Source organism: Sorex fumeus, unplaced genomic scaffold (genome assembly GCF_029834395.1).
Source record: "Sorex fumeus unplaced genomic scaffold, SorFum_2.1 ptg000043l, whole genome shotgun sequence".
Classification (NCBI taxonomy): Eukaryota; Metazoa; Chordata; class Mammalia; order Eulipotyphla; family Soricidae; genus Sorex; species Sorex fumeus.
Window position 1 is genome coordinate 38,970,650 of NW_026606100.1, and position 72,089 is coordinate 39,042,738.

Here is a 72,089-nt window from a genome sequence, read left to right on the forward strand (position 1 = left end):
TGAACTGAGGAATTGCTCTTTCCTGGAAAGGAAGGTCAGTCCTAATCTCACTTAGGTGTCGGGGTCCTTAGCTTGCCCCTCACAAAAAAAAAAGATTTCAGAAGATGACAAAGTAAAACAAGTTTATTGGGAAATAAAGAGAGGGGAGGGGAGAGGCAGATAAAGAAAGAGTGCTCAAGAAAGAAAGCAGACTTCTCCAGAATGGAGGAAGGGCCAATTCACCTCTCAAGCAGGGGCCTGCAGGCCTTTTGCCCAGAATGAGGGAATGAACCCTGAGTACCCTTTGCGAGAGGAGAGGCTAGCCTTTCAGCCAAAAAAACTGCATACAGATTCCCCAAACTCTCCCCCACCAAGTCTCTGCTGGGGTGGCAGCCATTGAGGACAGCTTGGGGCAGTTGATTGTCTTCTTTTGATATTCTTCACAAGGTTTTTGCAGCCAGCAGAGGCTGGGCCGGCAATTCTGCATCTCAATGGTTTACCAGGCTCCTGAAATGGGTCTTTTGTCTCAAAGGCCTCAAAGGCCTTCAGGCTTTTGTAGGTTTCAGCTAGGGTTCTCCCAACTGCATCCTCCCATCTTCCTGCCTGCAACTCCTAGCTTAGAACCAGTTAAGCAGATTCAGCAGAGTCCGGAGGTGCAAGCAGGCAGGTGAGGGCGTATGGATGGGCATACAAGGGCATGCGGTGAAGGAGGTTCCCGGAAGCTTCCCATCTGTTCCACTCACATTACTAATACCCTGTGCCTGGCTTTGTGTGTCTGTGTGTGTGTGTGGGGGGGGGGGGGGGGGGGGGGGGGGTGGTCACTTCTCTGCTACAACACACCCGGATGAGAGTGGACGGGAGGGACCCTTGAGGGGGCCATGTCTCTCCTGACCCGGTCAGAGCTTGTTTTCAGTCCATTTTTGTTGAGTCACCATTCCCTCCTCGCCTCCCTGAGTCATGGGCTGGTGTCTAACCTCTGAGAGCCGCCGCCGAGGAGCTCCCGAGGCTCCTCACCAGGATTTGCTGAGTCTCCGGATGACCCATGGGGACGCCTTCTCAGCTCTCTTCGAAGAGCCACACTGCCATCTGCTGTCCACTCGCTCTGCCGGGCTGCCCCAGCCACTGTGCTCTGCAGGTGGTTACTGAAAAATCCCAAGAAAGACCCAAATCCCAGAGAAACAGACTCTCTGGCAGCTGTGGAAGCCACATGGCCTCCACTGAGGTCTTCCAAGCATCTCCCAGGACTCAGCAGCCTTTTTCTCTAAACTCTTTCTCTTATTCAGAAACGTGTGTTCACCACCTACTCTGTTCTTGGGCAAGTCTGTCCCTCACTAATGCTCAGGGCAGAACTGGAAGCAGAAGTGAGGAAGAGAACCAGACAGACCCCCCTGGGGGCTGCACCACAGTCCAGATCACAGCACCCGGGTAGGCTCCATCTGGTTTTTCTATAATTGAGGGCTTGGATGAAATTATGAAATTTGCTCATAAGTGAATGGTCATGGAGAGCATCATGCTAATGGAATGAGTCAGAAAGAGAGGGACAAACATAGAAGGACTGCAGTCATTTGTGGAATATAAAATAACATAATAGGAGACTGGCACCAAGGTCAGTAGACACAAGAGCCAGGAATACTGCTCCATGGTTGGAAGCCTGCCTCATGAGCTGGGGGAGAAGGCAGCTGGAATAGAGAAGGGATCACTAAGAAAATGATGGCTGGAGGAATCAGTCGGGTTGGGAGATGTAAGCTGAAAGTAGACAAAGGACCAAACATGATAGCCTCTCATTATTATTTTGAAAACCAGAATGACCAAAAGCAGAGAGAGTGTATGGGGGAAATTGTCTGCCATGGAGGCAGGAGGGTTGGAAGGGGGGGAGGGGTATATACTGGGGACATTGGTGGTGGAGAATGTGCACTGGTGGAGGGATGGGTGGTCTATCATTGTATGACTGAAACTCAGACATGGGAGTTTTGTAACTGTATCTCACAGTGATTCAATTTTAAAAAATGAGGACTTGGGGTGTTTTACATTTGACAACTCAGACACGAGGCTGCACCTGTACAAAAACCTTCTTCATTCTTTCCACAGAGAAATACCAGCCTGTGTCTCATCGCACTTTGATGAGGCATGTGCATTTTTTTTCTCCATAAAATTACAACTTTAAAGGAAAACACATGGGTCAGAGGGACGTTTCAGTGGGCTGGAGCACACACTCTGCGTTGGCTCAGGGTCCGTCTCTAGCACTGCACAATCCCCCGAGCTGGGCCACCCTAGAGCACTGAGCTGCAAACAGCGCCTGAGCCCCAGGTGACCCAAATCTCTCCCTTCCCACCCCAAAAAGGCAATTCAGATTGTGTTGAAGTCGTGGGTGCAAACACCTAGTTGACATTTGGGGACAGAAGCTACAGGAGACTTCTCACTCAGTCCTCACACCCAGATGACAGGATGACACCACTACCCGAGTTTTGCAGAGAAGGGCAGAGAGGCTCAGCGAGGTTGTGTTCTCAGCTAAGGACTCACAGCTAGGACAAGCTGTCCTCCGCTGTGGAAGCACGTTCCAAACTTCTACATCAGTCTGCCTTTCACACAACAATTCTCTAATGGAAAAATAATCAAGATTTTTCTCAGTAAGAAAAAGAATTTCCAGAGCCAGAGATAGTGCAGGGGCTCTTTGCCTTCCACACAGCTGACCACAATTCAAATCTCAGCATCACAAACAGCCTCCCGGGCCCCACGTGGCGTGATGCCTGAGCAGAACCAGGAGGAAGCCCTGAGCACCACCAGGTGTACCCCCTGCCCCCCAGAAAGAGGAAAGCAAAGAAAAAGAAATCCCCTTTTAAATAAAAATATTTATATGTTGGAAAGCAACCAAAAGATGACTGCATTAAATATATATATTCAGTTATACAAATAAATTAAGCTATGAAACCACAAAAAGACATGAATGAATGGATCCTGAATGTTTAAATATTTAACTTAAGTTCATTTGAATAAATATACATACCGTGTGATTCCACTTATGTGGGTCTAGAAAAAAAAAGAGAATACAAAGACAGCACAAAGTCAGCAGGAGCCAGGAGCCAAGGGAAGCCTGAAATTGGGACATCTGGGTGAAGATGGGGTGATGAAACTGCTTAGAAGATGCTGTCACTGTGGAAACACGAAGGTCTGTATTGACCCAAACCCACTGAACCTTTCAACACAGAGTGAACCTTAATGGGTGCAAAGCCATTAAGGAGATCCAAGTAATCCCAAGATGTGACACAGAATGAGTCCATCTCATTGTATTGAAATGTAGCAGCAACCTCATGGAAGGGAGGAGAGCCAAGGGGGCTGACTAGGTAACTGAGGCAAGGAGTCGAGTATGAAAAACCATCACAAAGAAACTGCACAGAAACCCTGCACTCGAGTTGTTTCCTTCTGTGCTACAGATTTGCAATCCTGACACTGCTGGACATGTACCCTATGGTTGAATAAATGGAGGGGAGAGACTAGGCGTCTCCCTAATGCAGTGGGGGAGGGGAAAGGGATTGAGGCTGGTTGGACACAAGAATACATCTGTTTGCATCCGTACAGGTAATTACAGACAGAAACACGATTCCTAGCCTCTAGAAAATGAATTATTGAATCATCAGTCCTCTCCTTCCCTCTTCCAGCACCATGCCCCAAGAGCCAAGAGTGCTCAAGCAGTCAGAAAGGTATCACCAAGTGCTCATACTTAACTATTATAAACTCCCAGCTGCTGAGAAACAAGGGCACAATATCCCTCAACACAGGAATACAAACTCAGGAAAAGTAGAGCAATGGCAGCCTATTTTTAATTAAAAAACACATTACATCTTCTAGAAAATAGCAAACTAGCAAAATTGTCCCTCAGCACAATTGGCCTCTCAGACGGGATAGGACGACTGTCAGTGGTGGCAGCTCCGTGCCAGACGGGGCCCCGGGGCTGACTCAGGGCTGATGGGATGGTGGGACAAGGCAGTCAGCCCTGAGGTTTCACAGCAAAGAGCCCATATCTGGACTCTGCCATGAATCCTGTCTTGAACTTAGAACTTCCCAAGAGGCAAAGTGAGCCTGACAAATGAGATCAACTCCCTTGGAGTTGTTCCATAAATTTAACATAATGAGTGTTTTCGTCTTTTGACTTAAAAAGAACTCTCCTTTGGCCCACATCTCCCCCACTTCCCTGAGCTCCTTACATTAGTTTTAGTTTGATCCTCAGTTTTTCTGGGACCGTCTTGTCTAGTTTATATCCCCTGGACTCGTTGCCAAGACATGCAGGTCCAGGCACTGGCACCAGGAAACATAGCTTCTTGGGTCAGAGCCAATTAAATCAAACTTGCTCTGAGGCTGCCTTGGGGAGTGACGGGCTCAACAGCCTGACGAACAAACACTGGAGCTGCCGTCACAGCTGACTTACGATCTGTTTAAAACTCCAAATCAACTGCTTTTCTCTGCTCCCATTTCCCGAGCGGGGGAAACCTTCTGCTATCACAGAAGAGACAAAATGAATTCCTTTAGAGGGATGATGGATGAGAAACATGATTAATATGTTCCATCATTTGAGGTGAAACTTCTAAGGCCAATATTTTGAAAAATATTATAAAGATGAACAAGTGTAAATCAAGGGCATTCGGGAATTTAATCTTTGCCGGATCACAAAACTATTGTGAGACACTGCTCCTAGGCTTTCCTGGCCTTGTGACAAACTTAACCCGAGAACTAACCATGAATCTTGCATCCTCCCACACAGAACGTTGGAATCTATGATCCTTGAAGGAAGAGGAGGCATGTTGGTGCTATCCATTTTAATCTACCCCGTTAGTAAAATTGTGTTGCCTGGTTCTGAACAGGACATACATACTTGGCTTATTTCGTGTTCTGTTTCCCAAGTTGAAGAAAGCGATGGGTATTGCCAACTCTGCTTTGATGAATGATCAAAGTATTATAAGTATTTATCTTTCAAAAATGATTACTGATACTAGTTTTTGTTTGAATGTTTTTGTTGGGGTCCATACATAGCAGAGCTTAGGGCATACTCCTCACTCTGTGCTCAGTGATCATTCCTGGCAGTGCTCCAGGGTGCCAGGATCAAACCAACGTCAGCTGCATGCAAGGCAACCACCTGAACTACTCTCTGGCCAACCCCCTAATGAGATTATATTTTAAAGAATACAGACATACAATGGAACAGCCTAGTCATTAAAAGTGTCATGGAGAGCTACCAATTGGGGAAAAAAAGGAAAGAAAAAGTAATATATGATCAAGTGAAAAAGAGCAAATTGTTTGCCAAGGACCACTGAGATGGCCTGGGTGGCTCCCTAATGTACAGGGTCCAAACAGCCCCACATCCTCAGTCCTAACATTGAAAGGCCCAGATTGATTTACCGAGTATTGAGGGGAGTGGCCTCCAAACCCCTGAACAATGCTCACATAACCCTGCCCCTGCAAAAAGCAAAGTGTGCATATATGTAAATATAGTGATCCAATGGATGTGCATGTGATTTATGCACAAGTGTATGCATATTCTTTGGTAAATATACAACCACTCTTGCAAATACACACTCACCCATTATGTATATACTTGTACACAGACTCAAACATACTCAAACATACTATTACTTAATACTAAATACAAAAAAAAATCCTAAATACATAAAAATACATAAAAATACACAGAAAAAATAGGTAAAGGTAAAGGCCCTCCCGTTGATCATCGATTTGCTCGAGCGGGCCCAGTAACGTCTCCATTGGAGACTTTGTTGTTACTGTGTTTGGCATATTGAATACGTCACGGGGAGCTTGCCAGGCTCTGCCGTGCAGGCGAGATACTCTCGGTAGCTCACCGGGCTCTCCGAGAGGGGCAGAGGAATCGAACTCGGGTCGGCCATGTTGGCTACGTGCAAGGCAAACGCCCTACTGCTGTGCTAAAAATCAACATGTTACAGATAATAGTGGTTATATCTTCAAAATGTGTCTTAGATTGGTTCCTAAAAAGTGAGACCTAATACAAGGATTTGCATATGAATAGTTTAATGGAAGATGGTCTCGGGTAATACTAGTGGATGAAAAGGAAACTGAAGGAAACAAGGAAAAGTATAGCAATGGGCAGCTTATTTTCTAATGAAAAAATACATTGCACTTTCTAGAAAATAGCAAAAGAGGCTTACAATGCAGCTAGTAAGCTTATAGGGAGCCAGGATCTCTCCCCTACAGGGCACATGTCACCTAGAGGACATCGGCCACGGAGGCCACCAACCTGGATGTCAGTTCATCAGACACACGGCATGGAAGTGCCCCAAGGAAAGAGCCAGTGGAGACCAAGAACGTTTTGACATTTTATTCGCTGATCATAAATACGGTCTCATAAGCAGTGAGGTGATCATGAAGAATGGACTAGCACCTGGAACGTGGGACTGTCGCAGAGAATTCCTTATTTCACCCTCATGGGCCAGAGAACTCTCTGTGGCTGTTCAAACATCTCCTGGATCAAGTGTTCGGCCCTATAGGGACCCTCCTTCTGGTGCAGCGATTTTATTTGTGGCTCGTGCCTCCAATTTTCTTTCTATTTTTTTTAAAAATCATCAAAGATCAAGTATTTGCAAGAAAATAGGAAAGAGGATAAGAAGATTCCCGGGTCTTTTCAAAAAAAAGAGGGAGGAAGGGGAGAAGGGGAGAGAAGGACCATCCAGGGTCGTCCACAGCCTTCCTTCCTCCGGAGCATTGAGGAGCCGACCCAGGGGGGATGCGTTAATGCTGTTTGGAGATGGGCTGTGTCTCTCTGATGAGCCACTCCAAGGCTTCATGGCGGCCCTGCTTCTGCAGCTCCGCACCGATCACATTCCGGCAGGTCTGGTGGTAGTTGTTGAGCCAGTCGCACTGCGAGGGGACGAAACACAGAGGTGAGATGACCTGCTGGGTACCCAGAAACACTCCACAGAAAGTCCCGGCTCAGGGCTTTGGACAGCACCCCTGAAAGTGAAGCCCACGGGAGAGATGGGGCAGACACAGACGTGCCTCGGGTAGGTGGGGGCACTGATCCATGAGGGGCAACGCCGAAGCTACAGAGGGCTGGGATTTCCTCCTCTGGGAGGCCCCAAAGGCCATATTGAAGCAATCTCTACCCAAAGGGCATAATCCATTCTCCTCATTGTCTAAAAAGTGGGATGGCAACCCCATCAAAAAATGGGGCGAGGAAACGAACAGAAACTTTCGCAAAGAAGAAATCTGAATGGCTAAAGGGCACATGAGAAAATGCTCTACATCACTAATCATCAGAGAGATGCAGATCAAAACAACAATGAGATATCATTTCACACCACAGAGACTGGCCCACATCCACAAGAACAAAAGCAACCGGTGCTGGCGCGGATGTGGCGAGAAAGGGACCCTCCTTCACTGCTGGTGGGAATGCCGGCTGGTCCAACCCTTTTGGAAAACAGTATGGACGATTCTCAAAAAATTAGAATTTGATCTCCCATTTGACCCAGCTATAGCACTCCTGGGAATATATCCCAGAGAGGCAAAAAGTTATAGTCGAAGTGACATCTGCAATTGTTTGTTCATTGCAGCACTCTTTACAATAGCCAGAATCTGGAAAAAACCTGAGTGCCCGAGAACAGATGACTGGTTAAAGAAACTTTGGTACATTTACACAATGGAGTACTATGTGGCTGTTAGAAAAGATGAAGTTATGAAACTTACATACAAGTGGTACTACATAGAAAGTATCATGTTAAGCGAAATGAGTCAGAAAGAGCAGGATAGACACAGAAAGATTGCATTCATCTGGGGAACATAAAGCAACAAAACGGGAGACTAACACCCAGGAATGGCTAAGATTAGTACCAGGAATTTTGCTCCATGACTTGAAGGCCAGCCACATGTGCTAGGTGAAAAGGAAGCTCAGATAGAGAAGAGAGCACCAAATAAAGGGTGTTGTGAGGACCCTCCCAGGGTGGGAGAGACATGCTAAAAGTAGTCTATAGACCAAACATGATTGCCACTCAATGCCTCTCTTGCAAAACACAGTACCCAAAAGAAGAGAGAGAGAGAACAAGGGGGAATGCCCTGCCACAGAGGCAGGGTGGGATGGGGGAATGGGGGGGATGGGGGGTGGGAGGGATGCTGGGACCCGTGGTGGGGGAGGATGGGCACTGGTGGAGGGATGGGTACTTGATCATTGTATAACTGAAACCCAAGCACAAAAATTTAGAAGTCTATAACTGTACCTCATGGTGTTTCACTAATAAAAAAATAAATAAATAAAAAAATAATAAAAAGTGGGATGGACCAGACCCCCCCCCCTCCCCAGCTGCAATGAGGCTGGGGAGAAGGGTTTTGTCAGACAGACAGAAGCCGTCTGAGAAGGCAGTGTTCTGGGAAGAGCGGTGCCCCTGGGGGCCGTGGCCTAGACCAATGCTAAAGTCCAATTGGAGTCACGATTAGGCAGGAAAGCAAACAGATGGATGGCGTTGACAACTGGTTCGGACCCAGCCAGGGCGCCAAATCCCCAGTGATAAGACCCAACTAGTACCCGCTGGCAGCTGAGGACAAAGCTCGGTCCTCAGCAAGCAAAATGCTGAGTCCCTAGCAAGGCCTGGCAGGGTTAGAAGGCAGGCTGCTGCCCGAAACTGCTCAGCAGAGAAGGGAACAGCAGCGGGCAATCTGGGGAACACAGCAAAAACTCTCAGGGCGCGTTCCGATTGGGGGTGAGTAAGGGAAGAGGCGGGGACCAAGGCAGCTGGGTCCACAGTCTCCCGCGCCCGGGCTCAGTAAAACGAAGCCCTCTGCTGCCATCAGGTGACAAACGAAGGAACTGCAGAACCAACCCCAACACTTAGTGAAGGATTTCATCCCGCTTCGGAGACTTGGCTCCTTGTTTGACTCATCTTTCGTGCAATCCAAGGAAACCATCGAGTCAGTGGGATTGGCAACAGCCACCCTCCCCCCACCCCCCCACACACACACAGGTAGCTGTTTTGTGGGGCAAATACCTGACTTGTGTTTGCTCAACGTGGCTCAGTGCAACTCCAGCTCCTCCCCCCTTTATCCCCCTACAAGCACTGACAACCTTTTCACCCACAAGCCCTACTGGGGTGGGATGGGAGCAGAGTTCTAAATTAAAATAAGGCAGCAGAGACAAGTGGAGTGGCTCTTCAACGACAGCCCCGAGCACATGCGAGACTTCTGCCCCCTCCCAAGACTGCCTCGTTACCTCTTTGTCCGTGAGAGCATCCACATCTATCATTTTGGTCTGTATCGGAACCAAAGTCAGAGGCTCAAAGGTCAGGCTCCCCCGGTTATTGAAGTTGTACTGTGGGAGAAGGAAGAACAGAGATGCGTTTATGCCTCTTCGCCAAGATGAGTCCCCATGAGGGTGACGCCCCCCAAAAGCCCCCAGAGCCAGCTATCACCAGGAATAAGGAAGTGTGAACAATTCACCATACTAAGCAGGCCCAGGAGGCCTGAGGGACACACCTGAGGGACACTACCTCCGAGAGATGCTCACCTGTGCTAACAGCCCATGCCACCAGGTAAAACCCAGCAGAGGGTGTGGCTACGCTCCCGGCTGCAGGTTCACAGGCTAATGACTACTGAGACAGAAGGCAGGGGTGAGAGTGAGGGCCAGGCTCAGGGCTCAGAGCATCTCTGGTTTTGCTTCTCAAAACTCTGCTAAAGTAGACGTCCCCCAGGTCTTTGGCTCCCCGACAATCAAACACGTGTCCTGACTTGACCTGAGCTGCCAAATGCATCAGGTATCAGCAAGTCAGCTGTCACATGTGGGATGAACATGGGAGGGTGTTGGGGCTCCTCTCCCTAGCACAGCCTTTGCTGTGAGTTGAGTTGAGGAGGATTTCATCAAGAACACTGACTGGGTGAAAGGATGGGGGATGACTTAAAGGACTGAAGTGCATGCTGGGCTGCTCGGCGTCCATGGGACCTTTGCTTCAATCCCTGGCACAATGTGGCCTCCCCAGGACCAAGCAAGGTGCAGCCGAAGTGATCCCCAGAGCCATTAAGGAGGCCCAAGCAAAGCCAAGAAAGAACACAACTTTAATTTGGGATAAGAGAGTGGATCCCTGTGCAATCCTCCTAGAAGACCTTAAGTTCATTTCCTCCAACTGTTCAAGTGCAATAACCATCAACCTACCACCACCTACCACCTACCACCTACTGGAAATAACTTGATGCTCAGCACATCTGGAGGTAAGACAATTGTCACTGCCTTACCTGTGGGGCCTGGCTCAGGGGATAACTTAAGTTTCCTCCATTACTGTAGCAGATAAACCAAAGACTTTGTTCATTCTGGGGCTAAAATAAAGTCTGTTCTCTGATATTGGAGGCTTTCCTGGGAAATGCTCTTTTTTTGCAAAGGCAGGAAGAAATGCCTCAATCAACCGGGATCCAAAACGGAATCCATGGAACCTTGGGCATGACAGGATTGGAGGCGTTCGCTGAACATTTTGCAGGGATTTTGGTTTAGGGTCTGGGAAATGCCTTTAAAGAAGCTTCCCCCAGGCTGCAGCAACAGTACAGCAGGTAGGGCATTTGCCTTGTAAGCGGCCGACCCGGGTTCGATTCCTGGCATCCCATATGGTCTGCTGAGCACTGCCAGGAGTAATTCCTGAAGGGAAAGCCAGGAATAACCCCTGAGCATCACTGGGTGTGACCCAAAAAATAAGCAAAATGAATAAAATAAAATAATAAGGAAGCTTCCCCAGCAAGAGGACTGCCATAAAGGTGCCTCTCTAGCAATCTCAGAACCTCCAACCCCGTCATCCCTCCATTCCAGTCTTGGGTTCATTTGAGGGCTTTCTTCCTGCTTTTGTAAGAGAGCAATTCCCAGGAAAGTCTCCAATATCAGAGAACAGACTTTATTTCGGCCCCAGAATAAACAAAGTCTTTGGTTCCAAGACAAAAGTCTTCATATTCCCCCATTAAAGAATAAAGAAATTTTAAAGATAAAAAACTAGAGGCCAGAGAGATGCACAGTAGAGAGGGGGCTTAGGTGTTGCCTTGCAGACAGTCAACTGGGATCCACCCATAGCACCCCATGTAGTCCCCAACCAGGAGTGATCCCTGAGGGCAGAGCAGAGAGTAAGCCCTGAGTACCAAAAAGCACCAAGATATGGCCCCCGAAAATAAATAAATAGTTAAAAAATAATTTAAAAATAAAGAAACACAAAATTATTCACCTTGGTCTTCACTGGAACTACCAGGACAACATTCTCAATGCGAATTCCAAAAGCCCCATCTTCATAGTACCCTGGCTCTGAAACAAAGTAAATCCCAAAATGAGAAGCAACAGACAATGAGGACAAACATGTGCAGATCTTTCACTCCTGGAATAGAGGCCTGCCCTGTCCCAAAGAAAGAGGACTAGCAGGTGAAGGACCACTCAGCCAGGGTCCAACAGTTGGGGAATATTCCCTGCCCCCAGATGCCCACTGTAACAGTCACTCAAGGTGGAGCAGAAAACGGTCCAAAAACTGTAGGGTTACTAGGACAGTCATGGAGATCACACATATATCACGGTGCGTGTTCACAAACCTAATGATCTAGGTACTATGGAATATTCCAAAATATTTGGTAATGAAATTAGAAAAGGCAATATATTAAATAGGAAGCAGAACACAGACCGGTCCAATACAGTCTGAGATTGAAACAGGAAAAAATTCTATGGCTACCTATATAAAAGACCCAAGGCTAACATCAAATATCATGTTTCTCCTTGGTGGCTAGATTACAAATGATTTTCATATTCTTATTTGTTTGGTTGGTTTGGAGGTCACACCCAGCGCTGCTCAGGGTTCACTCCTGGAAGGCCTCGGGGAACCAAAACGGACTGAACCTGGGTTAGCTATATATTGGCAAGCATCTAGCTCTCTGGACTATTGCTCTAGGCCCTGATTTTCATATGCTTTATACAGTTCTATAGACTCATTCAATTTATTGCTAATAATGATAGCAGCGCGGGTAGGGCGTCTGCCTTGCACGCAGCCAACATGGCCAACCCGAGTTCGATTCCTCCGCCCCTCTCGGAGAGCCCGGCAAGCTACCGAGAGTATTCGATATGCCAGACACAGTAACAACAAAGTCTCCAATGGAGACGTTACTGGGCCCGCTCGAGCAAATCGACGATCAACGGGAGGGCCTTTACTTAATATTAAAATAGCATTAAAATAATTACCATTTTATCATCAAAAAAGCTGTTTTGTTTAATTAAAAGTAACGTGAAGGAAAAATTATTTTAAAATAATAAAATTCTAAGAAACAACAAAGAGTTTTCAGAAGTCAAAAGACGCACGTGAACCCCCATGTATACAGGTGATGGACACCTACCATCAGTGACGATCATGCCAGCCTCCAAGGGCTCATCAGAGAATGTTTTATAACTGATCCCACAAGGACCCTCGTGAACATTGAGAAAAGACCCAACACCATGTCCCGTTCCGTGCAGGTAATCCAGGCCAGAATCCCATAGAGCTGAGCGGGCAAAGGAGTCGAGAAGGTGGCCTGGAAGACATATAAAGAACCACTTGATGATATTTGTACAGCACTTTTCAATTTGCAAAGCACTTTAAGAGATTAGATTTATTATGTTTGGCTCCAGAAGGTGAAACAGAAACCAGCAGGAAAAGTTACTGGAGGGTTCAGATTTCAGCCCAGCATAAGGAAGAACTTTCTAACAATCAGAGCTCCTGGGGAGGCCAGTGCCCCAAGCAGCCAGAGCTCAGTCAAAAGCCAGAGGCTCATGTGTCCAGGTGAGGGGACAGCCACCTGCAGCAAATAGGAGCTGTGCTAATGACAGAGAAAACTGCCCAGCCCGGGCCCTTCTGGGTTTTGAAAAATGAGAGTTGAACCAGACTGCAAGTTAAGCAGACAGGCAGGGAACTGAAGGAGAGTGATGCTCTGGAAGATAGCACGTACACCCAGCTAACCGGGTTCAAGGCCCGGGGTCTTGATAACTCCCAGGCCAACACGCCCCACCCACCTTGCTGAAAGCAAGGAGCTTGTATCTTAAATCAAACTCCCACCAAAAGAAACTGCAATAAGGACCCTGAGAGGAAGGCAGTGACCTGAAGGGGAGATAGTGGCTACAGTAACTTCCACTCAGCCCTGGCGCCTTCGGGCCCAACTGCCCTCTCTTAAGAGACACCAAATATCATCCGCCACCATGAGTGTCGCCAAGAGGCACACAGTTCACAGTTCCCCTCGGAGCCAACCAGTAGTTCCCCAGGAAGTCCTCTGAGCTCAATTAGTGGCTCAGAACTCACTCCCAGCAGCATTCCTGGTTGTTCGGACAGGGCGTGAGGTGGGCTGGGGGCCCACACAGCAAGTGCTAGGGATTTCTGACATCCAACCTCGGAGCCTAAGGCAGAAAAAGCAGCTGCCAAAGGACAGAGGGACCCACCTACCTTTGGTTCCGGCCGGGAAAATGGCTGCGCTCACTGCTATGTGGCCCTTGAGGACATATGTGAAGCACTCCTGCCAAAGAAAACCCGGGAGGCAATGTTGCAGAACAGGACAGAGTCATAAACCTCTAGTTTTGCAGGCATTCAGAAAACCTTGCCTCTGGTAGCTTTTTTTTTTTAGCAATATCAAAGGAAAACCAAAAAAATTTAAAAATAAATAAATAAATAAATAAAAAGTAGAAAGTTAAAGATTCAGTGGGAAAAGAAGCATGGTCATGGAACCAATTCTCCAGGAAATACTTGAAATTCAATTTAGAAACACAGAACTCCCAAAAGATGAGGCTCAGCTCATTCCCTTGCGGAGGACACTCTGACACGCTGTGTCAGCCAAGTCTCAGCGAGACAGTTAGGGGCACTAGCTCACACTCCCCAAGACTCACCCAGCCACTCCTCTTTGTTTGGGCATTAAATCCCACGCTTTGCAAAGGAGGACCTATTGCCATTCCAACTTTGCCAAGAGATGAAATACCAGACTGGGTCTAGGGAACAATGCCTGGCCCTGAGGCAGGCAGCAGTCCTGCCTCTCCAGCTGTGTTCCACACCGCCATGATTGGCAAATTCCTACTTCCTGCAAGGAAAGGTCTGCGGGGGTCAGGGGCATGCAGAAGTCAGGACAAAACGACACCCTCGTTGACCCAATCCCCGAGCTCTTGGAGAGTTGCCTCAGAGATACCTGAACTCAGGTTAAACTCATCTAAGGTTCTTGTGCCTGCAAGTGGAATAAGAGAGGGACCAAACTAAAAACCTCCCCTGCTATGTTACTCAGAGGGGCTTCTGGAAAAACCAAATTCACCTGGAGACTCAACCAACTTTTGCTAAGCAGCAACTATGATCTGGGAGCTTAGTGGGGTTGGGAAGCTTCAAAACCTGCCATGAAAAGCAATTACTTTCAGCCCCCCTTTTTTGCCTGTTCTAGGCGCTTCACTAAAGGTCATGGAGCCAGTAAACAGGACAGACGATCTGGAGTCCCAGAACACTCTTCCTCAGATCAACCGTTTCCTCCTTTCCACACCAGACAGAGCTGAAGCTGAGCAGGAAATGTCATTTCAGAGGGTTCCTAGAGTGTTGAATCTATAAACAGGAACAATGTACTTGCAAAAAGATGGGGAGGCGCCCTCAAAATCCAATCGAGGCCATTTGACCAGCATAGATTTTATATCCCGTTCCCATTCCCACAGACTTCCTGACTCAAGAGGAGGCCAAAGCTTTACAAATTTGAATCTGAGCCACTCTGCTGTTAGCAGACAGAATGCTTTCCAATTTCTCTTATAGTCAAATGGATGTCATACAGTAAATAAGCTTGATTCCACAGTAATGAGCTATCTGACTATAGCACATCCAACCTTCATTTATTTATGCAACTCCATTTCATAAAAGCAATGTTCTTCTTAAAGAAGCAGAGAGTCTCCTCAAGTTTTCTGTTCCACTGTACCTTTTCATAGGCCGTCGGGGTACCAAAGTGCATTGTCCGGGTCACATCTGTGGTTCCATCCCTTTCCAAAAGAAAAGACACATCAGTGTTTTTTCTTTTATAAAATTATTTTTTTGCTCACACATAAGTAAGGCAGGTGAGGATGTAAAGAAACTTAAACTCTCATGCGCTGTGGCAGACGTATGAAATAGGGTGTCACTTCAGAAAACTATCTAAAGTTCCTTAACAGGACTAAACATAAAGTTACCATATGATCCAGTTAGTCAACTCCTGTATATATCCCCAAAGAACTGAAAATGGATGTTCACAGCAGCATCTCTCACAATACTCAAAGGACAGAGACAATCTACAACTGGGCTGCCCACAACCCAACCAAATCTTGATTTCTCCTCTGAGAACCCGTTCAAGATGATGGTGAAGGCAACAGGACATCAAAAAAGAAATTCAGGACAATGCCCATTTCTAATTCAATTGCTCAAAATTATTCCCTCACTTCCTAAGGTCTGCTGGACATATAAGGAAGCTAGAGGAGTGTTTATGGTTTGGGGCAAGGAGACTTTCCAAGGGTTCTGAAAGATTACTTTCAAATACTTATGAGAATTTGGCAACTTGGTGGCAAGGATTAAACATTTCTATCACTGAGTCCTTTGTGAGAGCAATGTGCACAACTGGGCCATTCAATTAAAGGTTAAAGACAAGGCCCAGACACAGAAACGCTTCATTAGTGGCTGGAGAAGAACAAGATTAGCAGCTGACACTGTCAGCCGGAGCCTGGTTTATGCAGCTATGCAACTGCCTTAACCCAGCTGAGTCAAGTTCTAAGGCAGCCCCAATTCACTTACTTGTACTGAGCACCAGAGTCAATGAGATACGGCTCATCAAGCACCAGGTACCTATTCGTCTCACGGACTGGCCTGAGAAAGCAAATTAAAATGAATTATTCCACAAGTGTAAATATTCGGGAGGAGCATCTAAAAGAGCTTCTTGAATTTACTCCTGCCTGTAACTTAGCCTAAAATTATATCAAAATTAAAAGTTGCCCAACAAATTATCCCAACCAAGATTAACCTTCTATTATTCAAGACTCCAGTCAACTATTTCTCCAACAGATAAAGAGCTGAGGAGGAGGAAGGCTAACGTATTTCTTTATCTCTAGCTCCATTTGTGTCTGGAACAAAACAGGTTTTTGTGAGATAACTGTAAAGGCTACAAAACTAGTGATCAAGAGATCAGCTATGGGAACAAACCAGTCACAGAAACAGCAGAGAAATCTTGAGTCACTTGTCTGAGGGGTCTAAGGCAGGGATCCCTGCAGGTCCCTCATCCCAGTGTGTTCCCATTCCATAGGTATTCTCCTTCACTTCCAGACACTGTCCTAAGTAATAATGGTCGAGCTGAACCTGGATTTTTTGGGGGGACAACCTTGTTGCTTGAGGAGGTATAGCTCATTGACTCGGGTGCTCAATAAAGTAAGTGAATTGGGGCTTCTGTAAACAAACCAGACCAGGATCCAGTTCCAGGAGCCTGCCTCTCTTCTAATGACTACCATAAAGAAACACCAAAGGAAAATCAGTTTCTCCCCAGTCTGAAATGTTTGAATATGTGAATTATAGGCAAAATTCTAGGACAGTACCTCAGCCAGCAAATTCATCACCAGAGTGAAGCATGACTAAAAATCAAGTCTCTCTGATCTTTTAATATTGGACCAGAAGTATTAATTTGATAAACAGAAAGTAACATCTGTGACTAGCTCCCACACGGAGATTCCAATTGTCCTAAGACTAAAAACTTTAAAAAAAAAAAAAAAAGGCAGGGGTGGGGCAAAATCTAAGCCCAAGGAGAGCACCATCACATGCACCTTAGTGTCCTTTCACTGACGGTGCACATCACAAATGGGAGCAATGAACTCAAAATGCACAAAGCAAATACAATCTGAGCTGAAGTCCAATGGCCAAGCCTATTGCCATCTCCCACTACTTCCAATGGCAATTCATCAGTCCTAAACTTAACTGACTTAGCTGAGCCCCTCTTAGCCGCTCCATTCAAGGATGTCTGCTATGGGCTTGTGGGCTCTTGTACATTTTACAAATTCCCATAGGCTAGGGTCACACATTTCAAGCCCACAGGGAAGAAAAAGAGAGTACTAATTACATCTCTAACCACACAGGCTTGCTCCTGAACTGGTGGTTTGTTTGTTTTTTTTTTTAATACTATAGAGGTACTAGAGTACAAAGATTTCAGATCTAGAGCATCAAGAAAGCTGCTATTAGAGGGAAAGAAATGGAAAAGCCCCCATCGTTAAGATACAAGGACTATAAATATAGCTTTTGCAGCCTAAAATGGCTAACCAACTTGACAACATCATGGAGAATATCAACACCAAAACATGTGAATCCAAGAGGCAGAGGCCTAGAGATTCAGCGAAATTAAGACCTTAATGGGCTCACTTCCCATATCAGAATAATCTAACAGACACACAGAGGTGGGCACTAGGGCTCTGGTAAAATAATGTCTCTCCCCTGCTCAGGCTCCCGGGCAGAAGCAGCAGCAAAGGCCGTTAAGTGTGCTCCTCCGCATGCCTTACGCATAGTGAATGATGGAGCCATTGGGTCCGGCGCTGGAAATCGTTGGGAAGCTCAGGTCCACAAAGTCGGCCTGTTGCCTGGAACACAGACACAAAGAGCAGAGGAGTTGAAAGGTAATTACTGTGCCAAGAATCAGGGCCCTCCTAGCTGTCATTTAACTCACCAAGGAGTTGAGTACAAGATTCCCAGAAGCCCAGATGGAGCCTTACCTGCGAAATTCCTCAGCTTTGTCAGCAGCTGAGATTTCTGTCACATTACCCTTGGGCACCTAAAAAGAAGTTGCATATAAATCATGTAGTGTCAGAGGTTCAAGTGTCTCATATAGCTCAATGGATGTGCATTTTCCAAAATTCCTAGGTCCAAACATCCAATCTACAGAACTTAGCTGAGTGTCACCTTTAACCAGGAGAGCATTTCCAAAGGCCCTCACCAAAGTTATTCAAAGTAGAAGCGTTCCTAGCCATATAATTTTTCACTCAACCAATTTTTGTCTCAGTACAATGCCTCCCAAAACTTAATACATCCAAGTTTAAAAATTCAAAAGCCACCCCTCCTGGAATATCATCTTACGAAAGTTATCCTAAATAAATGCGAAAGAGATTATTACAGAGTTATTGAGAATGGCAAAAGAAATTTTAAACGAATATTTGAAAATAAGAAGCATGGGCAAATAAACTAATCTAGTCACTAAACACAGACTCCATTTGGATCATTTTAAGGCCTCCGCAAAGCCATAAAAAAAGAAAAATGCTCAGATGGTGATAGTGAATAAAATAAGGTTGCAAGACATAGAAAAATGAACAACACTAAAAAATGATTCATACAAGAGGGGGTATAAATTGTCACACCAGTGGGAATAGGGTGCTATTTTATTTTTCCAATTAAAGTTACTTTTAAAGACTTGTTTATATAATATTTAAAGGGAACATGATCTGTATAATAACAAAAACAAAGAAACCACCTTCGTATCATCGGCAGGGAGTGAATGTGCAAGAAACTAATATCCAACAGTGAACTTAATATTCAAAGTTTTATGGCTTAAGTGCAAGGTCAAAATGTACAACAAAAATATTTTTCTTAATACACCCTTACCCATAATGAGTGATTTTTCCTCATAATGATATTCCACTTAATTACAAGACAATTCCCAAGTGTCCAATTTGGACTAAAAAGGATTCATTCTGTTCTGTATCCTTATTACTATTTTCTACACACACCCAATTTTCAGGAAGAATGCTGAAATACGATATATTCAAAATTAGACCAGGATCTTGGGCCTCTTGGTCACTAGAACATGGAGGTAACACAGTCTGAATCACGGTGGGTAAGCTTCTGATTAATCTACATCCACTGGTTTAACAAAGATTAAAAACCAACCTCTTTCTCCAGCCAGTTAAAGAGTTCACAGAGGGCAACAGCATCTTTTATCTGTACAAACAATGGAGACATTTTTTTAAAATTCTTCATTAGAAATCTGAGGGGCAGACTCAGCCCTGGCCTGAGGTGAGAGGCCTGCATTTACGGGACCCCTGCCCCAAACCAGCAGCACGCACGGCTCACAGATCTCAGGCATATCTGGCAAACAGTTTCAGCAACTTCCACTAGCAGGGAAAAGGCTCCTCTGCTCTTGAGTGGTTCAGGAAGTCAGGAAGGTGCACAAAAGCATAGGCAGCTCACTCAGGGGGCTCGGGGCCTGCCCTACAAAAGGTCAGGAAAGGAGGGCCACGCTCAAGAGCCATCTCTCAATCCAGAATCTTTCTAGACCCTCTGCTAGCTCTGAAATACAATTTGGCTTTTTCTAGAGCCCTCGTCTTCATCGCAACACTTTGTGCGACATGTCACACTTCGTAGATCTCTTGCCTGTGGGGAACTTTATTTTTGTTCTCTCATGAACTCCGGGGACTCAGAGGTTCTGACCGTGTTCAAAGTTCGGGGCCACTGGACCGTCTGTCACACATCCCCTCTCCCGGAGAGGTTGTGGTACTCACGTGAGCTCGCCTCATGCCTTCGGTCTCGGTCGAGTTCTTCACAGCTTTGGCAATGCAGATGGGGGTGTAAGGCATACAGCAACGATGCTCCTAGGACACAGAACGGGGGGAACTGAGATGGACTCCACTCACGCACATCCAAAAACATCACCTGCTTATCCAGCACCCCACACATAAGACACTCCCACTCAGAAACACCTGCCTATCCCTTGGAGCCCCAAGCCCTGTCCCTTTTGAGTTAACAACAACCTGAGGGAAGAGACTTAAACTCCTCCCCAAAAACCTACATTTTGATACACTAAGCACCTACCTATCTTCTACCCCTCCCCCTCGAGCTCCATGCAGCTGCTGGCTTCCAGCCATCAGGAAGACCTCACTTCTCTGGAGTTCACCTGCCAATCAAAGCGTGACTAAAATAACCCCTTTCTTGCTGCATTCAGGCGGCTTCCTCGCACTACATAGGGGTACACGTGACTGATCCGAGAGCCCTCCGGTGCCATCCCCTGCCATTCAAAAATCCACACCAGCTCTGATTAATGTTCAGATGGAGAAGGACTTGGAAAGCCCCTTCGCATATGGAGAGGAAGTTCTAGTGGTGCCCTGTGCTGGTGGGAGGAGGGGTTTCTGCCACCGTGAACGGTGGATGCTTTGCAAGGGCTTTCTTCCACTCTCTCAAGCTCTCCTCCTTCTCTCCTCTCCTGAGGCAGGAAAGGCAGGGACAGGCACCACTCAGGCAAGGAAGTCAAGTTCTGAGAGAGGATCACAGGGTGGCAGGGCCCGGAAGAAAGGCAATGGGGAAAGCCAGGTCTAGAAGGGCAGGCCCAACTCTTTCCAGGAAGGCCCATGCCTGGATGGAGAAGAGATAACATCGCTGGACTGGCCGGGGGCCACTGGGTAGCCAGAGGTCTAGCAGGGTGGCCAAAATAGGCGACAACTAACAGGTCGGGATTCCAGTCTTGCCCTAGGCCCTCATTAAAATGAGGACACAGGAGCCCCCTGAGTAGCACTGCCCAGCAGAACTTAAAGGTGGGGCTATTGCTATCATTCGTTGGTCTCCCAAATTGGACAGATTCCACCTCCTCAAGCCTCTTGAGGGGTCAGCACTCTGTAACTACAAAATGCGCTGGGGGGGGTCAGAAGAAGAGTGGTGCATTCTTATACCTCCTGCCCCTACTCTTTTTTTTTTTAATTTTTTTTTTATTAGTGAAACACCATGAGGTACAGTTGTAGATTTACAATTTTTTGTGTTTGGGTTTGATTATACAATGATCAGATACCCATCCCTCCACCAGTGCCCATTTTCCACCACCATGGATAATATCCCCCCACCCCCACCCCCCATCCCCCCTGCCTCTGTGGCAGGGCAATCCCGTGTTCTCTCTCTCCTTTTGGGTGTTGTGGTCTGCAAAAGACTGCCCCTACTCTTAATCTCAGCTGCCCACCCCTTGATTTAGTGTGGGATAACATTGGTTTGTCCTTTCTGCCTTGCCACAGGGAGCTTAGGTTTATTGGGTTACTCCCATCACAGTGGTTCCTTTCCTCTGTGTTTATTTATAACCTCTTTGTTCTCTGCTTCAGTATTGCTTTTCTCTCCTCCTTAAGTCCTGTGCGTAGTTAATTCAGAGCAATGTCCTTTTTGTACAGACACAGGAAGACAGTTAATGCTATGCTTTTGTAACTTGGAAGTTAATTGACTCCGAATAATATTCACTCCAGGGCATCTGGACGTAACCCTCAGTTGCCCTTACTTCCTACCACCCCAAAAGCAGGGTCCCAGTGAGAGACTGGATGGACCCAGGTCAAGCTGTGAGCTATCCTGGCATTGAGATGGGCCAAGCCAAAGCACCATAATACTTAACTGTAAGTTAAGAGCATGGTCATGGACAAATTCTGACATGATCCAAAAAGTTACAACTAGATTAAGACCCTGCTAGGATTAGGAAAGATTAATCTTGCCTGAGCACTGTAGTCTGAGATCTATACGGAGATGTCCCCAGGAGAGCCACCCTACAAGCTTAATGTATCTCTTACTGTGTCCATACAAAATAATTAAGAAATAGAATTAAGATGTTAATTAAGTTATTGAACTAAGGATAGGGGAAAAAAACCGAGGTGGTATTTTGCCCTTGAGCCTGATCTGTGATCAGGAAGGACTTTGATATGTTGACTGTGCTAGTCCAATGGAGAGGAGTTGGTGAGAAACTAGAGAGAGACCAGGGCAGTGAGTCAGAGCATGGAGAGATGAGCAAGGGGAATAGGAGGAGACAGGAATGAGGGGCAGTGTGAGACTGGAATGGGGGGCTTAGAGAGATTGAAACAGACGCGTGGGGCAAATGGAATAAGCGGCAGCTGATTACCAACCAGTTTGGCCCTCGTTTCCTCCTTCGTCCGCCCATGGCATAGGCCGTCCGAGGTGGGGAAGCGGCTTGAGACCACCAAACGCAGGCGGCGAGAGAGAGCCGCGGGATTTCCCTAGTCACTTGGTGATTACACAATTTAGTACTTCTTTTTAGATCATTTTCAAATGAACTGAACTTACTGAATTCAACTTTGTCTTCAGAAATAAGGTTTATTAGTATCACAGTCTCATGGTCAAACAACCTAAAATCATCTCTCATGCTACATTTTGGGGAACTCAGTACTCGGTGACTTCTACAGACCCTCAGCCTCTCGATACAGCAGCAGCTCTAGGGACTTGTCCGGGAGAGGCTGGACAGGTCTGTCTGTCCTAGTGAGGCCAGAGCCAGACATCTTGCCAGACCAGCTCTGCTTTCAAGACCCCACTGGGACAGGGCTGAGAGTGGGGCAGGGTTGGGGGGCTCAGCAGGGCAACCAACCTTGGGGATGGCCTCGCTCACAGCATAGCTGGCCTTGTCGCTGATCCAAACCTTGTCCTTTGAGGAGAGGTTGGCACACAGGGACTTCAGCTCAGTCAGGATAGACTTGTAGGGAAGCACCTGGATTTTAAACTCGGCCTCCACGCCCAGGTCAAGCAGCAGATGCTCCTTCACACCTGGGGCGTCGATGCGGTCACCATCAATGAAGAGCCTGCAGAGACAAATCAGGGGCTAGGGAAAAAGAAAAAAAACACGCTGCCTTGTCCCCCCCTCACAGAACAGTGAGATCTGCCCTGGCCATCAGAACCAGCTTCTCCCTCCTCACTATTCCTCTCCAAAATCCAGCCTCTAAATTGTCCCCCTCCTTTGACTAGGATGCCACCATGCACCCCTAACCTCCAAGTCAGGACTTGGTACTGTCTTCACTGATATCCTACCTCGCCTCCTTCTGGTCTTTGGGCCAACAGCCCTCACATCTGTACAGCTCCAGCAACAGCGTCGCCCGGGCTCAGCCGCCGCCACTCCTCAGCTGCTCCACTGCTGTGTCCCTGCCTCCAGCCTTCCCCTCCACCCCCCCACCCCCGATCCTATTTTTCAAAGTCACGTGAGTCTAGATAATAATAGTGTTCCCTGTGAGAAATTCATTCACGAGTTCTCCAGGGTCCTTGGAATAAAAGCCTAAGCCTTTTTTTTTTTTTTTTTTTTTTTTTTTGCTTTTTTGAAGGGGGTGACATCCAGCAATGCTCAGGAGTTACTCCTGGCTCTGCACTCAGGAATTAGTCCTGGTGGTGCTCAGGGGATCTATAGGGGATGCCAGGAATCGAACCCCAGGTCAGCCGCATGCAAGGCAAACGCCCTCCCCGCTGAGCTATCACTCCAGCCACAAGAGCCTAAGCTCTTGACTGACTTGCAGAGCCACCTTTACTGTGGGTCCCTCCCTGGCCTCGCCTTATGTGCATTCACATTAACTCACTCCTCGTTCTTCACATACACTATGATTTTACCAACCCAGAGCCTCTACACCACTGTTCCCGAGGTCTAGATCACTAATCCCCCATCTCTCCTCTTCCCTGTACTGCCACTAGCTAATTCCTCTGGACCCTAATCTGTCTCAGTATTACTTTCCCCAACTGTCTCCTCCTCCAACCCAAGCTCCTGCTATCATACTGGTTCCCATCACACTCATTAGTTCCCACTTCCGTGTACAAATCACCTCAAGGAAACTCATCCTCTAAACTCTAACTTGAAAGGTCATCTGCCTCCTTCACTCCAGTATCCCATGGGGACCCAAGCACCTAGCAGCACTGGATAAACATGAGTGCGGAAATGTACCAAACAAAAGGGCCAAGGATCAGAAAAGGTAAACTGAGAGTTCAATGGAGTGCCACTCCCACAGAATTTCTAACCGTCAAATTGACTTCACTTGTAGTGTAGACACAGACTCGATTTAACTTAGCCACATTCCCTTCACTGGCTACTGAACACCTGGAATCAAATGAGTAGCTGGAATGAGGCGTTTTTGAACTAACATCAGGGATTTTGTGGACTAATGTCAGGGTATTAGTTCACACTCACTCTAATTTTGTTCTGCTATCCTGGCCATTCGAGTCTTTCATCTCATACTACTGCATGTTTTTATAAATTTCAAATCATTGGGGAGTCGAGGTGGGACATAAACAAGCGTCCACTCTTGAGGAAGACAAGAAAGGAAAGGGGGCTGGCGGAAGAGCAGGAAAATGAAAAGGCAGGAGAAAGCAGCTTTATCAGTAGAACAGCAGGCAGTGACTAGCGGGCTGGAACCAGAAAGGTCACCAGGCCCCCTAAGAAGCTGTGAGGATAATAGCTGGGAATAATCACGCTGGACAAGAACTGAGTGTCAAATATAGGTAAAGGGATATTCCTGATAACCTTTCAGTATCAATATTGCAAACCACAATGCCCAAAAGAAGACAGAGACAGAGAAGAAAAGCGCCTGCCACAGAGACAGGCTCGGGGGTGGAGTGCGATGGAAGGGGACACTGGTGCTGAGAAATGTACATGGTGGAGGGTCTGGTGTTGGAATACTGTATGACTGAAATCTAATCGTGAATATCTTTGCAAGGGACTATCGCACCGTGATTCAATTAAAAAAAAGTCAAAAAAAAAAAAAAAGAAAGAAAAGTAGTTGTGAGGAAGGACTTTCAAACACTCACATGATGGTCTCTAGTCCGATGATTGCATAGGAGAAAAATACTGGATTGTGCTCCACATCTGATCCTCGGAGATTGAAAAGCCCTAAAAATAATAATAGTAACAACAATAATAATGAAACAAAAAGTAAAGTCCCTGAGATGGAGGGAAGTCCTTGGGCTCAGAGTCTTGGTGCTTGGAAGGAGGCTAGTGCATCTGTCCCAACGGAGGGAACCCGACTTTCTCACTACACCTCTGAGCAGCAGTTGCTCACACCCACCAAATGATGGTGCCAGATCTGTTCCTTCTACCTCCAAGTCACTGACCCAAGAAGGGAATGGAAGAGTTATTACCCAGCAATGACCTCCAGACAAAGCACTGAAATGGTTTTCTTAGTGGTGAGCTGCCAGGCCTGAACTTGAGCAGAAAAACCTCCAAAGCTCCCAAATAAAAGGGAAGTATCCAAGTATTGGCTCCCTTTTGAGACAAATGACCTAGGGCAGAAACACTGAGACCCACCCAGGCCCAGAAGAGGGCCAAACAAGGCCCCTCCCAGCCGGGCCATGAACCCTAGGAAGGCGGAGCTTCCGAGAAGAGGAACAAAGGCCATGAGTCAATGAGTCAGAAGGCAGAAGTGAAGGAAACCCCAGCCTGTGGCCCACCAGAGCAGGATCCCCTGGAAAGGGGGAGGTAGCATAGCCGGACACAGAATGCAGAACCCACATTTAGCGAGCATCAGGGGACTACTGAAGTCACTGCACAGCAGAACATCACTCTATCCACCACCAAGGCCTCCAGTTACCTGATACTTGTTTTTATGAAGATCAAAGTACAAAAAAAAGAGAAAAGAGGCCCAGGTACCACACTTTCTAAAATGGTTTTTAAAAGTACAGCAATGAGGCACTGTTTCTTACCTAAAAGATTTGAGCATCTAAAATAACAGAGGGGCCGAAGTGATGGCACAGTGGGTAGGGCGTTTGCCTTGCACACGGCTAACGCGGGTTCGATTCCCAGCATCCCATATGGTCCCCCAAGCACCGCCAGGAGTAATTCCTGAATGCAGAGCCAGGAGTAACCCCTGAGCATCACCATGTGTGACCCCAAAAGCAAAATCATAATAATAATAATAATAATAATAATAATGATAAATAACGAGAGCCTGGAGCTAGTAAACAAGTGGCAAGATGGACATTTTTCACATGGAACCTGTCTGAGCAGCAAATGGTCAGATGGATCAATAGCCCAGTCAAGCTCAAATACTCCTAATCCATGTGTCAACTAGAAAGGGGAACAGAATGCGAGAAACTGAGACACAGATCTCAACGGGCAGAGCTGCTGATGCCCACAATCATGTCCGGAGGTCAGGCAGAACCCAAAGGTCATCCTTAGGGGAAGTGCCAAGCAGACTATGGTATCACTATAGCATGGGATATTTACTTTTCATCTATAATTATATTTCTGCTGATACATTTTTAAAAAACCAAGCCAAAAAATTATATACGCACAGAATTTTAAACCGTGATTATCTCTGGTTTTTCCTATAATCACTAATCAGCTTTTTTTTTCCTTTCTTCTACTTCCTCTGCATTTCTTAGGTTTCCCAAATTGGGAAGGTATTTAATTTTTTTTTCTTTTCTAAATAGTCAAGGGAAGAATATAACTTTATGTATTATTTTCTCCGATGCTGAGGCTAAATCAACATCAAGCCATATGAACCACAGATATACATGACAAAGTTTGGGGAAATCACTGAAAAGAGAGGACATTATTTAGTAGGGTCTCTTTCTCTAATAAGGAAATGAAAGGGGATGTTGTATCTCAGTTGCCTTGGGCCAAAAACAGTCAGAAAACAAGACAGGATTGGTTGGTTTGACCAGATTCCTGCAGGTTCTAGATGACAGAAGGTACTGAACACTGCACAATGGTAGTGTAGGGTCTAAGGTCTGAGAAAATGCAAGAGAATCAAAGAATTTGGTGAAAAGAACTTCAGTTTCTGAGTGTTCTGATGTTCTGAGGTAGAAATATCTCTAGAACATCTTCTAAACTGAAAAGATGTGTAGGAACTACAGGAAAAGTATAAAGGAAAAAAATTCTCCCACAATCTCAGAGACATGTAGGTTGACAAACATGACATCATTTCTTTTCTCCAAAGGTGTCACAGTTCTGAAGAGATTTGTCAGAGGTGGATGTTACCACAGATTTAACATCAGCCACTGGCTTTACCACTACTCTGGTCAAAGCCACATTCTCCACCCCAATTCCCTATAATTTTCTTCTTCGCTCCTTGGCAAGTTGTACACCCACATGGTGATTCCTTTGCTTATTGCCTGCCTTACTCGGAAGGCTAAACTGCACTGAACACAGATTTCCAAAGGTACCACACCCAAGCAGTGAGGCCAGTGTACTCACATGCGATCTCATCCAGGGCAGTGACCACAAACCACACAATGTTCCTCTCAGCCATTTTCAAGCGAAGGTCTACAACTTTGTCCTTCCAGGAGACACCTGTGAATGAAAAAACAAGTGTGTTCAATCCTGCTCCTGGCCTTGGGGGACCTTCAGGAGCCCAAACATTCAGTAGTGAGGGAGAGAGCGAGGTGACCCGGCTAGAGGACACATAGTCAGAGCAGATGGGAGGCCTGGAGTCATGCCCTATCCAGAGATGTAACTGCCCAAGCCAGTGGAACAGTCAAGAGCACTGGATGCCCAAGCAGCGAAACCACTTTGTGCATTCAAGAAAAATCTATGAAGCAGATAGTCTACAAAAAAAAAAAATTGATGTCTGCCAAGTACTATGGTGGTCCCCATGGTGACACTGAGCTATACCAGACCCTGCCTTCATGAGGCTACCAATCTGAAGGGAAACAGGTCATTAAATCAGCAATTAATCACACGACTGTATAGCTTAATACAAAAGAAGGCCCGGGAGGCCTGGAGAACTCACAGCTGAACACAGTCTTGGTGGTCAAGGGAGTATCACCCACCACTTCCCATTGGAAGAGCCAGGAGACTCGCCTTTCAGTGAGGGATTCCTGTGGTCTGACTCACTGTGTCTACCACTCAAAGTACTCTGAGCCTGTCAGACACAGCCAGGCCTTGCACCCCAGGATTAAATTTTGGCCTACAAGAGACCTCACTTTACCACCACCAGCAGCCACAAACTAGCACTTGCAATTCAGGTTGCAAGGAACCACCAGTAAACACAGTCAGCATCTGCCTTACTCACTGTTTACCACAGTGCCCTGCAGTCTTTTCAGAAATGTTTGTTCTCCCCTTCTCCTACCAGCATAGAAGTCAGACGCGCTGCTCCAGTTTAAAAAAAAAAAAAAAAAAAGTTTTTTTTTAATCAAAACAAGCTGATGGAAAATGTTTAAGCTGACCCTGGGCCACTCACTGGACCCATCCCCCCACAAGCTGCATGACCCTCCAGTGAGGGTGTCGAGCTGAAAGGCAAGTTGGGGGCTGCCCCCCACAATCCAACGGTGCTTTGAAGATCGGCTCGGGAATGTAGTTTAAAACTTGGCTCGGAGTATGAGTTGTAATGTTTTCTTCCCAGGACCCCTCTGGGCAATCTGCCTACATTCCAGACATCCCCCCCTTCCACCTCTCCTCTCTGTCTACTGCAAGATCGGCTCCCTCCGGGGCAGTTACCTCAGGGCCCCTCCCTCTTCAGAGCCCCCCCCCCCCAACCCACCCCTGCCACCACCACCATCACCACTCTCTTCTCCCAGAAGCAGTTAAGCACAAGTCCCCAAAACTTGCACTTCATCTGCCACTTTGGGACAAGCTGGAAGAAAATCTCCCTTGTCCCAAAACCTCTACGCAGCAAGAAGTTCAAGACAGATGGTGAGGGCGTCTCAAAAGGAAAACAAAACGGAAGGGAGAAAGGGAACGGATCCAAGAAGTCCAGGTCTGGTATTAGACCCACGTTAGCGTGGCAGTTAGTAACTCAACAATAACAAAGGCCACTCGCAGCACCCAGAAGTCTGCTGCGAGGAGCTGTGAAGTATGACAGAGGCCCGAGTGAGTGCCAAGCAGTGAGACAATTAAAATTAAGCTCCAGGGCTGAATCTAATGCCCTAGTGCCTGGGTGGGTCAAACACATCCCACCGGTTCAAGCTCACTTTGAATTAAGATGTGGATCACAGGAGGACAGTGCGGAGGGGACATCTGCCGGGGGGACCCACTGGGAGCACTGCACTGACCTGTGTAATCCAGGCCCAGTGTGAGGAGGGGCTTGCATGGGCGCTCAGGACGATCCGTCCAGATCTTGTCCACCAGGTTCTCCTTGACAGGAATGAGGTAGTGTCCAGCGCTTCTCAGAACCTTGGCCATCTTCTTCCAGTAGTCTGGGGAGAGACACAAGAAAACGGCCCGGTCGTGAGCTGACTGCCCACTTCAGCAGAAGCCTCACGCAGGGCCTTGGGAGTCTGGTGAAATATTTCTGGAAGGAGAGCCCAGCCCAGCATCAGAAGTTCAGGATCAGAAACTCTGAAAGCTCACCCCCTCCACTCCCACCCCTGACCCAAGTGGTTTTCTCCTGCCTCTATGCCACAACTTTTCTCCTAACCTTGATCCTTATCGTGACAGTAAGTCATGCTGGGTTCCCAAATGTCCCAAATTCCCAAGGCAAAACAACGAGGCAGGAGAAGCATTATAACCCACCTTACCTCTCCACCTAGGATGAAGGGCCCAAGCTCACTCACCTGTAGGAATGATCAGTGGGTCCACTCCTACCCTGGATCCTTCAGGAAGGACGCTCACTAGCCAATCTTCCTGGGTTGGCGTGTCCTTCAGACCTACAAAAGAACAATGGATGCAAACTTTTGACAAATTTTAAAAACTCATTCCTGAGCTCACAGTCCTACCTAGAAGGACGCCACTCATGACGGCAGAATGTGCATGAAGCACCTTCAGGAAGACAGACTGTCCATACGCGGAACATCGAAATCTTTAATTCTCAAAGACTGGGAGGAAGGTGAAGGGTGAGAAGGCGATTTTTCCAAAAGCAAGCCAAAATTTTATTTGCTCCCGGTGAAAAGGGCCTTGTGAGAATATTCGACAGCCCAGGGACATGGTGCCACGAAGACCAGCTCAGCATCTCTCACTCAGTCACTTTCCTAATCCCAAAAGCAGGATGAGAGTTCGGGGTTGGAATCTGATGAGGGCAGGAGCTGAGAACATCCCTGAGGAAAAGGGAGCGTGTGCCATGTGCCCTCCCCTCATCTGGAGGGCAGCGTGGGGGTCAGAGGCCTCCTGCCCCGAGTGTGACCGGAAGGCTAAGGACAGGACTTGGCAGCAGAGAAATCTTCCCTCATACTACAAGTCACTGTGTGTTGTCATCTGTCATGTGGCTCCCTGAGGCTTCCCAATTCCCAAGAGCCAGTAACCCATTTTGCTTCAAGAGACTAATCATACGACACCAAATAAGCTAAGAAAAGAACTAAAGGCATTTGACACACACACACACACACACACACACACACACACACACAGTGAAAGTTCACATACTCTAAAATGGTACTGATCGAGAATATTCTCTCTGCTACCAATAACCACATAACCACAGAAGGGAAGTGCAAGGGTTTAGACATGAGCTCAGTCTAAAAACCTGGCTAGAAGCTGGCACTGAGCTTTTATTTTGCTATTTGAGACTTTCCAATTTTTTTCAGACCGCTAAACCACTTCGCAGCAAAGTTTCTTTTAATGCCCCTGGTATAACTTTCAGAGGATGAAATCACATCTCCTAGCAGACAGGTATCTTGGCAAACCCCCAGGCACAAAAATGCGCCTACACGGGAGACACCTGAAGGAACTTAGTGGGGGGAGGGAGAGGCAGCGAGGGAGAACGAAGTGCAGGAGGGAGGATCTTCACGGAGATGCTCCCTGCAGCAGTCAGCAGACAGCACTGGCTTCTCGCACACATACCCAAAGAGCGAAGAGACTTAATAGCTATTTCTGTCAGCCTCAAAGAGAGATGCCCTCCGCCCAGAACACACTAGCTGCCCATGGTGTTCAAGAAGAAAGTAGTAAAATGACCATTATTACACACACACACACACACACACGCCCGCACGCACGCACGCACGCATGCACATGCATATAAATGTTGCGCTCATGAGTGCATGCATTCAAGAAGTTTACACCAGTGATAGATATGGTTATTAAAGTCATTATTAACAGTATTGTAAGTCATGGAATCACAATTTTCAAAAAAACATTTTTATAAGTTCAGGCCGGAGAGATAGAACAACAGGCAGGGTGCTTGCTTTGCAATGTACAAAACCTATGTTCAATCCCCCGTACCCCACATGGTCCCCTGAGTCTTCAAGCGGTGACCCCTAAGTGCAGAGCCAGGACTATGACCTGATCATAGCTGGGAATAGCCCAAAGATAAACATAAGCTTAAAGACCTCTAACCTGTCCATTTATAACAGCTGCACAACCCCCGATGCCTGCAGAAAAGTATGTAAGTATGTGCACATCTGTGTCTTCTAAATAAACTCTTTTGCTCTGTCAAGAAAATGAGCCTGTAGCTTTGGCATTTATATAGTTCTAAGTCTTAAAAACAGGCATCTTAAATAATGGGTTTATTTAAAATGGATTCTATCCTGGCTATGGATTATAGCCAAGAAAGAATATTCCTTACCTCCCTAAGGTAAACAATACCTATACACATATATGAAGAGTGATGGCCCCTATACATGAGCAAGTACACACACACACACACACACACACACACACACACACACACACACCCTTCTCAGGCAGGTCCTTAGATCTCGTATCAAATCAGCCCAGCTCTAGCCCTCTGCTCTGTGAACTGTGAATCCGGGGACAGGCTGCTCTCCTCATTACTTCCCACAGTAAACAAGAACAAGCAGGTTTCAGCTTTTCTTCTGCATCTGACTGTGGGAGCCCTCTCACCAATCCCCTTCTCTTCTATTCTCCAACTTCAAAAATTCAGGAGAGAGTTTGCACTCCACTAAAATCAGGTTTTGAGAGTCTATTTTAATAAGGAAAAACGCATACTTTTCAGAAGTAAATGAAACTAGCATATACATACATTTATTCAATAAACACTGAGCTCTATGGGTTTTGTTTTTTATTTCTTGGTTTTTGGGCCACACACAGCTATGCTCAGGGCTTACTCCTGCGGGATGAAACCCAGGCTGGCCACCTGGAAGGAAAGCACCCTACCCACTGCACTCAGCCCCCCTGAGCTCTATGCCTTTCGTTTGTAATTTCTTTAATACCACTGGATGCGTGCAAGGCAAACACCCTACCCGCTGTGCTATTGTTCCAGCCCCAGTATCTACTATTATTAAAAACAAAACATGAAAACTAAACTATTGATAGTTAAGAAAGTTCCAGACCCACACTCTGGGCCTGAGCACTACTCTTCACCAACAGACAGCTAACAAAAGCAAGTCTGGATCCTCAGAGAAACTTCATGGGAGAATGTCCTCACATCTGTGGCCCTACTTTTACTTCTGAATGAGGCAGCCAAGAGCAGCCACCAGGCCTCCAGTGCCCTCAGTTTCCCCTGTTCCTAAAGCAGACGTCCAAACCCTGAACATACTAAGTTACTAAGTTAAATATATATGTGTGTGTGAGTGGGTGTGTGTGTGTGTGTGTGTATGTGTGTGTGTGTGTGTGTGTGTGTGTACACACATGCATGCGATTTTTAGTTTTCTGAACTGCTCCCCCACAAATTCCTTTATTGAAGCCCTAACACCCAAATATCTGTACTTGGACAAAGGGGGTTTTGTTTTTGGAGATCATAAAGGTTAAATGCAGTCATTAGGGTAGGATTGGTGACATTTTAAAAAGAGGAAGACAGACAGACTTAACCATATAAGGGCACATGAGAAAGTGGCCATCTACAACTCAGCAACACAGGAAGAGAAACTTCCCGGAAGTCCCAGATCTGGGTCTTGGCTCCAAATCTGTTTTCCAGCATCCAGAAAAGAAAACATCAACTGAGCTACCCAGATTATTGTCACATGTGATGGCAACTCAAACTAACTAAGACAACTTGGATTCTAAAAATGGTCCCCGAAGAGTTGGGATTCTAACTCTTAAGAGTTAAATGTAGAGCCCTGAGGGGTTATGAATCCCTTTCCCTGAACTGCCAACAGGGACGGAGCGATAGTATACTGGGTAGGGCATTTGCCTTGCATGCGTCCAAACCAGGTTTAATCCCCGGCATCCCATATGGTGCCCCGAGCACACCAGGAGTAATTCCTGAGTGCAGAGTCAGGAGTAACCCCTGAGAATCTCCTGGTGTGACCCAAAATGAAGAACTGCCAACTAAGGTGAAGCTGGCCATCCCTCTGCCTACCCATCTTCATGAGCGTCCAGTTGCTATCCATCTGTCTGGCAGCCTGGAGAAAGTAGCGTCCATCGGTCCACATGGCTGCATGATCTTCTGTGATGATGGCTGTGCCTAGAGCAGGAAGGAAAAGGAAAAGGCTTTTGGCAACAATGCGAAAGCTGCATAAAACGCTAGCAGGTGGGGAAGCCTGGCGAAAGGCAATCACAATCACGATCACAATCATCCTGTTGTTCATCGATTGCCTCGAGCAGGCACCAGTAAGGTCTCCTTTGTCCTAGCCCTGAGATTTTAAAAAGTGCCATATTCAAGGCTCTTTCAGGGTTAGGAGAATGAGACCCATCATTATCACGGATATTTGGCATATTGGATAGCCACAATATTGGGAAGTTTGCCAGACTCTGCCATGTGGGCAGGTTACATTCAGTAGTCTGCCAAATTGTCCAAAGTAAGAATGAGATAATAAGATGTCACAACCATGCTGAGAAGGTCCACATGCATGAAGAAGGAACAAAGGCATGTGGGTCCTGGGGCTGAGATCTCCAAGTCTGCTCGGATCGGGGCTGAGCATCCTCCACCCAGATCCTCCATCTTCCAGTAGGGAGGGGTCACACCCATCAACTGACCCCCAGCGCTATGTAATCCCATCCCATGTAATCCCATCTGGCCAAGACCCAGAGACTATAAAACCCACCTCCCGGAAAAGAACAGCAGAGTCTCCTGCCTCTACGCCTGGCTGTCCTCACTGGGGGCCCTTAGAGGGGGGCGGGTTGAGTTTCCCTCCCTGCCCTGAGCAGAGCTCTGGCAGCCGAAGACCTCCTGGTGAAAGGCATCGCTCCTATATACCCAGCACCGACTACTCTAGTGAGGCAGGTGGGTCTGACTGCAGGGAAACCTCCAGACAAGAGACAACAACGCCCCTGAGAACCAGCAGCGGGCCTGCCTCTGATGGGAACAGGATGCCAGGGTACTGATCCCTGACTCAGCTGGAACAGCACAAGTGACCCCCGGTCAGAACAGAGGGCTGTGATCCCAAACAGGGGTGCGGACACAGGGATCTGTTCCACCTGACAGCACAAAGGAGCTGCCTGACCTTTCTTAAGGGAGACCAACAGAAGCCCATTAGCGCTCACGGGCGGGCAACGTAGCAGTCAACAACAGAGAAACGCCTCCCACCTCTTCCGGCCCACAGTTCCCAGAGGCCTGGAGGAACTCGGGGCTTTGGATAGCTAAACCTCAGTGCTAACAAGATAACCAACACACACCAGCACTTACGTCGAAGGAAACAGTCAGGGGGGCCGGAGGGTGGAGGGAGTGAGGAATAAGCAGGAGTTTATTCACCCTGAAACTCTGGGGCAGTTCTGAAAAAACAGTTCTGAAAAAGCTGGGGCAGGATACCAATACAGTGAACTCAGTATTAACTTTTGTTCCTTAAACTGAGCGTGGAAACAGAGGAAACTGAAATCCAAGCACTTGGAAAATCATGCTGGGCCAGAAAGCTCAAAACAGTGGCCTGGGGTGAGCTCGGTGTCCTCATTCTTATTCCTCTGTATGTATTTTATACTTATTAAAAAGTACAAAGCCATTTTTAAATAAAAACATTTTAAAAGCAAAGGCATAAGGAAAGGGTCACGAAAAGAGAACTGGGGAGCGGGGTACAAGGAACTCACACCTCTCTGTAGACTCAATGGGGAGCGTCTGCGCTGTGTTTTCCTTTGGTTACAGAGCACAGGCCGAAACTTGGCCCACTGATTTGGGGGGAGGTGAAATTTGGGGGAGCAAAAAAAAAATAAAAATTTAACAACTTACCCGCAGAGCCATCAAATCCAGAGACAAAGGCCCGCCGACAGTCGCATGGAGCAATGTACTCACTCTGGAAAACAAAAGGGGCAATGAATTGAACAACTGAACCTCAATTCGTGGACTCCACCAGCTTCTTCCCCAGTGCTCGGCCGGTGATAAGCACTATAGTTATAACAAACACTGGTTAGGGCAAAATGGCACCCGACTTCAAGGGACGGACAGCCAAGCTGCATGGAAAAGCTAAACATTAAAAACAGTAACAACTAACTCACCCTGAAGAAGCACCTTATTAAAGACTAGGAGAGTTGTTCCCTCCGCTTCTACTTCCTCACCTGGGAAACTGAAGAAACACAGACTGAAAACTATCCTTGCCTAAGAGAGCTGACTCAAAAAAACAAGCCCGGAGCCTTTCTCCCTTCTTTGCCACTGACATTTAGGCATCTGTTATTTTTCTGACAGAGTACACTGAATTTCTGTTTGGAAAGCCAATAATCTGAAACTGAAGTCGCTTTGGGTATCCGCTTGCTCCTGCACTTCCTGTTCGTGTGTCCGCCAAGGTAGTGTCACCAATCTCTCCCACACAGACCCTTTTCCCTTCCTGTTAGGGAATGAGGGGAAGTGCTTCCTCCAACCCAGGAGGTTTTGGCAAAATAAAACATCATGTCCAACCCAGACCCTTCCCTGCTAATTATACCCTGGTCTCAGAATGAAGGAGGTAAGGGACTGAAGAAAGAGGCTCTCCTTCCAGGGCTGGGGGCTCAAGCCATGGTACACAACTTCCAGCAATATCCAGCAAGACAGAGTCAAAAGATTTGCCTGAAGTCACAAAGCACACAGCCGAGGCAGGATTCGAACCTGAGCAGTCGGCACCAAAGACTCACCTCTGAAATCCTTATGTCACACTGCGCCACCCCCCTCCCCCCCAAACCCTCCCCCAGAGGCCACTGTCTCTCTCCTTCTACCAATAAGAAATGGGAAAACTGAGGTTGAAAGACAGAACTTTGAAGTAACTTAATGAGCTATAAACCTCATTTGTTTAACCTAGTAATCATTAGATGCAAAACTTTAAAAAAATGCAAAACAGGTATAAGGGGCCAGCTGGGACCCCACCCCTCCCCAGGGACTCATCCGAGGAACAGTAAGTTAGCACTTGAAACAACTCAGCAGTTGTTATGAATGCGGAGTCTGGGGAGAAGAGTTTATAATCTCTCTTCCTGAACATCTAAGAGGAAACTACATGAAAATCAATGTTCTGCTGGCCATACATTTGAAGAGCAGCTACAAAAATGATCCTGGAGCGTGGTGGGGAGAGAGGAGGGGTTGGAGTCGGGGAGGCAGGCAACGCTGAGAGTCAAACCCAGCACCGTGCATATGCCAAGAATGCACTCTGCCAAGTGAGCTACATGCCCAGCCTCGCAAATAAGACTCTCTTGACTGAAAATCAACAGTATTCCCTGTCAGCTTTATGCCTGCACCCTGAGTGTGTGCCACTGGTGGGGGAGCTCCAAGCAAAGGGCACCCCTCCCCCATGCCCAGGGATGGTGTTCCTGAGAAACGCCCCCACCCCAACTTGGAGAGTCTTCAGCAGATAAAACCCCCTCAGGGTGTTGAAAGACACAGAACTTTGAAGTAACAGAGTACACTTCTAGTAACAGAGTACACTTCTAGAGATGGACCACTCTAGAGATGGACACTTCTAGAAATGGACCATCTCTAGAATGGCCCATATTTTTCTTTGAGGGGGTGCAACCAGATGAGTTCTGCACTCAGGTATTACTCCTGGTGGTGCTCGGGGGACACTGTGTGCTTGGGGGACCGGACGGGCCAGACCTGGGTTGGCCACATGCAAGGTAAGTACCCTCCCCACTATACTATCTCTCTGGCCCCAAGAGCACCCTTCTTAAGTGAAAGCAAGAGGAGGGTTTCGCCGAAGGAAGGTGGAATTTACAGCAGGTGGACGTGTTTGGTTTGGGACCGAGACGAAGTCTGAAACAAGAATGTCTAGACATGAGCTAAGTGGTAGACATGCCAGAAAGACATCGATGACCAAAGCGGTCACCTCTGTATCACCAGGCGGAGCAGGTCCAGACAAGCACTGTGCCCAGGCCACCCACTCTTTTCCACAAGCCATGAAGCTGGCAGAGCCCAGAAACATTCTCTGCTGAGGAAAGTGAAAGTTCAAGAAGAAGCCAAAGGCACAGCATGCTAGAAAGAAGGCACAAAGCAGTCACAGCTATGGGTTTCTTTTTCTTCAAGATCATCCAATTTTCTCATCTCTGATACTAGACGTTGATCCAAGCCTCAATCAACTCTACCTAGACCAGTACCCCTACAATTCACACTCAAAGTGCACCTTTAAAAGTCAATTCTTAATGACACACACACACACACACACACACAAACATGCATCAGACATGCATGCTAACGTTCTGCTCCAAAGCCTCTGACAGCTTCTCACCACACGGGATCAAATCCCAGCCCTCATGCACCCACAGGCACCTGACATGGCCCTCCCACCCTCTCAGGGACTCCTCCCCATCCTCCCTCTCACGGGACACCAGACACACCGGCCTGACTTCTGCTCTTGGTTCTTCCCCAGCTCATTCCTGCCCCAGGACCTTCACACATGCTCTTCCTTTTGCCTGTCAAATGCTGTCAAACCGGGGCACGTGATGTGACAACCAGGTAAACACTCTCTGAACTGAGCTGACTTGAAGCACACCCAGATGGTGCCTGAGAAAGCTTATTTTGGGTGTGGAAAGTCCCCGCCCACATGTACACTGGAATTGTGACAGAACTTTCAGTAGCCCAGCTGACTCACTTTGGATGCCAGACCTCCGAATAATAAGTGTGTGTAGTTTTAAGTCACCAAGTTTGTAGTAACTCATTTTACCAGCAGGAGGAAATTACTTTGCCCGAAAGGAAAAAGACTAGAAGGTATTATAACTGGAGGTTCACTCTCAACTGCCATAGCGGATTGGGAAGGAAACTGAATGAGGAATTCGGGCCAAGGAGCATCTTTTCTACAGCAAGTAGCTTCTCCTCCGCTCCAGGGCCTCCTGCTGCCAACCTTTAGCATTTCAAGGGAAACTAGACATACATGTTTATAATGCTAACTCCACTTTTTAAAGTATCCAATAAAGTCATCTCTGAAAATCCAGCTCAAAGGGTACCCTCTTCCATGAAGCTCTGCCACCCACCACCTTTCAGCTCTCCTGTATCTATGCATTTACAGGATGCCCACAGTGGAATCTATCCATGCCCTGCCTTGGGTGATGCTAATGGTACTGGCTCAAATGTACCGAACACCTACTAATTACCAGTAACTATATTCATTTCCTTCCCAGCCCAACAGCAGCTGGGGGGGTAGGCGGGGGTCTGTCTCCTCCTTTTACAGAGGAAAGAAAAATAAGCTGAGAAGTGCTCCGCCAAGGTCCCACTGTTCTCAGAAGGAGACCAGATATCTGATCTCTCATAGAGTTTTCAAAAGTCCACACCCTTCCCATGCTGCTAAGCAACCTCTTTTATTTTGAACAGATACTGCACACATCCAGTTTGAACAACTGGATTATCAACGCTGAGGAGACAATGACCGTGGGGCATGCCCACATTCCCCTCTGCTTTCTTCACCCTCGTAACAAGACATCCCATACACCCAAGACTTAAGCAGACCTATATTCAAACCTACTTACTCGTCCGATAAATCTTGGATTCAATTTCCTTATAAGTTAAAAAACAGGATGAAAAGAATGCCTGCCATGAAGGGCTACAGTATGACATAAAGCAATTAGCACATGCTAAGTTATTAATAAAGTGATAGCATGAATAACACGCACCAGGCAATGAACTATAGAGTCTGCAGAGAGGTTCTTAAACGTACTTAGCCTAAGGTCCCCTTTACAGAAAAATAATAATAATAATAATAATAATAAGCACACCCACGGAAATCTACTTCATTTGGGTGTTTACTTTTTTCCCCCTGTGGGATGAGGGAGATCTTCTCAAGTGGTGCTCAGGAGGCTCAGGGCCTTTCCTGGTGATTCTCAGCAACCATGCCAGTGGGCCTGGAGACCTGGAGATTGTCCAGGGCTGCACCAGCATTGCTCAGGGAAACATAAGGTGCCAGGGGATCTGACTGACATGGGACACATGCGTGTATCCTAAATTCTGCTTATCTTCCTGGCCCCCAAAACCTACATTCTTTAAGCAAACAGAAAGTACCTCCCAATTATACCTAAGGCTACCCCCAACACACACACACACACACAAACACACACACACACCCATACCAGTCTGATGCTCCCCAAGGGACAGTATCACCTATACTGACAAACACTGAGAAACACTGTTCTACAGGAAACATACAAAAATACCCTCTTGATACTGAATAATCAATCAACAAAGTAAGAGGTATCCATGAAACATTAAGCCAGAGAACGGACTAAGGTAACTACAGAATCTCAGTTGCCCTGTGGTTTCAAGGTTGCACAGATCTGCCTTCTGCCATCAGGCTAAACTCAAAGGTTAGACCCAAGTTACCATGACAGGGGAGAAGCAGGAAAAGCAATCCAGGGGAGAGGAAAAGTCTGAGAAAACTCCAGAGCAAGGGGTCTGCAGACAAACAGTGAGCCGACTAGCCTAACCGTTTGCACATAAGTTCAAAAGTGGCAGCAAAGATTCTAAAGAAAGGCAGACAGAAGCCAGTGGTCAAGGATCTCGGGCATCACACCAGGAGACCGAAACCTCATGCGAGTTCTAGAGAGAGACTGAAAGTTCAAGAGATGTGAAGGTGAAATGACCCAGCCTGGGTTAAAAGAAGAGTACATGACACAATCACAAGATACCGAGACACACAAGTGACATGATGAGAACTTACAATGGTGCAGCATTATTCCTCCTTGCCAACACTTTGTTGGCATAAGACCATCAGCCTAGTTCAGAGCATCAGTCATACCGGTTCTCAACAAAACGGAAACTGAATGAGTAAGAGCACTCACAGTGAGTCCCAAAGGTTAGACTGTCCTGAGACTAGAGCCTATTCCCAAACACAAAGATAATTCTCAGCCTGTGGCCTTTTCTTATCTCTTAAGTGAAACCAAGTTAAGGTACATTGGAAAATCAAATTGTTCTATGAAGATTCATGCCCACTGTCCATTCTTAGTATAAAAGCACTGGAAAAGAACTTCCTGTTCAGGACTCCCAGATCCCCAATCAGCAAGTTGGAACCACATGACTGGTTTTCACCAGTGAAATGTGGGTAGGAAGTAGTATCTGAATTGGAGCGATTGAAAAAATGGGGGTGCCTTTCCCTTACTCCCCCCCTTCCAACAGCTGGAACAGTAGCATCAGAAGATCGACAGTTGGGCTAGAGAAATGGTACAGTGGGCAGGGTGCTTGCGTGTGGCCAACCCAGGTTCCATCCCCAAATGGTCCCCTGAGCATTGCCAAGAGTGATCCCGGAGCCCAGAGCCAGGAATAAGCCCTGAGCACTGGTGGGTGTGGCCCCAAAACCAGAAAATAAAAAAAGAAGATGATGATAGAAAGCACCTGGTTCCCTGCATCATTCTTCTTCCTAGTCAAAGAAAGTTGCACACCGACCACCCCAACTACTGCACGAACAAGAAACGCTCCACAGCTGCAGACTATTGAAGCTCTGAGAAGTGTTCCCCCACCTCGCATTACTCTAATACAATGGAGAAAACTGCTCTGTGATAAAAAAAAAAAAAAAAGAAAGAAAAAAAAATCCCTTCCCACCACTCCTCCAGGAGAGAGAAGCTATTTAAGAAATACAAAACAAAACAGGAAGTCAACTCCAGGAGAAATGAAAGTAGGATTGAGAGTTTAGGAAAATCTGATTCATGTCTTCCAGAAAGAGGAACCATAAACACAGCCAAAATCTCAAGCTGGCAGAATCACCCTTGACAAAAAACATGACCCTTTGACAAAATCAAGCCCGAGAGCAGAATATCGGGCTTTTTACAGATGTAGAGGATGAAAAAAAAAATCAGATTTCTACAGGCAGTGCTGGCATAGCTCTGGCCCCAACCAATGACTCTCGCCCACAAATCCCAATGTTTGACTTAGATGGTACATGAAAGCATCCAAAGTACCAGGGAGAATCGGCAATTCCTTCCTGTCAAAGGCCCTCCGGGCCCAAACTCATTAATACCACACAACTCTTGTTCTGAGTTTAAAAAGAAAAACCCTTAGAGTTGCAGAGGAGGGGAAAAAGCAGACCCCTGCAGTGCCAAGACCTTGCATAATTCTGCTTTGAGGGGTGCTTTTTCTCTCTGACACGGAACAGTGTGTGGGTGTGTGTATTTGTACTTTGGAACATACACAAAGGGCAGAATTCAAGATTCCCCCTCATTCTCCAACACCCTCCCTTCCCCACCAGGGAGGAGAAATTCCATCAACCCTGAACCTCGCCAGAACTGGAACAATTAGGAACAAGAGCCACAGGGAACAGCAGTCTCTCTATTCCCGAGAAGGCTGCTGGGAAAGTCGCACGCAAGGCCAATCCTTCCTCCTTGTCTTCACAATCCTGGCGACGGCCCAGAGTCCCGTTTACAAGTTGCTCCAACAGTGCCCCTCCTTTCCACAGGAACCAAAGCAAGGAGCGGGGGACTTCTCAATTCTTTCTTGTGGGTGGTACCACAAACATGGGTTCCAAACTTCGCAAACTGCTCGGTCCACTGCCTGCATGTCTGCTGCTTCTAATTCCCTCTTTCCTTCTCCTCTGGATCCCCCTGCTCTGCTACTGAGGCCAGTACCCAAATCAAAACCCTCTCTACCAAACCTCTGGGGTCTTTCAGTGGCCTCAGAACGGTGGTCTCAGATCCTGGTATTTCCTGTCTCTGGTGCACACTAAACACTGCCTCTCTGACTGACCACGTCACTCTCTTGCTCCAGGACCATTAGCAAAAGATTAAAAGCTGGAGATGACTTGGAATATCAACCACGGTTTGGCCAGCCTCCCTGCCAGAGTTTAACAAGGAATTTGTTTGGTTTTATTAGGTTTTATCTAATGTCAAAGACCAAAAAATTATTTTTAAATCAATCAATCAAGATATTGAGCCCAAAACTGCTTTAATGAGGACCAAAACAAAGGCATTAAGAGAAAGCTCCAAGGACAGCACCACAGACCAAGAATATTAAGATAATCTTGGTTTGGCTGGGCTACAAGAATGAACCCTACTCATAAACATACAGATTTTATCTTAACTTCAGGCAGAAGAAAACTGAAAATGAAACAGAATGCTACGAAGGCTTCTCACACCCTTATAAGAAACCTTCCATTTTTAATTCAAAGAATACTCACAGGTCAAATGTTTTTAATACAAGGAGGAGTCTCTTGAAAATAAAAGCTCACAAATAAACCGTCAATGGCTGGATATATTCTTTGGAAACGGGGAAGCCAGAGACAAATCAACAAATACTCAGTGAGATCCAACTAAACACAGTGTCAAGCCCAGCGGTTAAGTGAGGTTGTGAGTTCACAACTAAAATCCTGCAGACACATCTGGGTTGAGAAAAAGAATGAAAAGAAAGGAGATGACAATGTCCACTGTTGGCTCTTCTCCACTAGGTACCTGGTGGGCATCTCCTGATGGAACGATATAGGCCTGGATGGGCTCCGTAACATACTCGGAGTTCCTCATGGCTTGTCTCAGCTGCCGAAGCAGCTCTGTAGTTATCTTTGGGGCCATTCTGCCACCTGCAACAACAAAAGAGATGGTGACAAAATAAGCCTGCCCCATACAACTCAATGATGCATCCCAAAGGAGCCCGAGAGCATGTTCTGTCCCACAACGGCTAGGTCTTCAAACTGACATTCCCACCCTCAGACCGAGACCAAAGTTACTGATACTTACCTTCTTTGGGGTGGGGGGTGTGGGGGGGGGGCGGTTTGGAGAGCAGCACACAAGGCAGTGCTCCTGGCTCTAAACTCAAGGGCCAAACATGGCAGGCTCGGGGGACATTATGAGGTGCCGGGAATCAAACAGGGGTTGGCCAAGTGCCAGGCAAATGCCCAGCCCACTGGAGTCTGGCTCCAGCCCCATCCTGAGCATCCTTAAATACCATTTCCAAATATCCATTTGTGACAAGTAGAGATGAATTACTAACACTCATTTCCAAACCGATCAAGTGACCTCTGTTACTATGAGGACTTTATTCTACAGATAATGATACAAGTACACAAAGATTCAGGTACACAAAGATTGATTCAAGTACACAAAGATCTTTGTTGATAGTAGGTAAATGGTGGGCACAAAACAGAATTCACTAAAGCACACTCTGAAATCAACTTATGGAGATCAAAAAAATAAAAGGCTATATTTAACTTGAAAAGATACTGACAACACTGATGGATGATTAAAAACAGATTATGAAAGAACACAGATTGTTCCTAGTTATCTTAAACCCAGTATGTGCATATGCAGAGAGATGTTTCTAAAAGGTTAGTCACTCAGGTATTAAAAGCAGCTACAGTTTGGTAGAATACTTTTGAGTGGTTTTTATTTTATTTTCTTGTGTTATACTACTTACGTGTAACTTCTTTAAAAGATAAGTGTAAGATGTTTTTCCCCACTATTTACCCTTGTTGCAATATATCTGGTTGTGGTGCTCACACACTTGGCTGCAGTGCTCACAAGGGGGTATTCATGCCCATTCTGACTGCAGTGCTTGCTGAGGGTCACTCTTGATGATCACACACATGGGAGACTGCACTTCCTGGCAGCAGTACTCGCCCCTCTTTACAGTGCTTGCACACTCTTAGCTGTGGTGCTCTCACACACCCTGCGGGATGCCAACATGCACATTCTACTGTGGTGCTGGGCCTAAATGCACTGTGTCCTCCTCTCTAAAATGTGGAGGGTGCAGGGTAAAACCAACATTTTCTAAATGCATCCCAAGTAGAACTCAAAGTCTCCAAGAGCCTACCATACCAATAAAACCAGAGCTCGAGCCACCAGCTCTAGAAAATAAAAAATAAATGAAAATACAAAATTTAAATCTAATCTTCCCAGAAATTCTTAAACTTCTACTAATTTGTAAGTAGTCAAAGAGCATTGCCTCTCAGTGTGCGCAAGTACCTGGAATGAAGGCACAGACGATGCCAAGCTCTTAGAAACCACTTTGGTTGGTTCTTCATAACACCCTTATGGCCATAAATACTAACCTCAGTCAACAGCTCTGGTAAACATCATAGCTATAGTACCACGGCTACATAACAACTTCAGAAAGTCTATTATAGAACATTAATCAAATGTATTTGACTACAGTCCACATAAAATCTAGCCTATTAGAATTCAAAGTAGAACAATGAACTTGTCAACTAATTTTTAAATACATTTTATGTTTCGTAGCAATTCAAGTTTCGTGGGAAAGTATGCACATTCCCATATACTGCCCAGCCCTAACATACATTGTTGCACCCCCACTACAAAGGCACCCCCACCCCAAGAGAGAGGTACATTTGTTACAACTGGTGGACCTACATTGATAAATTTATTCCCCAAAATTTATAGTTTATCCTCTCTTCACTCTGGGTGCGGTAATGTCTACAGATTTTGACAAATGTGTATATCGTCCTTAATGTCACCATTACATTATCATACAGAATAGTTTAATAGTTTTCATTGCCCTGAAAATCCTCTGCTCTGACATAAAGGAATCAACTGAAGACCTCACGCTGGCAAAGCAGGTATTTGCTCATTCTATTCATCCCTCTTTACCAAACCCCTAACAATTAATTTTTATTTCTAGTGTCTCCATAGTTATTGTCTATTCCAGAAAGTCATATAATTGTAATGAAGCACTATATACAGGCTTATCGATTAGCTTCCTTCGCCTACGTATTTAAAATTCTGCCATGGCTGACTGTGGTTTGACCGTTCTTTTCTTTTTCACTGAATAATATTCTTTTCTCTAGACCAGTGGTCCTCAGGTCTTTTTCAGGCTGTGGCTGCATTCAAATCTCTTTTCTTCCTATGTCCCCCATCCTATGTGTTGGCCCCCAAGAGTCAGGCTGTGCCACCCCCATTTACATAATTCTTACATTCAGGGCCCCCTGGGGACATCCTGAGGATCCACAGGGAACTATATGGGCCCTGACTGAGAAACCCTGATCTAGAAAAACCAGTTTATATATCCGTTACCTACTGAAGAATGGTTCATGTTCTGTTGTCAAGTTTTGGTCACTGCTTTCAAGTTTCGATAGCTGAAAGCTGAAAACTTAAATAAAAGTTAAAAACTATTTGAGGGTTCAAAACTTTTCAAGGTTATTGACCACTAAATTTGGCAGCTGCTTTCAAATTCTGACCATTATAAATCATGCAAGTATAAATATCCCAATGCAAGCTTCTATGCAGACCCAGACCTCTTTCAATCTGTTTATTTAAGAGCCTCGCCCAGAGGTGCTCAAGAGCTTCTCAGACCCCACTGGCTTAGGGGTCACTCCCAGAAGTGCTGGGGGAACATGGGGTGACAGGAATCAAATCTAGGTCCTTGAACATGCAACGCACGAGCTTTATCAGTAAGCCATGTCTCCAGCCCAGGACCTAAGTTTTTATCTACTGGGGGTAAAACCAAGAAGCACCCTTGCTATATCAGATGGCACAACAGTATAGTTTTATAAGAAACTGCTAAGTTGTCTTCCAAAATGGCCTTACCATTTTACATTCCGCCATTAAGGAATAAAAGTCATTACTGTTCTACATCTTTTACCAGTATTTAATGTGGTCAGTGTTTTGGATACTGCCAGTGCACTTTTAAAACAAATTAAAGACATTTCATTAAACCAAACATACTCTAATGCCATAGTGGACAGTTAGTCATAATGCATTTATTCCCTGAAATCTAGAGCTTACCTATATTCACTCTTCATACAGCAATATAATATTTTAAATGCAATGCTTCAATATAATAGTATACATATACTACATTATGCTTCAATGTAATAAGTATACATATTACATTAAAAACATCTTTAAGGATTGAGCCCTGATTCACTGTTGTTTATAACCTACCAGATATGACTCCTTTTATGATTATTTTCTGCCATATTTTCATCTGCTGCTTCATTGGACATCTGTATCACATTCATTAAGATTACCTCCAAGAGATTTCCCCTCTGAGATATTTTATTGATCTGGGAACTCAGAGAAAAGTGTCATAATCATTTACTATGCAGCACAGCCCCTTCATCCTCAGGACAGCCTCGGGGCTCTGCTGCAAAAATCCCCAAAGGACAAAGGTACCCAATGAGGGTCACTAGAAAAAAGTCCTATTTACAATTCAAACAGGTTCCTGCTCCTTTCACTACAGATGCTTCTGAATACTTTCCAGAAGGTCGGTTCTTTGTTTTTATCTGATCTATGGAGCCTGTTATTTCTTACTTATCTGTAAAAAAGGAATCAGAAGTATCTGATCTAACTAATTTTATGTCAACATCTCTGTAGGGTTCAAAATGAACACTATCATTATCTCATAAACTGCCCAACCTTTGAAAACTTTATGATGAGATCTTTTGAGATCTTTAGGTTAGCATTAAAAGGAGTCAAGTAAACACACAGACTCCCTTTGGAGAAGTATTTCAACCTTGATTATACATTAGAAATACTTGGGGAACATCTGATTTAGTCTGGAGAGCAGACTGTGCTCTTGGAATTTTAAAATGACAGAAGTCAATTCGTCATTTCACAATCATTAATTTCCTTACAGAATTTGGTTCTTGTAGGGAATATTCTGACATAAGGATCTGGGTGCTCAACAGCACTAACTAACCACTATCACTATCACCCCATTGTACATCGATTTGCTCGAGTGGGTGCCAGTAACATCTCCATTCATCCCTGTTACGTGCTAGTGTAGCCCGATGGCATATTGGGGGCTCTTTCAGGGTCAGGGGAATGAGGATCATCATTGTTACTGTTTTTGGCATATCGAGTAAGTCACGGGTAGCTTGCCAGGCTCTGCCATGCAGGCGGGATACTCTTGGTAGCTTGACGGGCTCTCCGAGAGGGACAGAGGCTTTTGGGGCAGCCTCAATCACCTTTACAGGTGTTCCCAGTCAGGCATATATGTGGGCAGGATACTCTCGGTAGCCTGCTCAGTTTTCTGAGAGCAAGAACTAGACAGTAAGAGGTCGCATGGCCGCAAATGTGCTTCCAGGAGCTTGGTTTTATAGTCTCTAGATCTTGGCCATTGATTGGGTTACATGGCAGTTGGTGGGTATAACTGTCTAGCTACTGGAAAATGGGGGACCTGGGTGGAGGAGGCCCAGTCCCAATCCAAGCAGGCTTGGAGATCTCAGCCCCGGGTCCCGCATGCCTGGGTTCCTCTACGGTTCCTTCATGCGTGAGGTTCGTCCTAGCATGTGGAGAGTGGTCTCAGCATGGCTGTAGCTAGGTCCCGGAGGTCTTCAGCTGCCAGGGCTCTGCTTATGGCGAAGAGGGAAACTCAACCCGCCTCCCTCCAAGGGGCCCCGGTGAGGACAGCCAGGCGCCAGGCGTGGGGGTAGGAGAGTCTGCATTGTCCTCTTCCGGGAGCTTGGTTTTATAGTCTCTGGATCTTGGCCATTGATGGCCATTCTTATAGCATATATAGATGCTAATATATAGCAATACTATCAGTTCTTCCTGTCAAAGGAACCAATGACACGCACAAAAACCTCGATTACAAACCAAGAACCATCAAAAGAAAAAAAAATAGAAGAAAGCTCTGCATCCTGGTCTCTTTTGGCTGCTCCCCCCCCACCCCCACCCCCATCACCACATTTGAGTCTTCAGCAGCAGCTCCTGCCTCACATTCCTCATCTTGATGGCTCCTCAGAATCACCGACATCATTTCTTTCCACTGTACTGGCATTTTCAAGTATCCTCCATAATGCCACCTATGTCACCTATCCCAACGCCATTTTTTGTGGGAAGGAGTTTGGGGGGTTGGGGAAGTTGGGGCAAACCAGGTAGTACTCAGGGCTAGTCGTTGCTCTATGCTAAGGGATCACTCCAGGAGGGTTCAGGGGAACAAATGGAGTGCCCGTGACCAAACCCAGGTTGACCATACGCAAGGCAAGCACACTGCTTGCTCTCTTTATCTTTCCAGCTCCTTTTCCTGTCACCATTCTTAAAACACTTCCCCTGGTCCTTCCTCGTTATCCTTTAATCTTTCAAATTTGATGGGTGTCACTGGTCACCAAATCAAACGTCAAAAAAACAACAGGCAATGGCCGAGTCAAAAGGCTATGGGACCATCCTTCACGCCCGACCAAGGTCACCAGCTGCCCCCCACGAGCGGCTCTCCGGCACGGCCACGACTCCAGAGCACAGAAACCAATCTCTTAACTATCTTAACTATCTAACTTTTAATAGAAATACTTCCAGGGTTAATAAGTAAAATAGCAGAAATCCAATACCGCGCGGCCGCTATTGCAGCTGCGCGACATCATTTTATTCTTAAACCCAGCTGTAGAAAGCAAATCATTTCACAAGGCTGTTTCAGCATGTCTGATGGGGGGGGGGGGGGTCGTAAACTCTAAACAATAATGGTGCATCTTCTATCGAAACAATGTATCTAGTCAAAGTAGATAGAGTATTAACTAGAACTCATCTGCCTCACAGGAATTGGGAGGGGTGGGAGGTGGGGTTCTTTTGGGGTTCGCGGTTAAAAATAAGTATTGGTAAAGGGAAATGTGTTTGATATTTACATGACTGAGACCTAAACCCGAAAGCTCTGTAACTTTTCCCACAGTGATTCAATAAAGAAATAAATTATAAAAAAAAAAAAAAGGCTATGGGAGTGGAAACAACTGCCACTAGGGTGGCTACAAGGGGCAAAGGTTGTACACTGGGTTATAAACACAAAAGACAACACGTCCTAAAAGTGACTCAGTGAGCAACTACACAGCACTGAGTAAGGGATAAATGATGCAATTATAAGACCCAGTCATGGACATGGCAGCAACTGACCATGCAGCCAAGGTAAAGGAGATAAAAAGATGGGTGTAAGCTGGCGACCCTCACAGGACAACTAATATAAAGATTTAATCGGTTACTATACATAAAGCACTTAGAAACCATGGTTGTTACATAGTAAATGTTATATATTTGCAATTAACAGTTAGACACACAATTACCTAACCATGAAAAAATGTGACAACTCATAAAAAGAGTTATATATAATGCTTCTCCTTAAGGCAAGAACTATGTCATCCTCATCTCTTGAATCCACCTATTCAGCCCTGCGCTATATATATATATATATATATATATCAAAAGAACGTGTGGCTGCCCACCTACGAGATGGTCAGACTTCTTCATCAAAACCCTGAACAAATGGTTTGAGGCTCTTTGTGTTCCAGCGAAACAACTAAACAATGGCATCTGTAAGCAAGCAGATGCCATTGGGCTACACTAGCACACAACAGGGACAAATGGAGAAGTTACCGGCACCTGCTAGAGCAAATCGAAGATCAACAGGATGACAAGTGATACAAGTGATGCACATATATAATATGTGTGCATATATATAATATATAGACATATATATGCTCACTCAGTGCTAGCTGATACCACAACCTTGTCACTATCTTTTTTAGATTCAACATAATAAACAGCAATGATCTTCAGTGAAAGCAAAAACCTTACAAGATGCCCTATTTAGTCTCTGTTCATTTCACATCACATTATTTTTCAGAAATGTTAAGAGCAGCCAAAAGCTAATCAGGGTATACAGGGAAGTACGAAGCCAAGAACAACAAGCCTTGTCCATGATGTAACATTAGTCTCTACACCGCCAGGTATTTTTAAATCATGCTTTAAAGAGAATGACTCACTTAAAAGTCTTGATAATGCAGGCCTGTTTTTAGAAATAAGTGCCTCAGTCTTTAACTTTTATCACAAAAAGACTTTTCGCTGATAAGAGGTACATGAAAAGCACACCATTATTTACATCACTAGGTGGTGAAAAGAATTTAACATGTGTGAAATCTCCATACACAGTATCTGAGACACTGAATAAATTTAAGTATTATTTGAATCTGAAGCACCAGCTAGGATTCCTACAATGTCTGAAGGACCCATACTAATCTTCTTTGGGTCTATTTACTCCAATTTAAAGGGGCTGGTTTACTGCAATTTAAGCATCTTAACACACACACAGACAAATGTCAAGCTGCTCTTTCAATATTAGACATTTGATTCTCTGACCCACCACTAAGAGAAAGCCAAAAGAGAGTAAGTTCTCAAAATAATCCTCCAGAAAAAAAAAGTCACTACTTCCATTTTATACATTAGGAAACAGTTAAATACTTGCCCAAGTCAACTAGATCATCAGGAACCAGGACCCAAGGCTATATAATCCCCAAGTCTAAGCTCTACAATACTATATTATCTAGGGACATATCCATAGCTCTCTTGAAGCATTCTAAACGCAAACAAATCAAAACAAATCACTTTCAGCATTCAGCTGGAATCTATAATCTCAAATAAACTCAATATTCTCTATTTTCCTGAACCTTTATATTTATTTCTATAAGCAAAAAATAAAAAATAAAAAATAAAAAAACAGAAAAAAGATGTTATCTTCAAACATGTGATTCTATGACATTTTCCCTTTTCTTCCTCTGCCCTCCTAATAACTCAAAATGAATTAGACACATCTATACCAAAAACACTAAAAGAGTCTACAATTTTAGCATTAAACACTGATCTTCAAAAAAAGAATAGTCATAGTTTTTTATGTGCTTTAAGGAATGGATTTGGTTTTTGCAATTAACTAAAAGGAAACGATAAATAATCCATTAAAAAAAAAGTACTAACTTGTACGGTTAAGATACACAGCAATACACTACTTTTAAGAATCCAGGTTTCTGGCAACCCAGCAAAACAACTAAAAAATTTGAGAAGAGCGAGATGAGAAACTCTTCCCTAAAACGATCTTCCTAAATGTACAAAATAATTACAAAAAAAAAATGTACAGAAATAATTCTTCTCATTTCATAATCTTACGATGAAAATGAAATGCTAATGTCTTAAGTGGCCAATAAAGGACTAACTATAATAATTAGAAATACCAGAATAGGACTTTTCCAATAAAAACGATCACTACCATCACCACTACCACTGCAACCACTGACCAATGAAAACTGCAAAAACTGTAATTTTCTATCTTACCATCTAGAAGAAACACAGCAAACATGCAGAAGTAATAACTACCTTCCTAAGATGACAAAGGACAAAATGTTTTTTAATTTCCAGATACACATCTCCCCAACCCCCAGCATTCTCACTCACTGATTCTCTTCCCTCTGTTCTCTCCCAATCTGGGGTTGGGGTAGAGGGAACCTAAAATCCTCTTGAGATGTTGCATCTAATTAATAGGTAAAATTATTACCTGATTTCACACCTGGGTCTCCTGAGTGTGTCACCACCTCGTTAGGCTCAATTATCCTTAAATTTCTCAGCTGAAAATCCGGGTGACTTGTCCTTAAGAAGAGAGAGAACAGGATATTGCAGACTTTGACCTCAGTAAACGTGGCGAGGCACAGTCAGAGCGGAAATCAACCTAACGTCACTGTTCCTTCATCACTATTCCTTCGTTAGGCCGAAGAACTCTCACCCCAGTTATCAGGAGGGAAATAAATCTCAGATGGAACAGATCAAACATCATGGGAAATTAAATCTTCTCAGGTCTCACTCTAACCAGTGAATCCTCTTTAACTAAGCCCTATTCAGTATCTTATTTGCCTAAGAAGATTATATTTGCAACAACAAATTTTCATGTGTACAAATTCTGTTTCGTTCTTTTTTCAAGTGTGCCTATACTTTAATTGAGAGCTCTTCTTCAGAGGGGACAATCTTACCTCTGAGGAGACACGTCCTGACTATATAAGCTTCCCTATCATAGCTTTTGAGATTGATTTTCATTTTAATTTCTTATTGAGATTTGCACACACATCTCCCATCCCAGTGTAGGGATAATCTGATGCCATGAACCCCAAGTATGAAAGCCTACAGTGTCTCTTAACCTCCCCAAGAGTCAACCTTCCAGCCCTCAATCAGCTTTACCCATCTTTCAGTGCCCCTAAATTTGGGCTCACTTCAGCAGCACATCTACTAGAATGGAAACGTTACAGAGAAGATTAGCATGGGTCCTGTGCAAATTCATGCCACGTTCTGCATTTCTCTTCACAATGACTGGTTCTTCTATATGTAGGATTTATCTGTTTCATGTGAACTTTAAAATGGATGAACACTGAATTATTAATAATTAAATCTTTTTAATTTGTATACCTGTTCAAAAAGAGAGATAGCATTTAAAAAAACCTGTTTCTTATCCATAAACCTCTGATCTACAATTTCATGGAATTCTAGGAGATGAGCTCTATTAATCTATACATGTGTGGGTATCATCACCTCCACAATAAAATTTTTAAAAACAATAAATGAGAGAAATATCTCTCCCATATAGGAAACATAGGAAAGGGGCAAAAAAATATTGTCTAAGTCGACAGAACTAAAAATTTTGTCCATAGAAATGAGCTTATGAATGGGAGGGTTCCTCGGGCACTGATGGAGAGAAGCGGGTTCTCTGATGGTAAGAGTGGCATCAGCATGATGCAAGCATGGAAAGTATGATTAACAGTATTGTAAATCCTGGTACCTCAATAGGTAAAGGTAAAGGCCCTCCCGTTGATCGTCGATTTGCTCGAGCGGGCCCAGTAACGTCTCCATTGGAGACTTTGTTGTTACTGTGTCTGGCATATCGAATACTCTCGGTAGCTTGCCGGGCTCTCCGAGAGGGGCGGAGGAATCGAACTCGGGTCGGCCATGTTGGCCGCTTGTAAGGTGAAAGCCCTACCGCTGTGCCTCAATAAAAATGGGAAAAATTCTAAAAATTAGTAAGTTCCCCTAAAATTCTGACACCTGAGAATTTCCTTCTTTCAGGTCGAATCAGTTAACATGTATTTCCTGAGAATCTTCCACGATGCAGGTCCTTTTCTAGACAGAGCAATGAACAAAACAGACATCTACAATCACAAGAGGCTTTTATGGGCAGGAAGGGGTTGACAAAAGGATATGGGAGGAGAAGCAATAGACACAAAACAAGAGTAAAATCTGTCAGATAAAGTCTGAATCCCATGAAACAAAGTAAAGCAGAGTATGGCTGGAATACCTGAGAGAAAGGAAGGAATGCAGAGAATCTGAGGTAATTTAGTTATAATTTACCCAACATTTTCTAGTAGTAGTAGAAGAGGAATCCAAGTCAACTCAGTCTACTGCACAGCCAGAAGATAAAGACTTTTTACCAATCATTCTAGGCCTACTCTCAGATGCCTGCAAAGGCAAATTCTTGACTGAGAAAATTGCAGATCCCCAGATACCATTCTTAGTATTAAAAAAAAGATGAATGTTGGGCCAAGAAGGCAGTTCAACGGAATGGAGCACAGCTTGGCAGGACAGAGGCTCAGGTTCAAGCCCCAGCATCATATAGTTTCCTGAGCACTGAAGCCAGGAGTGGCCCCTGAGCACTGTCATATATGGCCCCAAACCTATTTGTTTTGGTCTTTAACTTCTTTCACAAAAGATTTTTGGTTTTCAGAGTGCAAGTTCTATGCTATTTTTATTCGATTTATTCATAGGCACTTTACTGTTTCAATGTTATTATTACTGAATCTTTTTTTTTTATTTGTTTTTGGACCATACACAGTGGTGCTCAGAGCTTAACCGTAGCTCTATGCTCAGGAATCACACCTGGCAGGTTCAAGGAAGAATATGGAGTGCCGGGCCATGGGGGTTGAACCCAGGTGGGCCACATGCAAGGCAAGCACCCTACCTGCTGTCCCATCTCTGCAACAGATTTATAAGATGGGGAGACTAGGAAGTCAACATCTCTACACAGTCGAAAGTAAAACTGGTCCCAGTGAATAACTTAGGCACAGCACGAGAGAACTGGAGGCAAATTACTTAGTTCTTTATCCACTTAACAGAAAAACAAAGATAATCTGCCACAGGCTATTACACCTCAGTTTCTGCCAAGACTGAAACCTCTGAAGTTCAAGCTCTCTCTGTGATCATCACCTCTACCTGCAAGGATCAAAGAAGCCACGGAGCAGCTAAAATTAGACACCCTGCACCTGTGCATATGCTGGGCTCTGCGGAGACCAACACACATCCACTCTCCACTTGCTTAGATAATCTTAGGCTCTCCATCAGAGCAGGGTCATCATCCAAAATCACCGCTAGAAGGGAGCTCAGGAGTCCTTCCGATCTAGCTCCCTCCCAGTTTCTAGCAAACAAACTGAGAAACAACAAACCGAACACAGCTCAAGACCTCAAAGCTACTAGTGAGACAGAGTTAAGTGAGCACCAGAGTCCTGGTCTTCTGACTCCCAGCTCTGTGCTCTGCTCCTCCTTCCCAGGACTTCCCTGGTGTGAATGTGGTGATGTGAGCTGAGGCAGGTAAAAAGAAAAGAAGGCAGAAATTCACGGTGTGCATAAGATGGTTACGGCACATTTTCCTCCCCTTTTGCCAAGAAATCCCAACAGGGATAGGATGACCCCTTCCCTTACCCCAGTGCATATGATAAGAATAACATGTTTATCATTCAGGAAGGAGCAAAAAACAAGGACAGAGCTGCTCAATACAGCGCAAGGGGAAACCTGGGTAGACTGGACAAGTTCTGGGGTGGAGAAGCAGGAATTGTGATCTCTGAACCCATCTCTCCTCCTTTTGATTACTGTCACCCTGATTTTCCTTTGGAGAATGAGGAAAGATTGCTCACGCAGTACCAGAGTTCAGATAAGTCTTTCTGCTTGTTCAGGCAAACCTAGGACCCACACCCAGTTTTTCCATTTCTCCAGTCACCTGGCTAGCTCAGGGATGGAAGGACTAGGATCAAATCAGCCCAATGGGCACAAGATAATGAGAATTCAGCTCTATCTGAATTTTTGCTGGAACCTTCTATTTCTGCTGGCACTTTCAGTTCAGAAACACCTGACTTGCCATAAAGAAGTCGTCTACCTGAAAATGAAGCCAACACTGAAGAAATCAGAGCCAAAAAGACATAATCGCAAGGTAAAGTTGAATGCCAGTACTGGTCTCTTGGACCTTGCTAGTCCAGAAGCCTAATTCATTTTTGAGCTAAATTTCCATCACTTAAAATAGAAGTTTAAACTGAATGGCACTCACATTCTGCCACTTATAAGAGGAATCTGGAACAAACAGCCACCCCCCCCACACACACACACACACACTCCATCCCACCATTCGCTCAGCCTCTCAGTTGCCTGTGAAACTCATAAGGTGAGGCTCTACCAGATGACTCTCCGGTCCCCAAAACGTTGTGATTCTATGAACCTGGCAAAGTCCATTTGGTCCTATCAGGCTGCTATCAGTCTTGACCACTTGCCTGCTGCCACTTCTGCTCTTTACAGGAAGTTCCCCCACCACCACCACCTGCTGGTTTGCTGCACCTTGCCACACCCTTCCAGGGGACAGGTCCAGTTCTCCACCATCCCTGACATGTGGCGGCAAGGTCAAGTTCAAGCCGAGGTCAGCCTGGGATCTGTCCACTCAGGAGCACAAGCTTGAGCCATGGTCCTTGCTCAGCAAGTGGGTCTGTCTACACTGCCGAGTCATTCATTCATTCAAGGCTCAGCGTGGACGTGGGTCAGAGACTGGGGAACCCTGGCGTGGGCTCTCCCGAAGTTTGGCTTCTGGCCTGTGTAGACTCTGAAAGTGTGGTCCCATCTTCCCACGTGATGGCCTGCTCTGGTCAATACACCTTGGTGGTGGAGGGAGGAAAACTGGCCGAAAAGTGCTTAACGTGAGACGGAGAGGTACCCGGGGGCCGATCACTGCAGGGATCTTCCTGCAAATGACGCCCAGGAGCGGGCAGGGGTCGCGGCTGCCGATCTGAGAGGCGGCGGCACGGACAGACCCGGCTGCGAACTGCAGGTTGTGGGATTTGTCGGGACTGTCATTTGCGGGTTTGATTTCCGGGGGAGCGGTGCGAGCGCCGGGGCTCGCGTCCCCGCAGCCCAGGCGGGACGCAGAGGGACCAACTTCCTGCAAGCACCGGGGCCTTCCTGCGGGGCCGGGCGGGCGCCGGTGGTCCCCGCCCCCTCGGGCCGCGCGTCGCAGCTCGCTGCGGGGACGCGGCTGGGGCGGCCGGCGACAGCCCGAGATCCCCTTAGAGACCCCCCCGGAACTTGCTCGGCACCCTCCCCGGCTCGGGCTCGGGGGTTGCTCGGAGCGGCCCTGGCCTCGACCCGGGCGCGCCGGCAGCTCCCGCCGCTCCTCGCCCGCTCGGCCCTGCCCTCCCGGGTGCACCACGCGCGCCGGGCCCCGGGGGGCGGGGGCCGCGCGCTGCCCGGACGCCGGCTCGCCGGCGGAGTTCCCCTCACCTTACTCGCGGTGCCTTTCTGGAGGCTGCCATTCGGCGGTGACGTGCCCGGGTGCACGTCAGGGGAGCGCAGACCAGCTGATCACCCGCCGGCCGGCGGCAGGGAGGGACCCAGCGGAGGCCCGCGCTCCGCGCCCGAGGCCACGCCTCCTCTGTGACGTCAGCGCGTCCGCCCCGCCCCCCTCGCAGGCCCCGCCCCCGGAGCGCGGCAGGCTCGGGTCGCTAAGGCTGTGTGCGCGGCAAGTTTCTGCCCGTATCCCGGCAGCAGATGGAGGATGCGCTGCCACCCCTTCGCTCTCACGTCTGCGCGCTTTTAGACCCGGTCCTCCACGAGAAATAGAAAGAAGGACTTCGGGGGCTAAAAGTGCTGCGCCGTGATGGGCCGCTCTCACCCGTTCCGGCCTTTCTGATAGAGATGACAAAGGGGACGTAGCCCTTTCCTGAGCTTTTCAGAGATGGGCCCCCAAATACAGGGCCCCTGTGCTCCTCCAGCCAGCTTAGTACCTGTATTGCAAACCATGACACCCAAAGGAGAGAGAAAGAGGAATTGTGCCGGCCACGGAGGCAGGGGGATGGGAAGGGATGGGGGTGGGGGAGGGGATACTGGGAACATTGGTGGTGGAGAATGGGCACTGGTGGAGGGATGGGTGCTCGAACATTGTTCGACTGAAACGCAATCATGAAATTTTATAAGTCAGTAATTGTATCTCATGGTGATTCATTAAAATAAAAAATATTTTTAAATCCTGCTGCCCACTCTACTCAGGCAACAAATCGGCGCTTCCCCCTGAACACATCGTCCTAAGGGTGCTTCTGGAGGCAGGCCTGTGACTCAGTGGAAGAGCAGACGCTCCTTGTGTGTAGGAATCGGGTTCGATTCCCACGCTGGGACTGGGGGGTGGTGGGGGGAGTGGGGAGTGCGTCTGACTCACTACACCAAAAACAAAACAAAAATGAGCCCCACCAGTTTCCTCCAGTTTCATCAGTGACTGCTCCATTCTCTCGAATGCTCATGCCAAAAATACTGGAGCCATTCCTGCCTCTGTTCTTTCAGACCCCACATCCAGTCTGTCTGAAGATTGCGTTGTCCCCGCCTCAAACTAAACACCCCACTGGCACTCCTACCGCCTCCACCCGGCCTCCCCTAGTCTGCCATCTCACCAGTGTCATGGATGACACTGGCCTTCCTGTTGCCATCCCACACCCACACAGCCTAGCCTAAATACAGATCACGGCTCTCATGTTGGACGTCATGCTTCTCCTCTGTGTAGCACTTCCCGATGACTTCTATTCACACTCACTTAGATATGCCCCAATCTCATTTCCTGCTACTCTCACTGCAAGTGCTCTGCTCTATATAAACTGGCCTTCTTGCTACCCTTGAAAGAGCTGACTGGGCACATTCAAACCCCAGGGCCTCTTAGACTTTCTCCTTCATCTTCCCCTTACCTTGCCTTCAAGTAGAACCTCAGTAAGACTTCTCTTAACACTCTATTTAAAATTGTGCAAAAAAAAAAATCTAATTCCCCTTTTTATTTAGCATTTATGACCTTGAAACATAGTTTTAAAAAATTTAATTTCCTGTATTATATTCTGACTCCCCTGGCGTGCACAAAAACATGCACACGTACACAAGGATACCCATGCTATTCCCATCTGTGCAAGAATTGTGTTGTATTAATGATGGTCAATGCCAGACTTATACTAAGTCTCTTAAGTTTTCTGCGTGAATGAATATTCTCCAGAATGTATAGTTCTCAAGAATAGAGAAATTGGCTCTCGGTTCATGGTTATGACCCTGGTGTTTAGAACAGCACTAAACAGAGTTATCACTTTGGAAACATTTGAAAAATAAAAAATGACCACTTTGAAAAAAAAAGATGATATTTACTGTTGGAGCTAAGCTCCGTGTACTCCAACAATTTACCTCTTGCTTTGACTTTGGTGGAGGCCTATACACGTGCCAAATAGTTCTGCTCACTATAAGAATTCAAAGTTCTAGTTGTTGTCAATAAGCATTTGGATAAATTGAATTAGACCCTAAAGGAAAAAGTGAGAAAGAACGAAAAAGATGTGACTGCTTTGCAAGGCAGCAGATGTCTGTCCCATTTCCCCAAATGTATGAAGCCAAAAAGAGAAAGGCTGTAAATAAAATGACTGGTTCCAGACCACATCTGAGAAATGGAGACAAAGATCAAGTCGTAAGATATAAAAGGAGATGTCAGAGAGACAGATACTGGGACCTAAAGGGAACTGGTATTTTTTTTCTTAAATTTTTATTAGTGAAACACCATGAGGTACAGTTGTAGACTTACAAATTTTTGTGCTTGGGTTTCAGTTATACAATGATCGAATACCCATCCCTCCACCAGTGCTCATTGTCCACCACCACCAGTCCCAGTATCCCTCCCCCTCTCATACCCCCATCCCACCCTAACTCTGTGGCAGGGCATTCCCTTTTGTTACCTCTCTCCTTTTTAGTGCTGTGGTTTGCAAAAGAGACATTGAGTGGCAATCTTGTTCAGTATATAGTCTACTCTCATCACACATTAAGGGAACTGGTATTTTGCAATCACATTGCCTAGGGGGAGTCTGCTCTGAATTCATGGGCTTCAGCATTACAACAGAAATATTTTATGCTCCCTGAATCAGATTTTAATTCATTGCAAACACCTCACGTCCTCTTGAATTCTTTGGCAATAACTCAAGAAGAAGTTGAGCCAAGTTATTACTGAACGATGAGGACACGAGGCTTCTGTCAGGCTCTTCTCACCTGTTAGAAGAGATGGAACTTCCAGAATGCACCTAGCCCACACAACCCAGTGAGTGAAGGACTCTTGTCCCCTTGGAACTCTCTGAGACTGAAGTTTGAAGAGGTTACATCCACAAGCTAATAAGTGATGGGAAATATTGTGTATATTCAAGCAGTGGGATAAATTTCTAGTCCTCTAGATACTCTGATTGCTAAATTTTATGGAAAGTACTCTAGAGAGCACTACATCCAATCTCCTGGCTCACAGAGTAGATAAAAATAGGCTACTATAACAATCATTCAAGATCACACTAAATAAGTCTGATTGGTGTTATCCAAAAAGTATAAAAGAACACCTAAATCAAAAAAAAAAGTCAGGAGGACTTTAGTGTTACCAAAATTGCTTAAGCTGGGTAGTGTGCCTAACGAGCATAGGTTTTAGAACAAGATTGAAAAAAAAAAAAGGAAGTGAAGAGACACACAGGGATACACAGGGGTCAGGGGACACATGGGGATCGGGGGTATGTGATTTGGAAGTTTAGGATGCAGTTTTGTCCCCAGCATGGCATAGACCATTAAAGTACTGAAAGTCCTATATTGCCCTGGAGGCCCCCCAAGTAACACTGAAGTGACCTGGGTTGGTCCTCAGCATCTGAGAAGCACTTGATCCTCTGGCCTATCATTGAACAGGTCCAGCTGGCAGAATATGACCAGAAGTGGCCCCTGGGTCTCCTGACACCACTAGGGATCTTCCTCCAAGAAGAAGAAGAAGAAGAAGAAGAAGAAAAAGCAGGAGGAGGAGGGGGGAGGGGGAGGGGAAGGAGGAAGAGGAGGAGGAGGAGGGAGAGGAGGAGGAGGAGAAGAAGAAGAAGGAGAAGAAGAAGAAGAAGAAGAAGAAGAAGAAGAAGAAGAAGAAGAAGAAGAAGAAGAAGAAGAAGAGGAGGAGGAGGAGGAGGAGGAGGAGGAGGAAGAGGAAGAAGAAAAGAAGCAGAAGAAGCAGAAGCAGAGAAGAAGAAGAAGAAGAAGAAGAAGAAGAAGAAGAAGAAGAAGAAGAAGAAGAAGAAGAAGAAGAAGAAGAAGAAGAAGAAGAAAAGAATTGGGTTTTTATAACAGGTAAAACTTTGGTAACAAAATGATACATGCACACAAAATGATACATGGAACTTTTTCAGAAAAAATAGCATATTTATAAGGCAGAAGGAAATATACAGTGAACATCTATAAAGTACAGAAAATGACTGAGAAACATCAGCAGGGTCATGTAAGGAGGAAGGTCACTGTAGATTAAAGCAGGCATCATTCTGTACCCTCCAATGACCACTGCTGTCTAATCAAGGTCTGAGGCCCTTCTTAATACAAAGGTATTTATAAGACTCATTCTTACGGATGGAGAAGGGACCAGGATGATTATGATCATTAAAAATGATCACTCTTCTGGACAAGAATTGAGTGTTGGAAGTAGTAAAGGGATATATACAATAACCTTTCAGTGTCTGTATTACAAACCATAATGCCCAAAAGGAAAAAGAGAGAGAGGGAAAGTGGGGGGTGGGGGAGGATGCCTGTCATAGAGGCAGGCAGTGGGGAGGGGACGGGAGGGAAACTGGGGACACTGGTTGTGGGAAATGTATAGTGGTGAAGAGATGGCGGTTGGGATATTATAAGACTGAAACCCAATCATGAACAACTTGGTAACTGTGTATCTCACTGTGATTCAATAGAAAGATTAAAAAAAAATACTTAATCTTAGCCCAATCAAAGCCCAAGGAATGTAACAAGGTGGCTTCCCCTTGAGAGGGTATGTCACCTGCTCTAAACTATAAGCCTCCGGACCATGTGTTTTGACTGTCTTATATCCAGAGAATCCATAAATTGGGGTGTAGAGGAAGGGCTGGAGGAATAATTGGAGGGGCTGTGAAAGAGGCATAAAATTATAAAAAGCTTCAATTGCTTGATTACACCAGAATCATTGTGTGGAAACATGTCGAGAGTTGAACTATGCCCTCTCAAAAATTTATATGTTGGAGTACCAACCTCAGAATTAAGATACAAGTTTGCAATTAAGTTGTAATTTTTAAATATTTTGGATTTTGCCTAATCCAATATTATTGGTATCTATGAAAAGATATTTGGATACAGAACGTCATGTGATATGATAAAAACATAGGTTATGGTGATACATCTATATACCAAGGAAAGCCTATGGCAATGAGAAAAACAACAGGAACTAGGAGAGGCATGGAACATATTTTCATTCTTTTTTTTTCTTTTTGGGTCACACCCGGCGATCCACAGGAGTTACTCCTGGTTCATGCACTCAGAAATTGCTCCTGGTGGTGCTTGGGGGACCATATGGGATGCTGGGAATCGAACCTAGGTCAGCTGCGTGCAAGGCAAACGCCCTACCTGCTGTGCTATTGCTCCATCCCCCATATTTTCATTCTTGACCCTCAGAAAGAACCAGTCTATGAACATTTTGACACTGGACTTCAACCTCCAGAAATGCAAGATGATAAATTTCTGTTCAAGCCACCCACTTTATGACACTTTGTTATGAAAACCCTAGGAAACTTAGTATAAACTGGGCTAAATCGCCAAGTTATGTATGAATTGCGGAATTATAATTCTATCCACAGCATCAAATTATTTCCTTCTGGAAGTCATACTCCTACTTTCCTCTGGAGAGCTATCCTTTTCTTCTTCCCTCCCACTCTCTTCTCAGTCTGGGTGATCCTGGTGAAACTCTTGGATTTGCAGAATCTTCTGTGACACAGGTGTAACCCACAGAGGATAGGTTCAGAGGTCACCATAGGAACAGCAGTTTTTAAGATGAGTTCTAAAACAACTTAGCCCTTTGCCAGAACAAGAACCTGGATGGAATAGCTGACACTTCTGCCTCTGTATGTGGCTTGTGAACAGCACCAACAAAACAGTTCAAAACAAGACAAAGAAAAGCAGAAACCTTATTATTTAACCCTGAATCCCACCGAGTCTAAAACCAACTCTCTCACTGGACTTTTCAGATGTCAACCCAAAAATGCACTATGTGTTTAAACCAGTTTGACATGGGTTCCTTGTCACTTACAATTAAACAAATTTAGTCACTGACGTATTTATCATCCATCTTACAACTGAATATTTTATGTTCAAAGTTGATATATTTATATTCACCAGCATAGACAATTATAAACTAATAAATGGAAAAGTAGATGATAAGAGATTGAATACAGAGAATGGAATTTAAGATGCTTGCCTTGTATGAGTCAGGTTCAATACCTGTTACTACACAGTTCCCCAAGCACTGCTGGCAGCAACCCTAATCACAGAGTCAGGTGTAGCCTCTGAGAACCACTGATTATGCCCCCCACACCCCCAAAATAAAAGTAACATGCCAGTGAGATAGTGCAGGAGTTAAGGCTCTTGCCTTCTATGGGGCTGATCCCAATTCAGTGCTCAGTACTGCTCTCCCAGGGTCTCCCAGGCACCACCAGGAGTGATCCCCAAGCACAGAGCTGGAATACAGCTCTAACCATAGCTGGATGTGGCCCAAAAACAAACAAAAGAGTAAATTACAAAAGTGATATCTCATTTCATAATTAAACATCTACCTACAAATGCCTATCTCTTTACTTACTTAGATATAATTTTTAGAACAAAAGTAAAATGATTCAGAAAATGTTTAGTGCTTGTCTTGAAGTGACAGAACTTGGAGTAATCTTCATCTGGCTGTTCCTAGGGATTACTTATAGATAATTTAAATTTAAAAGCAACTCAAAGTGCTAATTATTTCTCTGATCCTTTCTCTTTGGAGAAATGAATGAAGACTGTTTGATCCTCTGAATTTGACTACCACAAGTGATAACAGTCCTCCAACATTCAACATGATTGGATTGATGGGCAGACCATTGGTTGCAGGTATGAGGAAAAAATCACTCCTTTAATTAAATAGCCAGATAAGAAAGCTGGGGGGGGGGGGGGAGGAAATTCTTGTAGGCTATCAAAAAAAATTAAACTTTAGAGAAGGTTTTTAACCTTTTTCAAGCATTTCAATTCGTTCTAATAAAATTGATTGTTACAGGAACAGTGATGAGTGAGGATCTCATAAATGGTTATAGCATGGCTTCATTTTTCGTAAAGTTAACTGAAAGATAGTCTTGTGGTTACACCCTAGAAAGGAATGGTAGAAAAAAAAGCCAACTTTCAGGACTGTGGAGTCTGCCAAAACGATGTCCTGTAAATTAAAGAGTGGGAGAATGCATTTGGCTCAGTTCAGAATCCACTCACCCTTTGTATTCAATGAAAACTGAACTCAAGACCTTTTGATATCTGAGTTCCATTTACTCTTGGCAAAGCTTAGCTCTGGTTTAAATTTTTTTAAGGAAAGAAAGAAAGAAAACCTTTAAGGGGCCCAGAGGCTTTCTTGGACATCAAATGGTTCTTCCACAAACAACATAATGATGAGCTAAGTGTAAATGAATCAGAAACATACAGCGTAAGTATTCTCTGAACCACACATGCTATAGAAAAAAGGTTCAGGGAAACCTGATGTTTGTCTCTTCCTCTTAGAACTATTCATTTTCCCCATATGTTGCCCCTTTCTCAGGGGGATATTTTATCCTTTTTTGAGAAACATTTATAAAATGTTGGAAAGAAAAGAGTCTGTAGTGAGAGAGACAGTATAGCGGGTAGGGCGTTTGCCTTGCTTGCAGCCAACCAGGGTTCTAATCCCATATGGTTCCCTGAACTCAGGTGTGGCCCAAAAATGTGAAAGAGAGAAAGAGGGAAAGAGAGGGGGAGAGGGAGGCAAGAGAGAGAGAAGAGAGAGAAAGGGAGAGAGGAAGGCAGGGAGAGAGAGAGAGAGAGAGAGAGAGAGAGAGAGAGAGAGAGAGAGAAAGAATCCAGCTGTTCTAAATGTTAACTTCTCACAATCCCTTACTTGCTATACCTTGAAAGTTTAACTTTGGATAGAGGGAGCCTGGCCTAGAAGTCAAGAGACCATTTCTGGCCCTGGGCCTCCCACTAAATAGGCATGGGACTATAGCACTGGTCCAAAACACTGTACTCTGATTTCCTGAGAAGATAAGACTTCATCAGACCCTTCCAGACTAAGTTGTGGTTGAGTCTTAATCACAGGACTTGAAGTTGGCATCCTGGAAGAAATGTCTCGTGTGACCCTCACTGGGTTCTTTTTCATGTAACATTATTATTCAAATATCATTTACATATCATACATTCACCCTTTTAAGTTAGGCAATTCAGTACGCATTTTAGCACATGAATACTAAAATTGGAACACTGTGTAAAAGGTTAGCATGGCCCTTGCAGAAGGATGACAGGCAAATTCAGAAAGCATTCCATATTGGGGTAGGGCAATAACATTTTTCTAAAATGATGAAATAAAGTAAGCAATTTAATGTTTTAAAAATATATTTCCAGAACTGTACAACCACAAGCAATCCTAGAACATCTTCATTTAGCCCAAAAAGAATTGAGCTACCTTTAGCAATATGACAGTTAGCAGTGACTCTCCACCCTCCCCACTCTAGCAAACCAATAATAGATACTTTTTTGGATCCCTCTGTGGATCTGTGGATCTGTCTCTTCAAGTCATGTCATATAAATGTGTCTGGCCTTCTTCACTTTGCAAGTTTCACGATTTTTATCTAAGTTGTAGCAGGCATAAATACTTGATTACTTTTAATATCAAATATATGCACTACAAAAAAATAATAATATGCACTACAATAAAATTTCAGGGACAGAAAGAGGACAGAGAGGTCATTTGCCTTGATGTGATCAACTCCAGTTTTATCCCTGCATTGTATGTTCCCCGAAATATCACCAAGAACCCCTGATCACAGAGCCAGGAATACCCCCAAAGTGCCAGTGTGTATAATCCAAAAGTGTCCAAAATAAATTATACATAGGAATATCATATGGAATAATATTCACTGCATGAAATATTATTTTGTTTTTTAATCATTTAATGGAAATTTGTTTCCACTTTGGGGATATTTATAAATAATGCTAACCTGATCATTCATGTACAAGTTTCTATGCGAACATGTTTTCATTTCTCTGGAGTATATACTACACATGAAAATGTTGAGTCATTTGGCGATTCAGTATTTAACCCTCTTAGGAACTGCTGGATTGTTTTTCAACGTGACTTCGCCATTTTATGTTCTTACCAGCTGTATATAAATATTCCTACTTCACATTCTCATCCACACTCATTGTCTTTCTTTCTAAATCAGACATTCTAAAGGATATAAAATGATATTTCATCATGGTTTTGATTTGCAGTTCTCGAACAAGTAATGATATTGAGCTTTATTTTATTTCTTCATTGGTTACTTGTTTTTCTTCAGTGCATTCACCACTTTTAATTGTTCTTTTTAAAAAACTATTGTAAGCTCTCTTTATATATCCTAGACATGTCGCTCACTAGATGCATGATTTGCAAATATTTTTCTTTTTTTTTCTAAATGTTTTTATTGAATCACCCTGAGATACAGTTACAAAATTTTTGTTATTGGGTTTCAGTCAGGGCTCGAGCGATAGCACAGTGGGTAGGGCATTTGCCTTGCTTGCAGCCAATATGCCTGACCCGGGTTTGATTCCTCTGCCCCTCTCGGAGAGCCCGGCAAGCTACCCGGGTTTGATTCCTCTGCCCCTCTCGGAGAGCCCGGCAAGCTACCCGTGACGTATTCGATATGCCAAACACAGTAACAAGTCTCACGATGGAGACATTACTGGGCCCGCTCAAGCAAATCGATGAACAACAGGAGGACCATGACTCCGGGTTTCAGTCATGCAATGTTCTGCCCCCCACCCTCCACCAGTGTACGTTTGCCACCACCAATATCCCCCATATCCCTCCTGCCATCATCCACCCCTCAGCCACCTCTACGTTTCTTCTCTCTCTCTCTCTCTCTCTCTCTCTCTCTCTCTCTCTCTCTCTCTCTCTCTCTCTCTCTCTCTCCCCTCTCCTTTTGTGCATTATGGTTTGCAGTACAATATTGAATGGCCATAATGTTTGCTCCTTTACCCACTTTCAGCATACACCTTCCATCCAGAGCGAGCCCTTCCAACCATCATTGTCATAACGGTCCCTTTTCTATCCCAAATGCCCTCTCTTCCAGTCCTTAAGGCAGGTTTTCAATAGTGAACTCTTGTTTCTAACTGTTCTTGAGTGTTAATTTCATACCTTTTTTAATATCCCACAAATGAGTGCAGCTATTCTATGTCTGTACTTCTTCTTCTGACTTATTTTGCTCAGATGATACTCTCCGTGTCCATCCATTTGCAAGAAAATTTCATTACTTCATTTTTTTCCTAACAGCTGTATAGTATTCCATTATGCAGATGTACCATAGTTTCTTTAACCAATTGTCTGTTCTCAGGCACTTGGGTAGTTTCCAGATTCTGGCTATTGTAAAAAGTGCTGCAATAAATATACAAGTGAAGATGTCATTTCTGCTGTGTGCTTTTGTACCCTGGGGATATATTCCCAGACGTTGTATTGCTGGGTCACATGAAAACTCAATTTCTAGTTTTTTTGTGGAAAATCTATATTGTTTTCCAAAAAGGCTGGATAAAGACAGATCCACAGACCAATGTAACAGAGTTGAATATACTGACACAGACTCTCAAATGTATGATCAATTAATCTTTGACAAAAAAGCAAGAAATGTAAAGTGGAGCAAGGAAACCCTCTCCAACAAGTGGTGCTGGGAAAGCTGGACAACTACATGCAAAAAAAAAAAATGAACTCAGACCTCTGTCTAAGGTCAAAAGTCAAATCAAAATGCATTAAAGACCTAAATATCGGACTGAGTCCATACGGCACATGGAGGAAAACACAGGCAGAACCCTCCATCACACAGAGGCTAATGGCATCTTTAAAGATGAAACACCACCGACCACGCAAATGGAAGCAAAGATAAACAAATGGGACTACATTAAACTAAGAAGCTTCTGTCCCTCAGAAGAAATGGTAACCAAGATACAGAGGGTAGCCCACAAAACGGGAAGAAATATTTACCCCATACCCATCAGATAAGGATTGCTATCCAAGATATGTAAAGCACTGGTAGAACTTTATAAAAATAAAAAGCTCCAACCCCATCAAAAACTGGGGGGAAGAAATGAACAGAATTTTCTTCAAAGAAGAAATACAAAAGGCCATAAGGCACACGAAAAACTGCTCTACATCATTAATCATCAGGGAGATGCAAATCAAAACAACAATGAGATATCGCCTTATATCACAGAGTAAGAACAACCTGTGCTGGCACTGATGCAGGGATTCATTGTGGGAATTGATTTATTGTTTGTGGAAATGCTAACTGGCCCAGCAAATATTTTCAATTCCAGGGTTGTTACACTTTTTATTCTAATCTGTACTGTACTGTACTATCCTCCCATTGTTCATCCATTTGCTCAAGCGGGCACCAGTAACATCTCACAACAAATTATGAGACTTGTTGTTACTCTTTTTGGCATATAGCATACGTCACGGATAGCTTGCCAGGCTTTGCCGTGCGGGTGAGATACTCTCGGTATCTTGCAGGGCTGTCCGAGAGGGACAGAGGAATCAAACCCAGGTCAGCCAGACGCATGCAAGGCAAATGCCCTACCCACTGTGCTATCGCTCCAGCCCTTTATTCTAATCAGATAATAATGTTTATAAAGTAAAATGTTAGTGTTAAAGAATCCTTATATTGGTCTGAGAAAGATAGTGCAGTGGATGGGGCTAGAGAGATAGCACAGAGGGTAGGGCATTTGCCTTGCACGCAGCTGACCTGGGTTCGATTCCCAGCATCCCATATGGTCCCCTGAGCACTGCCAGGAGTATTTCCTGAGTGTAGAGCCAGGAGTAACCCCTGTCAATCGCTGGGTATGACCCAAAAAGCAAACAACAACAAAAAAGATAGTGCAGTGGATAAGGCACACTTGCCTAGCACACAGTTGACCTAAATTCAATCCCTAGCACTATATATGGTCCCCTGAGCACTATCAGGAGTGATCCCTGAACACAGAATCAGGAGGCCACATTTGTGTGTGATTACACAAAACAAACAAACAATAAGAAACCTTTATTTTGAGGCTGGGAACATTGCTTAAAGAGTAGAAGCTTTGGGTTTGGTCTCAGTCACCACATGGTTCCCTCAGCATTGTGGAAAGTAACCTCCAAGAACCTCTGGATGTATCTGTCCCACAAAAAAAATGTTCTTTAGTCAGTTTCTTTTGAAAAATCAGAAAGTGGTTTGGAGGCTCTGGTTCTTCATTCTACATGCCAATAAACAGCTTGGGTGTCTCACGTTTGCTCACCTGAAACAAGGCAGAGGTGCCTCCATTTGATCTCCCTTTGAACCCTGCATATATTATCTTACTTTTTTACCTGCCTGGTCCCTATAGTGATCTCAGTTTGGGACTATTTTTCTTAGGAAATCTCACCTAGTGTGGCCTGAAATTCAACTCTACTGAAATTGCCCTTGCAGTTGAGTTAAATCAACCACTTCTGGCCAAAATGTTTTCACCTTTGGCACTGAAACACAGAATCCTCCCAAGCATAGCACCAGCTAGCAAGACCTCTACTCCTAGTGTTGTGTGATTTGGATTTTGCAAAGCATGAGGCAACTCATAAGGCCCCCAGAATTTTGGCAGCCCTATTGGTACTGATGTCATGATTGTCCTTTGCCATAATATGTCCTCTTACTAACTCAAACCAGCCAAAGTTAAATAGAGTTGGAAAACTGAATAACAGGCAGCCTAGGCTTCAAAACATTGCATAAAAATACCGAGAAAAACATTTTAATGCTTAGAATCATAGCCAAAAATGAAAATCATTATTTATATTCCATCCTTCACCCTAATTATAATTTGTCTGCTGAAAGCAACCCCCTCTCAGAATTAAATAAGGCTTCTAAAAAAGAGTTATTAGTAACTTGAAGAGTTGTACAACCTTCTTTCTCTCTGTTTTTTCTTTAATCTTTATTTAATGTTTTGTTGTTACTTTTTGGGGGGGGGAGTGCACACCTTGCTGTGCTCAGGGATTAGTCCTACTCTATTACTCTTGATGGTGCTCAAGAGACCATATGTGGTACCTGAGATTAAACCTGGATCAGTCACATGCACAGTAAACATCTTATCTGCTGTATTATCTCTCTAACCCTTATTTAATTTTAATTCATTCACCCTTTCAAATATTTTCATCCTTACTTTCATAGTTATAATAATTGTACTGTTACAAAATACAATACATAATTATATTTTATGTATGCATAAAATATACATAAAATTCATAGGCCATTCAATTCATCCAGTTAAAGTGGACATTTGAGTGGGGTTTAATATATTTATTGAGTTGTGCAACCATTGCCACTATCTAATTTCAGAACATTTCCCATTACCCCCAAAAAAGAAACCTCCTATTTTTTAACATTACCTCACCCTCTACACATCCCACCTTTGGCATCCATTTATCTATTTTCTGCCTCTAAGGAGTTGCCTCTTCTGAGCTTTTAACATAAGTGAAATCATTCAATATGTCACCTTTGTGTCTGGCTTTTTTCACTTAGCATAGTATTTTCAAGATTCATCCAGGCTGAATCAGTCTTTAATCTGTTCTTATGGTAGAATTATATCCCATTGTATGGATGGACCACTTTATCCTCTCAAATGGACATTTAAAATATATATGAAATTCAGACAACTCAATTTAGTGAAAACAAAAGTAGCCCCCTAAAAAAGATTGAAAAATAGGTTAAAGACCTGCAAAGATATTTTTTCCCAAAAAAAGACATGCAAGTAACTCAAAAAATTTGAAAAGATGCTCAACATCTCTCACCAGCAGAGAAATATAAATCAAAGTCACAAGAAACATTACTTTATTCCTGTCAGAATGACTAGTATTTAAAAAGAGAACATGATTATGGTTGACCCGAGTGTGCAGAAGCGGAACTCTAGTATCCCATTGGTGAAATGTGAATTAGTAGGGCCACCATGAAAAATTATGTGGAGATTTCTCAGAACATTAAAGATAAAAATATATATGAGATATCTACATTCATGGGTTTATTATAGCTTTCTTTTTCCCACAATGGGCCAGTTATAAAATGGGATTTATATAAGTTTGCAACAGAATATTATTCAGACTTTTAGAAAGAAGGAAATCCTGTCATTTGAGACTTTGGATGAGGATAGAGACCACCTGGTTCAAGATGAAGGATATTCACTAAGTGAAATGCAGGTAAATAATAGTTCAGGGGGCTGGAGCAATTGTAAAGCAGGTTTGTTGCTTGGCTTATATGCAGCTGACCCAGGTTGGATCCTCTGAATCCTATATGTTCCCCTGGACATCACCAGAAGTAATTCCTGAGTGCAGAGCCAGGAGTAAGCCCTGAGCATTGCTGGTATAGAAAGAAAACAAACAGAAAGAAAGAAAGGAAGGAAGGAAGGAAGGAAGGAAGGAAGGAAGGAAGGAAGGAAGGAAGGAAGGAAGGGAGGGACAAATGTTCTTACTTATGAGAGTAATAATAAATCAAATTTATATAACACACTATAAAATGGAGGTTACCAGAAGTTAAGGTGGGTGAAGAGGAGGAATATTTATCAAAAAGTATACACTTATAGTTATGAGTATGGTCTGGGGAGCTAAAGAATATAAAGATGAATATAGCTAACAATAGTGTGTTGTATACTTGACACTTGCAGTGTGAGTATTCTCAAGCATTCTCACCACAAAATAAAAATAACTGTGGGAGGTAATGCATATGTTAATTAGCTTATGATAATCATTTCACATTGGACATACATCCAAATCATCACTTTAAATAGACACAATTTTATTCATCAGCATTGTAGCACCATAGCAATGTCCTCCCATTGTTCATCGATTTGCTCGAATGGGCCCAGTAACATCTCTATTGTGAGACTTGTTGTTACTGTTTTTGGCATATTGAATATGTCATGGGTAGCTTGCCAGGCTTTGCTATGTAGGCAGGATACTCTCCGTAGCTTGCCGGGCTCTCCGAGAGGGGCAGAGGAATCAAGAAATATTTTTTTAATTAGCTGTGGAGATTTTTATTAGACTTTGAAGTTCGTTTTATGTGTTTGTTTGGTCAGAGTGGGAACTGTCAATAGTTCTTTTTTTAATGGAAGCATTAAGGTTTATAAAAGTACAACATGGCTCCATGCATGTCCTGTTTTCAGCCTCTGGCTTATCAAAGGAGCATGGAATTCTCCCATCCCAGAGCTGCTTCTCCCCATCTGGGTGCTTCACCCCACCTAGGTGAGGAATAATGTCCTTCCCTTGGCTTTACTTCACCCACCTATATTCAGAACAGTAGAATTGTCCCTCTGGTTTTCAGAAGCACACCACCAGGACACTGCCATCCTTCATACTTCACAGAAAACACACTTGGGACTCCTGAAATGAACCCACAGACTCTGGAGTGGCTTGGCTGCCCCAGCCACATAGCGCTAACAATCACTCAATCCTAGTTCCAGTCACCTATTCCCACAAAAACTCACCAAGGTCGCCATATTAGTAAGAAATCACAGAACCCTCAACTACAGCCAGAGGAGAGGCAGGTCCAAGACATTATAAGTTGCCCTGGAACCTTCAAAGGAAATTCCAAACAACTAGGCAGAAACAACAGGAAAGGAACAGACAAAGAATGATTCCTCACATATGCAGTATGTAAAGGAACATAGCAGAGCAATAACAAATGCCCAAAGGCAATAGAAAAGCAGTACTGGTCTTTAGTAGGAAGTTTACCATGAGGGGATAGGGGAGAATTGGATGGAGCCTGGGGGAAGGCACTGGGACAAATGTGGAGGAAAGTAGACACTGGTGGAGGGAATGATGCTGGAATGTTCACTGTCACTGTCCTCCCGTTGTTCATCGATTTTCTCGAGCGGGCCCAGTAACATCTCCATTGTGAGACTTGTTGTTACTGTGTTTGGCATATTGAATATGTCACGGGTAGCTTGCCAGGCTTTGCCGTGTGGATGAGATACTCTCGGTAGCTTGCCGGGCTCTGCGAGAGGGGCAAAGGAATAGAACTTGGGTGGGGCATGTTGGCTGCGTGCAAGGCAAATGCCCTACCCACTGTGCTATCTCTCCAGCCCACTGGAATGTTAACTACTATTAATAAATTTGTAAACTACAATGCTTAAAGTCACTTAATCACTTAATCCCCGTTATTCATTGATTTATTCGAGCGGGTGCCAGTAACGTCTCCATTCATCCCGGTTGCGTGCTAGCGTAGCCCAATGGTATCTGTTCGTTCTAGGAACATGCAGAG

The 72,089-nt window shown here is 44.9% G+C and overlaps 1 protein-coding gene and 1 non-coding gene across 5 annotated transcripts; one reads left to right on the forward strand and one right to left on the reverse strand.

Annotated features, from left to right (window-relative positions):
- Nucleotides 1-6,307: 6,307 nt before the first annotated feature.
- XPNPEP1 (X-prolyl aminopeptidase 1) lies at nucleotides 6,308-56,155 on the reverse strand. 4 transcript variants are annotated; one of them, XM_056120394.1, is made up of 21 exons: nucleotides 56,023-56,155; nucleotides 51,008-51,099; nucleotides 42,202-42,326; nucleotides 34,616-34,679; nucleotides 32,816-32,920; nucleotides 29,178-29,270; nucleotides 28,677-28,820; nucleotides 26,881-26,976; nucleotides 24,495-24,576; nucleotides 22,303-22,513; nucleotides 19,466-19,555; nucleotides 18,855-18,905; nucleotides 17,687-17,745; nucleotides 17,477-17,554; nucleotides 15,735-15,806; nucleotides 14,893-14,953; nucleotides 13,404-13,473; nucleotides 12,328-12,501; nucleotides 11,181-11,257; nucleotides 9,200-9,298; nucleotides 6,308-6,861 (listed from the first exon to the last, which is right to left on the reverse strand). In XM_056120394.1, the coding sequence occupies exons 1-21, from the start codon at nucleotides 56,052-56,054 to the stop codon at nucleotides 6,733-6,735; spliced, it is 2,004 nt and encodes a 667-aa protein (XP_055976369.1). In that variant the 5' UTR covers nucleotides 56,055-56,155; the 3' UTR covers nucleotides 6,308-6,732. The 4 variants fall into 4 exon arrangements, with proteins under 4 accessions (XP_055976369.1, XP_055976370.1, XP_055976371.1 ...); XM_056120395.1 differs by lacking the exon at nucleotides 18,855-18,905; XM_056120396.1 differs by lacking the exon at nucleotides 51,008-51,099 and having other exon boundaries at nucleotides 56,023-56,148.
- Nucleotides 56,156-64,031: 7,876 nt separating this feature from the next.
- Nucleotides 64,032-64,137, forward strand: LOC130029950 (U6 spliceosomal RNA). The gene has a single exon (XR_008793402.1). It is a non-coding gene; the product is annotated as a U6 spliceosomal RNA (small nuclear RNA).
- The last annotated feature ends 7,952 nt before the right edge of the window (nucleotides 64,138-72,089 follow it).

What these genes read in the sequence shown, in the direction of transcription:
- XPNPEP1 (XM_056120394.1), bottom strand. Translation starts at nt 56,054, where the DNA reads ATGGCAGCCTCCAGAAAGGCACCGCGAGTAAG. An exon ending in AGAAAGGCACCGCGAGTAAG is followed by an intron (nt 51,100 to 56,022) that starts GTGAGGGGAACT and finishes TCTCTTCTTAAG; the next exon opens with GACAAGTCACCCGGATTTTC. An exon ending in TGAGCGAGGCCATCCCCAAG is followed by an intron (nt 19,556 to 22,302) that starts GTTGGTTGCCCT and finishes TCTGTGTCCTAG; the next exon opens with GAGCATCGTTGCTGTATGCC.